Source organism: Papaver somniferum, chromosome 7 (assembly GCF_003573695.1).
Source record: "Papaver somniferum cultivar HN1 chromosome 7, ASM357369v1, whole genome shotgun sequence".
NCBI lineage: Eukaryota > Viridiplantae > Streptophyta > Magnoliopsida > Ranunculales > Papaveraceae > Papaver > Papaver somniferum.
The window spans coordinates 264,590,283-264,662,371 of NC_039364.1; the positions used below are offsets into that span (position 1 = coordinate 264,590,283).

Below are 72,089 nucleotides of genomic sequence, written 5' to 3' on the forward strand. Positions count from 1 at the left end.
TCACCTACTGGCTTGGTCATTAACAATCAGGTTAAAATTTCATCTACTGGCTTGATCATTTAACTCCAAACCAAACAAAAGTAACGCTACAATAAAACTTCAATACTTATTTTCCAACATCTATATAACAGTTTGATTACCTCTATCAATGACAAAGAAAAAACGATTGACTTAGAAATCTAGACTAATTTCAACATAATGATCCCAAATTGATGTGTACAGACAACTTCATCCCTAAAGATTGACAGAAAAACAATACTCTAATTGAGCTACAATTTGAACTTCTTGTATCTACACAACCCTTGATTCAATCCAATTTTGAAAACATTTAACCCTAGGAAAGTTTTTAATTACTACCCGAAATATTCACAATTGCTGAGTATAACCCTAAATTAGACAAAATAACATATAAAGAAGGAAGGAAGAACGAATCCGCCGCCACCATATCAAAACCTAGAGAGTCGACAAACCGACTGAAACTCAAAAGAATTCTAACAGATTGCGGAATATGATTCGTAAGAAATCAAAACAAACTAAATATTGAAAAGAATCCTAAATCATAAACCCTAATCAATAACTATGGAAACGTAAATTGAGTTCTAGGGCAAAAAAAACGAAAGGGGATAGGACTTACCAGCTGAGTAGGAGGAGTTTGAGGGAGAGAATTCGAAGCGGAGGAGATCAAGTGATTTGGATCTGGAGGTGAGTGAGAGAAAAGAGAGGAAGAAGAAAGACACAGAACGAACTCTTTTTGTATTTTATTTTTCTTTTGAAACAAGCCAAAGGGATTACTCTTCACTTGGTTTTAGTGGAAATATTTACACCCAAAACTTTTGCTGAGACTGAGATATTTTGTTGGTTTGAGGCCAACTGTTTTTTACCAAGACGGTTTACTGACATATGTTCACCCCAACAAGTATTTTTACTGTAGTTGTAATGTATTCTGAGGAGGAGACTGACTGTTTTTACCAGCACTTGGTTATTAAAAGCAGAAGGCAATCCGAAGTCGTAAGGATAAATAATTTTCTTCGTAAAAAATTACACAAAATTGGTTAAAAAGACCAAAATCAATAATTTCTGGATGAAAAAGACATGTAAAATTTGATACTGTTTAAATGGACAAAAACGTAAAAATAGTCATGTAAACAGTTTCGTCCTACCCATTTTGAAATACTTTTTCTTATTTTTAATTTACATCAGGATGCATCCAGTTTCATCCTCGTTCTTTTTTAAGTTTAAGCCAGGATGAATCCAGTTTCATTCTTGCTATTTTTTTGGTGTACATTTCGCCCATACTAATTTTTACTCGTCCATTTGAACCATGTTTTAAAAATATTTGGACAAATGACCCATTTTCCGAAAAAATTAATTCTTTTAGCTACTAGATGTTAATCTGAAATTATATATCCAAACCAATTTCATACTTATTTTGTTCTAGAAGTCCATAATCAACTTTGTAACTATCCACACATGTTAAACTAATCCAACATAAACTAATGAGTTTACTAAAATAACTTTTCTTTTCCATTTCGGATTTATGTATAAAAGGTTTTGTTATCTTGTATGTGGATGCACAAGATAGAGTCAATCATTGGCATGAGAAAGTGTAAGAAACAATAAAATGTATTAGAGAGAATGATTATTTGCATTGGAGAATGCATCAGTAGAGAGAAGCTCAAAAACCCATGAAATATTTGCATTCTCCAATGCAAATAACCATTCTCTCTCATATATTTTTTTTTTTACACTTTTCATGTCAATGATTGGCTCTTATCTTGTGCACAAGATAACAAACCCCGCATATTAACGATTTCACTCCAATCTTGAAGTTATATTAATCGGTATTCAGGGAATAAATTTGCTGGTAAAAACAGTCAGCCTCCTCATGATACAACTACAGTAAAAATTTGGTAAAAGGGTGTTTGGATATTAGAAACAGAAGTCAATTCGAAATCACAAGTAAATATAACTTGCTTCTTAAAAAGTTAACTTTTTTTTCTTTTAGAAGTTATTATGAAATTATATACTCAAACAAGTTCAGTAAATCCGTGCAATTGCGCGGGCTAGTTTGTTAATATTCACCCGGTCATTGTCTTCTCCTCACCTCTCTAACTTACACGTATAAGTAGGTTCTTGTGAATGATTTTTCCTTATCGAAATTGTGATATCTAGCTATCTGCATATATAGTCCCAAATACTTCGCCCTTATTACTGTTGTGTAACTAAAAGAGGAGTTTCAGATCAAGTTAGCCACAAAGGAGTGCAAAGAGACATCAAAGGGTGTGCAAAGAGAAAACAAAAAACAGTTGTACCACATTTTGTAAAGGGAGTGCAAAGAGACATCAAAGGATTCTGCAGTCCTCCAATATACAGTGCCAATGGCCCAATACTGCCAGCCATTTTTGCACCTAAGGTCATCAATGGATGATCAACAATAGACAGAATCATATAAGCACGTTTTACATTCATGAAGGATCTGATTAAATTTTAATTGAACTGAAAAGCTTAATTGGTATTTAAGCGCACTTTTTAACAGAGAATGCTTTAGTATGGGTACTGCAGTGTTTGAACTAAATTAATGCTATGTGCTAGACTGAAACTCGAACAAAAATCAAATGTCACTAATTGCACTAGGGGTTTGTTTTAAGAGAATTATATTTGGAGCATTTGTTCCAATCATATTTAATCCTGATTAGGAGCTTCAGCTGCTATCATCAGACAAATCAAAGGCAATAATCGGATCCCTACTCCGAGGTTCCACCATAATCAAACTTTCCAACATTTTTCCATCCATTGCCACAACCAAGTGTATATACCACGATCTTTACATGCAACAACTTTGTACTCACTTTAATCGGAAACCACCCTCTCAGCTTCAATTGACAGGGGAAAAAAGGAATAAAAGCATAATAATGTGATCATATAAGCAGTAAGTCAACTATTTGAAATACTTTTCAATGTTGATGAAGAAAGAACAATTTAGATCTATGGAAAAAACATAATATGATAACAAAAAAGATTCTTCTTTGAAAAAATCATTATCGAAGATGTTCAAATTACTGTATTGAATCTTACCTCCAAGTTCTTTTCTTAACGAAATCAGGTCATGGAAAATTCAACTTAAAAAGGTCACTGCAGGCTCGCGCGCTAGTAGTTCAAATTTAAATGTAAAGAAACGTTGTTGAAGTTCTTAAGTTACCTATCGTATACGTTCTCATCATTAATTAGTCACCGAAAGATAAGAAGAAAGGAATGAAGTAGGACACTGATAGAATTTTTGAATTCAAAAGAGGTTAAAAATATATTAATGAAGAAATCTTTTTCATATTTCTACATTTTGATTAGTAACTACGTAATGCTTGTTACACCTCCGGATTATAGGAGAAAGGCCTAGATGAAAATCAAGCAGCAAAATGAATATCTTAATAAACAAAGCAGGAGAACTTCATAAATTTAGATAAATTTGGTAGAGAAGATAGGAGACTAACCTTAGTGGTGTAAAAACAACATACAAATTTGGAACCACTTCCAAGAATTTGTAATCTAATTCAAAGGGGCTTCTTCATGAACAGTATGTCATGTTAATCTTCTACTACATATTCCCACTTTTCTTTCTCATGTATAAGAAACTCAAGACACTAAACCAAATAATGGAGAAAACAATGGAGAAAATTGTTGATGAAATATCATATATTTAAGAATTTGATAAAACAATTTATATGCATCTGAAAGAGTGATACTTTCCTACCCGTTTGAACAGATTCCAAATTATCACTCGATAACATGACTTTGAAAAAAATTAGATACTTCCGCAGAATCACAGGACCGAAAAGCAAAAGCTTTATACCATGTTATCAGAGCCCAACCCCCAAACTCTGATGTTTTGACATTGTAGATAGTGCACCGCAAACTTTAGTTCAATTGTTCACTTCCTCTAAACGTGTCTCTTTGTGTTGTTCTTACGGATTCCGTAAATCACCTGCAATTGGCCAAACTTGAAGAAACCTATCAAAGAATTATGCTCTTCCTATTCTAAAAGAGATCAGATATGGCCATGGTTTCCCTAAAATAAAATTTCATACCTCTCATGAATATAGTATTCTTTGTAAATCCGTTCTCTTTCGGGTTAATTTTTCATAACTGAATGAGATTGTTGCCTCCTCCATGATTTAATGTCGTTTTGTAAACCTAAATCAACGAAAAACGTATCGACGTTTAAATTCGTAAACCCTCTTACCAAACTCAAGCCAAAGATATAAAGTCAAAACGTGAATTGATGCTACTTACCAAGTATGGATGTTATCAACAGGAAAATTTTGTTAACAATAACTGCATGTATGGATTAGGAGAATTCCTCGATAAAGTGAGTGTTAGCAAAGATCAGAGGGAAAATTCAAATTGGCAGAAGGGATTGAACAGAGATATTGTATCAATCTGATAACCGCTCGGGTATTCGGATGACATTATTTATACAACTGAAGAGTCATGTCTGGCAAGCCAAAAAGGCGTGTACGGGAATCAATCTGATAACCGCTCGGGTATTCGGATGACATTATTTATACAACTGTAGAGTCATGTCTGGCAAGCCAAAAAGGCGGGGAAACCTTTCTGGACAATAGTTGTTAGGTAACGTCTTTTCGGCTGAAAGACGTATCTTCTCGTTTGGTTACGAAGATCATCCATCCACGTGGCTTCTTAGAACTGGAGAAAATATGAGAATTAATGTGGGCTTGCCACATCAGCATGAAGATCCTCCTTTATATAATAAAGAATTGATTAATTTCTGACATTTTTGGCTCTAGAAGTCGAAGCAACATCTTAACTGGTATCCAAATCCCAAATACATGCTATAAACCAGTCCGCCATAAATAGATAACCTTACTAAAAAAAAATTCTTTCTATTTCTTTGTATTAGTTAACTGAATTAATAACCTCGCTATTATGAGATGATTAAAAGTTTAAAATCACAATTAAACTTAAGAATGAGTATAAAACATCTCAACCTATAATTGTGTGTAGAAGAATATTCATCTTGCTTAGAAGAGAAAACATCAAAAACTTGACTTAAAATGCCATCTACTCACGTTTTGCGGTTTAGTGTTGAACCGTTGCTAAATGTTCGTGTATTGTGTTTCCTATTCTCGAGCAACCTAAGCAACGCGTATGAAGTGTTGCTTTATTAAGTTACTCATAATTTCTTCGTTATGATTCGAAATTAACTCATGTTGACAAGGTTTTTGTTACAGTTTATACTTTTTTTTTTAGAGATAATCAGAATTTAATAGAAAATGATTAATATAGCAGGATGGTGGGTCCCCTTGACCACCATTTCCAATCTCAAACTAAAATAATTCTCAATCTCAGTCATGTGGTAAGTTTTTCTTCTAGGATCTTGTTGATAGGTTTGTCTTTCATGGCGTTGTTGTAGTATTCGTAAAGGAACAAGATATTCGAATGTTCTAAACCAAACAATTAAAATTTAATTAAAGATTAGCAGTTGGTAGCTACATACGATTCCATTAATTAAAGAGATAAGTTGCATCCCGAAACAAAAAACTAAAACAAAGAGACTATCAAATAATGGATGAAAACACAGAAGAATCAGAAGAAGATTGTAGACCAATCCTATCCAAAGCTTAGCCACCCAAAAGATCAAAGCCAAAAAACCTAAAATAAACAAAACAACATAACATAAGGACCTATTTTAAGGCCTTGTTTATAACATAAACAAACAAAACAAAGCAAAATTAAAAGACTATCAAACAATGGATAAAAACACAAAAGAATCAGCAAAAGAATAAAGACCAATCACCATCCAAAACTTAACTACCCAAAAGAACAAAGACAATAAACCTAAGATAAATAAAATAAAACAACATAACATAACATAACATGACGTAACATGACCTAATATAAAGACCTGTTTTATTTTTATCTGTTTATGATTATAAATAATCATTTTATCATAAATTTTCACAAATGTTTTCTTTTAATAATTGATCATTTTAGAAATATGCTTTCAAAGATGAGAGAAAAGAATAATAATATAAATAAAAAAATTAGTCCACTCTTGATTTCTCGTCCCTCTCTTAATAGTTTAGAGAAAGTAAAAACAAAAATCCATCGACCACCAAAAGACAATATTATTAGTTTTTTCATATTTCTATTGTTTCACATTTTGAAAACCTCCTGGTTATTTTCGTGGATCGAGAAACTTCAAACTAACGTTCCATCCCTAACGCTTCCCTGCCTTCTCCAACCTTTCACTCATATTTTGAAACTTCGAGTTCTTTTCCTCAAGCAACTTATTATTCACTTGTTGCTGGCTTCTACTCACCTCTCGTTGTGTTCCAAATGATAAAAACAAAAACATAGACATATTTTAAGGAGATTTTTATTTCAACATGAACCAGCCATAAATCATAGGACAAAACACATCAAATGCGAAAAATAATACTCCATCTTTGGATTATCAAACAAAAACCGTAGTTTGCCTTCAACATAAGATTCCATGGTACTGAAGCTAAGTACGCCCATAACCAAAGTTATAGCCATGAATGCAGGACGTAAAAGAATCTTAAATTCATTATGTTTCTGATGAACATATCCAGAAATATGATTGTAGTGTTTTCTGCTTGCTGCATTGAGAACCGAAAGACCAAAAAGGGAAGAAAAAAAACTTAGAAGATAATGAGTACGCAACAGATTTTGCAATAAGAACACCATAGAAATTAGTCACTGAAAGATGTCTATGATGTTAAACATTATTGTTTATGGTTTCCTGAATACTACTCGTTTGTTCGATACTAATGATTTTACTTACAATTAACATGTTCGAGACTTGAAAGGTAGAATTAAACAAGAGTTCCAATAAGATCAGTATCCATATTCCTTTCTTGATGAAGTCCGCATGTCTTTGTTGATGAAGTCCTCGTTGATGTTTTTGTTTGTTCTTCGATCTTCAATCCTCGACGGTATTCAATGATTTCTAATACTCAATTACTATACTTTAATCTTAATCCGAGACTTGGAATTAATAGACTAAAAATCAATCTGTAGTTTCGTTAAACCAACATTGAAAACCATCTTTAGATTAAAAAAAAACTTGCGAGTTCTACCGAGCAGTGCTCGAACACTAAGAATCCTATCTAGCAGTAAAAAATCTATCAAGCTCATTTGGTTTGCGATTTAAATAATCATCAATCCTTGTATATGATAATTATGTACTATCTAAAAAGGTAAAACATGAGTAATAAACAAGAAATTGATAACTAAATGAATTATTAACCAAATAATATGTTCAAGACTTCAAGTTACGTACTTAACCAGTAAAAAGTTTAACTATTTATAAGTTTACTAAAGCCCATTAAAAATTATGAAAGAAGATATATAAAACAAACTTTAAACATGAGCTTCAAGATTCCATCCCTGCCCTGAGAATGGTCGATGTAGTGTTCTTTGATTAAATAGCTTATAACAAATGAAAATGAATGAATACCTATTGTTGATTTTATGAAAAGAACATTTATTATTACGTATATAATTGTTGTTGTGCTAGATATTTTCCGTCAGTTTTTATTTTAAGTTGGAAATCATTGCTAAATGATACTTCTGTTTTTGTTTAAATGTAGTTAATTTAAGACACTAAATACTTTGGCAAGAAAAAAGTTTCCATTATGAATTTTGGAAGGAAAAGAAATTCTCGTCCCCCCTCAAGTAGAATTCTCACCTTCGTCCTTGCATCAAAGGTTAGTGATTGATGCAACAATATTTAATTTCTTTTATATGGTTATTATCGACCTCTTTAGATATCCTTTTGTGAAAGAAGCGAAGTATAAAAAAGAAAAATTCTTGACTTTAATACGAGAGACTTGATAATTGAAATTGATGAAACTGCCAAAGGAATGTAATATATGATTAGTTTTTTATTATTCTTTGTATGGCTTTTGGAGATTAGCTTACTAAAACTTCGGAAACCCATGAATATATTTATCTTTTTCAAAAATGGAGATTACGTCAACTGTATATTAGACTTATCTTGTGTTCAAAAGATATTTATTTCGGGCTTAGTTTATATTTTTTCTGATTTAAGTCTCACCCACGAATACTTGAATTATACTCCCTCCGTCCCTAATTAGATGACCTAGTTGTAGTTTGCACAATTTTTAAGACAAGGATGTTAGTAAAACTTAGAAATGATTTATCTCTTAAACTATATCACGTTTTTTCGTAAACTTTATACTTGAAAAGCATTTTAAAACACCTACGTAACGAATATAAACATAACTATCAAATTATACATATTTCTTATAGTAACAAAAATAGGTCATCTATTTATGGGACAAAACTTAAAACCAAGTAGGTCATCTAATTAGGGACGGAGGGAGTATATTTTATGGTCTAAATGATAAAGTATTGTTAATAGTCACTCCAAGTTTATTTTAATTTTAAAGAAGCTTAAAACATATCCAAGTGTAATCTATATCTACTTGATTTCGTCGTGTGTGAACTAATCACCTGATCTGTAAGCTTATTTCTCTTACTTTCGGCGTAATGATACCACGAAGAGAGTAAGAGAGGGAACCATGCTTGCAAAAACAACTCCATATTGTTCAAAGTGCTCAATTAGTGACATCTGAGTGGATATATTTTATTATGAAAATCCTTTCATATCGATTAATGACTTTTGCGAGAAAAGATACAATCTATCAAAACAAAGATCGGGGAAAAAATGTAAGAATTACTTTAAAAGAATAACAAAATGTCGAACATATTCCATATGTTATCCATCCTACTAATGGTATATTACAGTAATCGTGTATTCGAGTTTCAGGTGATTAGTTCATGTAGAGTTTTCACGTTACCCAACGAGAGAGGATAAATAAAATTAAAAAAAGAATACACAATTTGTGAGATAAGAAGCTAACTCAGTGGTTATTCACTTGAAAAAGTGGTATATAAACATTTTTCCAAGGTTCTAAATCAACAAGAAAATGGGAAACCATAATCATATGTTATACATCATGTTAATTATTTTCTTTTTGATATACTCGATCTCCTTATACTTTACTTTTCAAGTGAGATTAAATATAAGGGAAACATGAAAACAAACTCTAGTAACTAGAATACAGGTATATATACGCTATAATAAGTAATAAACAAATTTGATAACATGATGAGAAACCCATATTTTCAAGCTGAAACAAACAATTAAAACTCCAAAATCCACTAGAAAGCACTAAACATGACACTGACCCATATACATGAATGTCTATAGTGATAATGATAAAATCTATCAAACCAAAGATCAGAAAAAACAAATGTACGAATTATTCTAAAAGAAAAACGAAATTCCAAACACATTTCATATGTTCTCCAGCCTTTAAATAGTATATTACGATAATCGTGTATTACAGTTTCAGGTGATTGGTTCTTGTAGAGTTTTTTTTTTCTTTTTTGGTATGCATGCTCGATCTCCTAAAACACTTCTTGGTATGTGAGATTAAACACGAAGGAAACATCAAACCAACTCCAATAACAATATAAAAAAAATCATGCATGTTTCACGAGAAGCAAGAAATACGACGATGATGATAATCCCATATTTTCAAGAAAAAAAATGAACGGAGAAATTCCTAAATCCGCTAGAAACAAACTTAATAACATAGTTAAAAAAGGCTAACCTTTGTCTAGATTAATTATAATTAGGAAACTCGAGAAAGAGAACAGAATATGAAGAGAAGTGAATGAATGAATGAATGAGAGAGGGTATATTTTTGCTTTCTTATATCTCAAGATAGAAAGAGAGTGAGTGAAGTTCAAAAATATTCAACGGTATGCTTGTAACGTCATCAAACAGTAATCATGCATCTCTATTACTCTGAATAAAAAATACAGTTTCAGTTTCATTGGAAATGAAAAGAGAAAAAAAGGAGAGAGTATGTATACGCACGTGCTTCAAAAGTTCAAAAAAAAAAAATCAATGCTGTTAATCTCTATAAGAGCAGAGATCCAAAGGTTGTTAATTTGAAAGAAAACAAAATATATTTTGTTATTTTTGTATAGCTTTTTTTTCTCGGAAATTTCTCCAAATGACTTGACAAAAAAGTAATTTTTTATTGAAAGGGAAGTTTGATACTTTTTGATGGGGAAGTTAATTATTGATGAAGCTAAAATCCATCTTACAAGCTAATTTAGGTAGATATCATATAACTTATTCAATATCATCTAATTCTACACCTATAGCTTGTTTGGATGCTCATGGACAAGTAACTTATTCGATTTTTTTAATTCAAAATGTCAAAAGTATGTTTGGTAATATTATTTTAAAATAACTTCTCTAAGAAGAAAAGTTAATTTATTTTTGGCTTCCGACTTCTGGCAGAAGTTGCTTCTACAGCTTCTCCTTGGGAATTATATGATATATTATCTTTTCTATCTTAATTAAACAGTTTTCTCTTTTCTTTTTTATTTCTAGAAACTCAAGAATAGTTTGTGAGAGGAAATATAAAAAGTAGAGAGAAAAAGATGGCTCCGGACTCCCTGTCCCCATCTTCCCTGTTCTCCCATGTCCCCTTATTAGTGTGTTGAAGACAAACTGCCAAAGCTCGGATTGTCAAAGTATGATGTTTGGAGTAATGTCTACTTACATGCACAAAGCTAGTTTCAGATTGGTTTTTAAGGCGTATAACATAATGGATCACAGGTAACAATGTGTACGTCGAGGAAGCTGGCTTTTAAAATTAGGACCCCGACAATGTTCACAGCATTACAAGTTCATAATAGTTGATTTCTGACTCTCTGAGTGTAGAAGCTTCTCTGAATTGGGTTAGAGTCTTCATTTTTGCATCGCAACCTGCTGCAGTCTCATTTTTTTAATGATAATATGGCCTTGTAACCTAGTTTGTGCCGCTGCAGTGTGCTACAGTCGGTTTGTTTCGGATTGCAGAGTAGTCCAAACTGCTGCAGTATTCTTATTTTGATCCCCATGCTCGGTCATTATTGATAAGTGCTTAATTTACATGATTTTAGTGTTTATTTCATACTTGTTTTATTTATATTTCTTGTATTTTATGTTTTATTACTCTTGTTTTCTTTCTTATTTGTTTATTTAGGTGAATCATCCAAAAGGAGTGGAAATTGCTACAAAAGTGCTAAGGAATGGAGTTTACAAATGAGTACCAAAAGAAATATGTTCAAGTCCAAACCTTTTCATCTCTATATTGAAGATAATTCAATTACGAAAATAACGCGAAAAGAATGAGGTCATTCTGACATCGGACTAAGAAGTTGTGGGGAAAACAAGATTAGAAGATTTGGAGTTACAGAGAAAGGTTCGGCTGATAACTTCATCAGCTCGGGTCAGCCGGACCTAGAGCCTAAAAATTAAGTTTTCAGAAGAGTTAAGGATAAACGTTCGGCTATAAGATGATCCAATGACCTAAGACGAACTTACAAATGAGTTTTGGACAAAGTATCCAGGAGAGTGTTCGGCTAATAAGATAAACAAAAAGTGAGCCGAACTTTGGAGTAAGTTTTGGATGAATATGCAAGAAGTTACATGAGAATGTTCGGCCGTAAGAGAGCTAGCAGAACCTAGGTTCGGCTGGTAACTCTCCACCACTTTTGAGCCGAACCTGAAATTCATCTAGAGCAAAAATAACTTGTCGGGTTCGGACAAAGAAGTCCATACACGTTTGAGCTGAACCTGATGGTAGGTTCGGAAACCCACAATAAAATACTGCAAGTGCACAGTGTCTAACTAGTAGAACAATGGCAAGTACAGGTCGTTCCCACGAGGAGTGTGAAATACTCTACCAACTAATACCAAAAACTAAGTAATCGTAATATGATGTTTTTGAGAGTTTTCAGAAATTCGGACAAAATGAAATAATAAATAACAAAGACGTAACAAAAATGAGAAAAGGTTGTTAGGGTTTTCGATTTCCACCAATTCAATCATATGAAACTCTATTAATCTCTATTTATCACTCAAGACAAATTTGGAAATCAATCTCATGTCCCGGAAGATGTTATATTAAATTCTAAAATATAGTTTCTCCGCTGTAACTTCCTTCGCTTCATATGTAGCGATCCTAAAGCATTACCTATCTATCCTTGCATACTTCGTCTAGGGATTTAACCGAAGCATGAAATATCAATTCAAAAGCATAAATAATCTAGAAAATCACATGAACGATAAAACACCAAGCTATAAGAAGAGAAATTACTAATCAATGAATCATTATTAGAAATACCATCGTAGAGTTTATAAAACTAAATTGACTTCTATCTAAACCCTAATATGGATTAGCTAGCCATGGTTTTCTCCAAAAACCATAAACAAATTGAAATCAAAATTAGCTAAACCAAAATAATTGAAAAATGGGCAATGAAACTTCTCAAACCCTAGCTCCTATTCACGGCTCTCCGCCGCGCCTCCTTCCTGGTTTTGGCTTGTTGCCGCAACCTCCTCTCCCTTTCCACTTTCTGTTCATTTCCTTCATATATGTGGTGCCTCCGAACGTAAAACCTAACAACATTTGCCAAGGCCCAGTACATTCGGGTCCGCTACCAGCTCCGATTGCCAGATCCAAACACGTAACCACAACCAACTTCTTAAGCTTCTGACTCACGTCACCACTCGTTGTACAAGCACCGGCAAGCCCTCTCGGATCAAATCTGCCAACATACTTTTCGCCCAACACCACGAATATTCATCGCTCAGCAGCAAAACCCAACTTCGCTGAGTCCATCTTCACTTACATCTCAAGACTGCTCAACTGCAAACCAGCAGCACCCTTCCAAACTCCAGTCGACACACATCTCCAGCACTCTAACCCTATTAGCACCTTCCTCCACCAGTTCGACCAATTTCCATACATGCCAAGAACCCTCGATTTCAGTCCATATACACTGTTCTTCTTCCATACTGGATCAGACTCGCTCCATTTCCAGCTTCTTTCGCTGACTACAACCAGCTCAAGCTTTTACTCTCACAGGAACTTCAGTGGAACTAAATTTCAGTACACACAACTCGAGCTCAACTGCCAAACTTTTCCATAAAATCCAGCAACAACCATGGCACCAATTCTGTCCGTTGACTGCACATGACTAAGCCCAGCAATACTTTTTAGCATCTCTGCCAATCACCGCAAACACAACTCATCATCTTTGGAACTGTCGACAACAGATCAACAACGAGCCAAACTCAGGCCATCACCAGCGACTGCCTTCATCTTGGTTATCTCCACGATCACTTTTGTAGAAAGCTGGTGCCATTACAACAATTTTCTCCACTTTTGACCTCAAACGCAATTTCAATACCTTGGGTCTTCTAACTCTCGTCTAAAACAGCACCAGCAACTATCCTTCATCTTGGAACGTTCTCCCCTACACATCCAAACCAACCGGACATACAGAACCTTTGTCCGTCTTCCCTACTGCGACATGAATGAGTCACAGTTACCAGTTCAACCACCTAACTTCAGCTCCTTCCAGATTTTGTAGCTTTTACATATCGAACCAAAAGCAGCAGACTCGAGCCAATATCCAACTTCCATTAATCCAGAGCACCATTTCTTGTTGCTGCCAATCATTCTCCATCTCGGCTTCAAATCAGCAGCTACGTACAACCCCACTCGGCACCAGTTCATCCAACCCATAGCTCCTCCTTCTTCCAAGAAGAACTCCTGATTCCCTCATCTGCTGTGTGAGTATTTATCTGTCAAGAACTTCAGCTTATACACATTAAAATCATCACCTTTTTAGTCGAACCCCAATGCAGATTCAACTCAACCAACGCCAATGCTTCACTTCACATCCGTGACGAGCATACAATCACCACGACCAGCACCACCAGATTCAACAGCTCGTTTCGCCTCAAGTCAGGCCACTGCTTCAACTCCTTGCTTCAAAATTCATCGTTCACTGACTGCAACCATCTCAGTTCAATCCATATAATGAACTCCCAACTTCAGTTCCATGCTCCTGCATCTTAACTTCTTTGCCAAGCACCTTAACTGGCGTCATTGTTGCTGTTAAGCCAAACCGAGAACCACCAGTCTTCATTCAAGTGCAATTAAGCCATGCACAACAATTCGACTCTCAACCAACAGCACTTGTTCTGATGCCATGAACGTTTCACCCATAAAATGTTGTTGAAATATAGCCATGTCATCTTGGGCAAACAAAAGACACTTTTCTAGCCCATTGTAAACTTATTTTCTGGCCATGAGCTGATGTAGGATGTAGCCGAGCAGGTGGCTTTTGTGGCCTTTTGTCGCAAATGCTATGTAACCTCCAACTTTAGCCGTTATTTTCTAGATTATCGGAATTCATCTGTACTTTTTACAAAAGTACTAAAACAGTGTTGTTAGCCAAAATATCTGAGTCTTAACTAATATAAATATGGATATAAAATGAAGCACTTATGTGCTTATCACCTGACAACTTCATGCGACACTTTTGACGCGTTTTTAACCCGTTTTCGATAATACACGAGCCCGGAAGGATTTTGAAGACCTAATTTCGTGACCACTATATAAAGATGTTAGAGCATAGCTCGGTCAACCTCGCATGCGTTGCTATCTCAAGCATGTTTGTTAATGTTAGTGAGCAAAACTATAAGTCTTGATTTCTATCCTACATAGCTAAGTCTCGGAGTAGGATAGAAAAGTGTAGTTGAGCTCAATGACTTCATGGCAATTCATCATACAACGACGAAGATGTATACAAGGAACCGTGGTACTTCATCAACAAAAAGGTATGTGGAGACTTGAACTTATCTATCACTCAAAAGTCTATGTCTTCTATCTCCTACTTCTTATGAGACAAAAGTCGTATGCTATATAGACTAGATCATACACATTTGACATTTCGAGCTGAGCATTCATTGCTTATCTTTTATCTCGAAATCGTGTGTTGGTAAAGCGTTTCACTTTGATCAAGTTTATCTTCACCTAGTGACGAAAGTCATGAAAAGTTTCAATCACTTTGAGAATTGCTCTGACGTGAATTGGTATGTAAATAACAGCTACATAGCGTCCTCTGAGAATGTCTCAATGATTGAAATGAGAGTTTAGATTACATAACCATGTATTCCTTGAACCGATGTTTTCGAACTTTGTTGATCAAGAGAAATCGGGAGGATTGTGGAATTGGCTTTCCAAGTCCGCGAACTGTCGGAAGTTCTCGACCGAGAATTTCTGCTGGGATTTTCCGAAACTCGTTTGCGTGCTTAGTCCGCGAACTCAGTCCGCGAACCCAGTCCGCAAACTGGCGGAAGTTCTCTTTCCGAGAATTTCTGCTGAGTTTGGAAAACTCAACCGATTAACTTAAGTCCGCGAACTTTTTTGTGAACTTAAGAGGTTATGATCTAAAGATTTGCTTTGGACATGAAACATTAAATTACTAAGGAATGCTTTATGCAAACCGTGGTTATAATGTTCATGAGCCGATTCAATCGAATCGAATCATCTTTGTTTCAATTGTGTCTTGTGTAGTTACATAAGATCTCATAGAAATTGAACAACTCTTTAACTAGTTCATTTGAGTCAATTGAACTAGTTATGGTGAAGAAGAACAAGGTTAATATGAAATGCTCATATGGTTAATCTTTTGGGTTACTATGTTTAACCAACATACACGTACACGTTTGGGCATGGTTTTCACGAACCCAGTAAACGTCTACCCAAGTGTGTGTGACAAGCTAAGTTTTCGATCTAACGGTTGAGAAATATTAGCTTGAATCTAAATCAGATTTTCATCTAACGGTAAATAAGGATTACTTTGTAACTAAGGAAAAACACTGATTTTAAAGCTATATAAAGGAGACATCTAGCATTGTGCAAAACTAATCCCCACACGTCTGTCTGCTACTAGTGCGCCCATTAGAGTCGATCTCCATTAACCTTTGATTTTCTTCTCTAAAATCAGGTTAACGACTTAAAGACTTCATTGGGATTGTGAAGCCAGACCAATACTACTTTATCGTAGTTGTGTGATTTGATCTTACATCTTCTATTGTACGAGTACAATCGATTGATTGGATTGAGATCGTGAGAGTTCTCCGATAGGCAAGATAAAAAAGTCACAAACATCTTAGTTTCACTGTTTGTGATTCCTCGACAAATCGCCTGTGTAGTCAGGAAGGATCGTAGAGAGGTGATTGATTAATCTAGGTTGTTCTTCGGGAATATAAGACCGGATTATCAATTGGTTCCTGTTCACCTTGATTTTATATCAAAAGACGGAACAAAACCTAGGGTTTATCTATGGGAGACAGATTTATCCTTTTATAGACTTTTCTGTGTGAGACATATATGTTTATTATCAAGTCTGTGATTTTGGGTTACAACAACTCTTGGTTGTGGGTGAGATCAGCTAAGGGAATCAAGTGTGCAGTATCCTGCTGGGATCAGAGGCGTAGGAGTACAACTGTACCTTGGATCGGTGGGACACTGATTGGGGTTCAACTATAGTCCAGTCCGAAGTTAGTTTGCAGTAGGCTAGTGCCTGTAGCGGCTTAATACAATGTGTATTTAATCTGGACTAGGTCCCGGGGTTTTTCTGCATTTGCGGTTTCCTCGTTAACAAAATTTCCGGTGTCTGTGTTATTTGTTTTCCGCATTATATTTTATATAATTGAATTAATACAGGTTGTGTGTTCGTGATCATCAATTGGAAATCCAACCTTTGGTTGTTGATTGATATTGATTGATCCTTGGACATTGGTCTTTGGTACCGTCCAAGTATTCCTTGTATTTGATAAAGACTCGCTATTGTATTTAGTTTGAGTAAAAATCAAATCAAGAGAGAGATATTAACTCCTTGACATACTTTTATCTAGATTGAGTCCGTCTGTCTAGTTGATTCTCTAGCAAAGTATTTCGGAGTTAGTCCATACAGATTGCTAAGCGAAATATTGGGTGGTGTTGTTAGACCCCCGCTTTTTCAAAAGACACCTCTCAAACATTAAGAAGACATATTTTACAAAACTTTTCAAGTCTTGGAGAGGAGGAGAAACATAAGGGATCAAAAGCTATGGTCTCATAGAGGTTCACCGATCGTAACGATTTATTCTTTAGTTTATCATATGTATAACATGGATGCTTCTACATCCATGAGTAGCTAAACCCATGATTGATTGAGGATGAATTCTAAGTTGTAGACTTGATTTTGTTTAATATATGCATCTATTTTGATTTTTTCACATGATTATCATTTGCTTCTACTTTGATTAACGTTTATGATTGATTAATTGATTGCTCTATGTGGCCAACTATAATAGTTTATTGATTGATTTATTGCTAGTAAAGGGTTAGGATATCCGTGTAATTATTGAATAATCTGAAAAAGCGGGGGTCTACAACCACACCCAATATTTCGTTTTGGCAGTCTGTATGGACAAACTCCAATATACTTTCAAGAGAATCAACTAGACAGTTAGACTCAATCTTTATAAAAGTATATCAAAGAGTTTTATATCTCAATTTATCAATTCAATACGCAATCAAAAAAATAGGAATTTGCGAGCCCGATTGAATAAGAGAAATAACTTAGACGGTATCGCAAACCAATATCCAAGTGTCAATCAATTCGATCAACAACCCAAAGGTCGGATTCAAGAACTAATTGAACTTAATGCACAACCTGTGATAATCCAATTATATAAAAAATATAATGCGGAAAAGAAATAACACAGATAACAGAATTCTGTTAACGAGGAAACCGCAAATGCAGAAAAACCCTGAGACCTAGTCCAGCTTGGAACATCATACTGTATTAAGCCGCTACAGACACTAGCCTACTACCAATGAACTTCAGATTGGAATGTAGTTGAGCCCTAATGAATCTCACACTGATCAACATACAGTTACGCTCCTTACGTCTCTGAATCCCAGCAGGACTCTACGCACTTGATTCCCTTGGCTGATCTCACCCACAACTAAGAGTTGTTACGACCCAAAGTCGAAGACTTGATAAACAAATCTGTCTCCCACAAAAATACCTATGAGTTTTATTCCATCTTATGATAAATCAAGGTGCACATGAACCAATTGATAAATCAGACTTATCTTCCTGAAGAACAACCAAGTATTATTAATCACCTCACAATAATCTTAGTCGTAAGGAAGAGAAACAAGATATTGTGGAATCACAAACAACGAGACAAAAATGTTTTTGACTTCTTTTAATCTTACCTATCGGAGATCAATCTTGAGAAAATCTTAGAGAAGATGGTACTCAATACGATAGTACAGGGCAAGATCAGAACACGTAACTACATAGAAAATAGTTGGGTCTGCCTTCACAATCCCAATGAAGTCTTCAAGTCGTTAACCTACAGGGTTTTGGGAAAAACCTAAGGTTAATTAAAGGAGAATCCACTCTGGTCGGAACTAGTATCACACAAGAGGTGTGGGGATTAGGTTTCTCAGTTGCTAGAGTTCTCCCTTATATAGTATTCAAATCAGGGTTTGATAGCTTTGAAACAAAGCAATCAATATTCACCGTTAGATGAAACCTGATATAAGATCCAAGCTAAGTTTGCTTGAAACCAAAGAAATATCTTTCCACCGTTAGATGGACTTAGCTTGTTACACACAAATGAAATGTACCTTCATTGGATATGGGTAACCATACTTAAACGTGTACACCTTGTTGGCTCAACAATAGTTAATCGAAGTTAGCCATATGAACACTTTCATATCTACCTTATTCATCTTAATCACAACTAGTTCAAATGACTCGAATGAAACTAGTTATAGAGTTGTTCAATTGATATATTCTCATAGAAGTATACAAGAACACAATTGAAACAGAATCGGTTTGATTCACTCGAATCAATTCATGAACATTATAGCCACGGTTTGCATAAGATTTCATTCCTTATTACATAAATGTATTTGTTCATGGCACAACCGATTCTAAAACATAACCCACTAAAGTATGAAAACGGGTACGCATACTTAAGTAGCCGGACTTGGACTGTGTCCGACAATATGCGAACGGGTACGCATACTATCACACATCCAAAAACAACAGTTGAATTAGTACGCGTATAGGTACGTATACAATAGTTCCCGGACTTCAACTGAGTTCGTAATTACACATACGGGTACGCATACCAAGGCTCCCGGACTTTACCTGACCTCGGTACGCATACGGTATGCGTACTAAACCGGTCTTGGATCAACATATATGCAAGTACGCATACTATGTCTATAATCCAGTTATGGTTAGGTGTTTTAAACTCTATTCCAATCATTTAAACTGTTAGAGCATAGCTCGGTCGACCTCGCATGCGTTGCTATATCAAGCATGTTTGTCAATGTTAGTGATAAAACTATGAGTCTTGATTTCTAGTCTATTATAGCTAAGTCTCGGACTAGGATAGAAAAGTGTATTTGAGCTCAAGGACTTCATGGCGTTTCATCATACAACGACGAAGATCTACACAAGGAACCGTGGAACTTCATCAACAAAAAGGTATGTGGAGTCTTGAACTTATCTATCACTCAAAAGTCTATCTATTCTATCTCCTACTTCTTATGAGACAAAAAGTCGTATGTTATATACACTGGATCATACACATTTGACATTTGGAGCTGAGTATTCACTACTTATCTTTTTCTCGAAATCGTGTGTTGGTAAAGCTTTTCGCTTTGATCAAGTTTATCTTCACCTAGTGACGAAAGTCATGAAAAGTTTCAATTACTTTGAGAATTGCTCTGACGTGAAACGGTCTGTGAATAACGGCTATATAACGTCATATAAGAATGTCTCAATGATTGGAATGAGAGTTTAGATTACATAACCATGTATTCCTTAATCCGAAGTTTTCGAACTTTGTTGATTGAGAGAAACCGGAGAAATTGGCTTTGCCAAGTCCGCGAACTCAGTCCGCGAACTGACGGAAGTTCTCTTGCCGAGAATTTCTGCTGGGATTTTCCAAAAACTCGTTTGCGTGTTTAGTCCGCGAACCTAGTCCGCGAACTAGCGGAAGTCTCTTTGCCGAGATTTTCTGCTGAGTTTGGAAAACTCTGCTAATTGCCTTAAGTCCGCGAACTTGTTTGTGATCTTAAGTGGTTATGATCTAAAGATGTTCTCTGAACATGAAACTTAAATTACTAAGGAATGATTTATGCAAACCTTGGATATAAAGTTCATTAGTCGATTCATCGAATTGAATCATCTTTGTTTCAAATTGTGTCTTGTGTAGTTACATAAGATCTCATAGAAATTGGACAACTCTCTAACTAGTTCATTTGAGTCAATTGAACTAGTTATAGTGAAGAAGAACTAGGTTAATATGAATTGCTCATATGGTTAACCTTTTGGGTTACTATGTTGAACCAACATACACGTACACGTTTGGGCATGGTTTTCACAAACCCAGTGAACGTCTACCCAAGTGTGTGTGACAAGCTAAGTTTGCGAACTAATGGTTGAGAAATATTAGATTAAATCTAAATCAGGTTTTCATCTAACTGTGAATATGGATTGCTTTGTAACTAAGGAAAAACTGTGATTTGAAGGCTATATAAAGGAGACATCTAGCATTGTGCAAAACTAATCCCCACACGTCTGTGTGATACTAGTGCGCTCGCTAGAGTCGATTCTCCTTTAACCTTTGGTTTTCTTCTCTAAAACCAGGTTAACGACTTAAAGACTTCATTGTGATTGTGAAGCCAGACCGATACTACTTTTATCGTAGTTGTGTGATCTGATCTTGCATCTTCTATCGTACGAGTAAAATCTTTGATTGGATTGAGATCGTGAGAGTTCTCCGATAGGCAAGATAAAGAAGTCACAAACATCTTCGTCTCACTGTTTGTGATTTCTCGACAAACCGCTTGTGTAGTCATGAAGGATTGTTGAGAGGTGATTGATTAATCTAGGCTGTTCTTCGGGAATATAAGACTAGATTATCAACTGGTTCATGTTCACCTTGATTTTATATCTTAAGACGGAACAAAACCTAGGGTTTTTCTGTGGGAGACAGATTTATCCTTTGATAGACATTTTCGTGTGAGACAGATTTGTTTGTTATCAAGTCTGCGATTTTGGGTTGCAACAACTCTTAGTTTTGGGTGAGATCAGCTAAGGGAATCAAGTGCACAGTGTCCTGCTGGAATCAGAGGCGTAAGAGTAAAATTGTACCTTGAATTAGTGGGAGACTGATTGGGGTTCAACTATAGTCCAGTCCGAAGTTAGCTTGGAGTAGGCTAGTGTCTGTAGCGGCTTAATAAAGTGAGTATTCAATCTGGACTAGGTCCCGGGGTTTTTCTGCATTTGCGATTTCCTTGTTAACAAAACTTCTGGTGTATGTGTTATTTCATTTTCTGTATTATATTGTTTATCTTTATAATTGAAATAATACAGGTTGTGCGTTTGTGATCATTAATTGGAAATCTGACCTTTGGTTGTTGATTGATATTGATTGATCCTTGGACATTGGTCTTTGGTACCGTCCAAGTATTCCTTGTGTTTGATTAGGACTCGTTGATTTCTATTAGCCTGAGTAATATCAAAAACAAGAGAGATATATTAACTCCTTGAGATACTTTTATCTAGATTGAGTCTGACTGTTTAGTTGGTTCTCTAGCAAAGTATTTCGGAGTTAGTCCATACAGATTGCTAAGCGAAATATTGGGTGGTGTTGTTAGACCCCCGCTTTTTCATAAACATTCTTAGAGGATGACAATAGTTGTTTTCACAAACTATTAGCATCAAAGAAATTTTCAAGTTATTAAAATAATCAATACGAAATATTTCAGGTCTACATCAAATAACTGTCTCACATAAATCATGTAAGATGTTACCAGGCGATTTTCACATGATCATCTTTTGACCTTCGTCAAGAATATAAGATGAACTTGGTTAAAGCGAAAGCTTACCAACACATATTTCGAAATATATGTAAGCGAGTTAAACTCAACTCGAAATATCAGATGTGTTTAACGAATACTATATAGTAATACGACTTTTGTCTCAAGAAGGCGATAGAGTAGAAATAGACTTTCCGAGTGATAGATGAGTTTCAGTCTCCACATACCCTTTTTTTGATGAAGTTCCACAAGCTCTCCTTAGTAGTCCTTCGTCTTCAATTGATGAACGTCGTGAAGTCAAAGCTCAACTACACACTCTATCCCAGTCCGAGACATCACTATAAGTAGACTAGAAATCAAGACTTATAATTTTGATCACTAAACTTGACAAACAAGCTTGAGATAACTGGCAGGCCTCAAAGATGGGTATATAAAAATGAAGCGAAGTGAAACGCGGGCCTACAGTAATACCGCAAGTGCACGGTCGTCGGTTGTAGCTCGTGCAAGTACGGGTCGATCCACAGAGATTGGGAGTGTTTTGTAGTGTTTAGCTATTTGGGCTCTAAATTGCTATTGGGCTCTAAATTTGCTTTGGGCTTAGTGGGTTTTTTTGGGAATGAACTGGGCTTTAGCTTTAGCCTATCAGTACACTAGGCTTTTGGAGAGAACTGTGGACTGGGCTTAACAGTTCACTTGTGAACTGGGCTTGGTTTCAGTAAACTGAACTTGGGCTCAGTGTTGAAGTGAGCTTTGGGCTCAGTTGGCTTTTGGATTTGGGCTTGACAGTGACAGGCCTTAGCTTGGAAAGTGAACTGTGAGCTGGGCTTTGGATTGCTGTGAGCCAAGCTTTGGAGCAGCAGCAGACAGGGAAAAGGTAGCAGCAGCAACAGGGTTGCAGCAGCAGCAGCACAAGGCAAAGAAAGCAGCAGCAACAGCAGTACTGCACAGCAGCTGCACAAGCAGTGCAAGTAAAAGGAAGCAGCAGCAGCAGCAGTACTGCAGGGCAGAGGCACAGCAACACTAGCAGTTTGCAAGGCAGTGGCCAAAGCACTGAGTAGCAGGGTAGGGAAGCAACAACAGGGCAAAAGCAACAGCACAAGTGTTTCTGGCTTAGTAGCAAAAGAGGAGTGTAAACAGTGGCTCTAGGCCAAATTGGAAGCAAACCAAAGAACAAAAGAATGGCAAAAACAACAAAGATTAAACAGACTAAAAACTAAACAGCAAAAGAAAGATGACAATGAAGAAAACAGTGTGAACAAGATAAATGAACCAAGGCCTAAGGCCAAGGGCATGGATGTGGAGAAGAAGTAACAAAGCAAAGCTAAGGCATTCAAAAAGAATGGGAAGAGAATTATCTTGCTATGAGCACTAATTTCTCCCAATGCTCAATCAAATCAGTGCAACCTAAGCATACAAAAATGGAATGGCAAGATAATCAGCTTGCTATGAGCACTGATTTCTTCCATTACTCAATCAATTCAGTGCTTCAAAGGTTTCTAGCCTAGCATTCTATCACTTCACATGTATCACAAAACAGGTATATTAACATTACATGGAACTAAACATGCATTAACATTAAACAGGACACATGTAAACAACATCTAACAGTAACAACACACATTAACAGAACACATGATTAAACAGGAGCAACAATTTTAACAGGAGCACATTTAACAGGAGACAAACAGGATATGAAAACAGGAAATTAAAACATGAAATTAGAACAAGCACATTAACAGGAACTTAAAATTAAAACACAAATTGCAATAAAAAGTGACAGAATTTAACAGAACTTGAAATTAAAATTGAAACCCTAAATTGAAATCTATTGAAATTTAAGAACTGAAATTAAACCTAAACTAACCCAATTTTGGGGGAATCTCGGCTAGCCCAAGAACACCCTGAAATTGCTCTACACACTCTCTATTTATAGCATACAAATACCCAATTTTTTCAAACCCTAAAATTAGAAATTAGGGTTTTTCAATTCCCAAAATTTTTCACCTAAACTTTGAATTGACGTCGACCCATGTCTCTTTTCTTCTCTCTCGGTCCTTCTCTGCCTCCAATTGCGTCAATTGCTCCCTAATTCGAGGTGTTTTATCAACCCTCACCTAGGTCAGTTGGTGAGAGGAGTTAAAGCAACTCGGCTAGAGGGATGGTGTGGTGTCGGGTGATGATGGTGAAGAAGTGATGGCGCTGCAAAGGTGAGGTGGTAGAGATGGTGGCAGGGAGAGGTGGTGGCGGACATGGAGAAGGTATGGGGGTGGAGCAGTTGCAGAGAAATGAGGAGATGGAAATTAGATTTAGGTTCTCTTTTGGTCGATTTAGGGTAGTGTAGGGTTTGGTGCTCCAGTGTGTGGCCGGGTCATCGGGTGTTGATGAACAGCGAGGAGATCTGTTGGATTGTGGAGTTTGGAAAGAATCGAGCGGCTAAATGGACGGATGCGAGGAGCGACCGTCGGATGCTTAAGTACAACGAAATTCACGGCATCAGATGGAGTTATGTGTTGTAGTGTTAAGCGGAAGTATCGAGATTTGATGCGCAGGAAAAGAAGCGATCGTTGGATTCAACTACAATCTAATCTGAAGGCTTGGAATTTAGGCACTATGGTGTTTTGCAGGATCTTCAGATTTTGATGCGCGATGAAGGAGCGACCATCGGATGATGAGATGGATCCAATCCGACGGCTGAAGATGGAGGCGGTTTTGGTTATAGAAAATGGGTTTGGGTAAGGGTTTTGGGCCTTGGGTATGCCAAGCCCATATCTTCTTTAAGAACAATTCTTCCTTCTTGAGCCCATTCCTAGCTTTTTGGACGTGCGCTCCATTCTTTGCGGCTTCCTTGCGTAATTTCTTCCGGCTTTTCACTAATTTTCTGCTCTTTTCCGCTCTGCTATTCATCCAAACTTTATTTATTACCTAAAAATGCAAAATTAAGTAAGAAAAATATTTATTCTTGAAAACAATGAAAATACAGAATATGGGATAAAATGTAGAATTAATGCACAAAAGATGAGTTAAATGCCAATAAAAAGGGATAAATATATACATTATTAGGCACTCATCAATAACGCTTGCGAGTTCGACCGAGCAGTGCTCTAACAATCTCCCCCTTTGCCAATTTTAATGACAAAACTATCAATACATATGGATTACAAAATAAATAGACTTTGTGACTTCTCATCCAAATGCTTGATCTCCTTAGTTCTTCAACATTACTCTAAAACTTCGTCACTTCCAAGTAATCCAGTGATTCTGAACGAGTTCAACTTAGCATCATATTTGTTGAAGATCCGTAACCATAACAATGAGAGAACAGTTGCTTTCAATCATTGTTATACAGTGTCATAGTATTATTACACAACATCAAAGTTCAATTGTATCACAACTTTGACAACAATACTATAGTGATATATATCACTCCCCGGCCCCTTAGTCAATACTTCATCTCACAATGAAAACCACTCCCCCTACTTAATTATCCGTAAACCATATGTATTTGTAGTGTGAACTACACATTAATTCTCCCCATTTTTGTCAATATAAATTGTCAAAGGTACAAAAACTAGTGGGATCTTAATGAAATTTTCACAGAGATACTTCATGACCAAAAGAGAACATATCAACCTTGTTTCGATGATTTCACATAGTCGAAACTTAGTGTATTCATCAAGGAGTTTATAAAGATACAAGAAAACTCCTACAATATTCCACAGCCGCATTCCCAACAAAGATTTGCAATTAAGAACAAGTTCATTTAAGAACTCTCCCCTATAAAATGTCATTCCCGAAAAAACAACAAGAGCGACCTTACTTTTACAAGAAAAGAAGGATTTATTTGACTATTTAACAAATCACATGAAACATGAATTTGTATCCAAAAATCTCAATTGAATTAACCACAAAGGAAATTATCAGTTCAATTGTTCATGCTCAACATAAGAAAACTTACGGAGCAACACAATACTTTCACAAAAATGTGGATCAGGAAAGACCAATATTGCAGAATAATCAAAGATTCATTCTATCTTTCATCACTATTTTCATAGAGACATGAAATAGACTCAATCTTTGTAAACAAAAGTTCATCCTATCTTCCATCAATATTTGCATAATGACATAATATGCTTAACTTTTGTTGTCAAAAGTTCATTTTATCTTTTATCAATATTTGCATAATGACATATAATAGACTTAACTTTTGAGCATATATGGGACAATCATAGTTCACGGAAGCAAACACACATATCCCATAACAAGTTGCAATATATAATATCATAAAGATTAATACTGCAAAAATCATCTTCCAAATAAACTTTATAATTTAAATAAATAAATCTAAAAACATTGCAAGATGAAAATCGTTGGCAATAGCTATGTGTACTCACAATAATTTTTATTCCAAACCCTAGTTATCCTTCTTAAAACACAAGAATAAATTCTCATAAGAAGATTCCTAGACATCAAGACGAACTCGTAATGCACATACAAGATGATTTGTCCTTAGAGGGTATAACCAATCTTTTTCGCACGGATTTACACCAAGAATAGCTACCAAAGGCGTATAAAAACATTTTCTTAACAAAGAAGAACATACAAAGTCATTAACTACCAAGAACCATAGTTCACATAAGATGATTGTGAACATTCAAGAATCCCATAGCAATGCGTACTACTGCCCATTCTTGAACTTCCTTCTTTATGATTCACCAACAACATTCTTGTAAAAGCTACAAATGATCTTATAAGAGTAGTACTCCAAGAATCTAAGTGCCCAAGTCCAATAGAAGTGGAACAAGTGCGACGAAACGAAGCAAAACACTCAAAAACAAGAGAAGGGACAAAGACCAATCTTAACTCATCCAAATTCAGGAATTCTCATCTTCATTTTGAAGATAATTCAAAGAGGAAGAGAATGCAAAAATAATGAGGTCAATCCGAGTTCGGAAGAAGAAGTTATGTCCAAAACAAGTTTACCGAATATCCACGTCTACAGGCAAGCATGCATACCAGTTTGCAAACGAATTTTCATGACCTGGAGCAGTATGCAAATGGGTATGCGTACTAAATTCCCTGGATTTTGATTTTAAATGATGGTATGCATACCTGGCATGTGTACCATGAAGTCCAAACATCCCGAATTACTATTTTCAAACCTAAACATTTAAGAACCTTAAACACAGATCAAGTTAGATAGAAATGAACGATAAGCAAGGTACATGGAACAACATAAGTACTCTAAGAAAATAAAAACACAAATCTTGCTCAAGTTTATAGACATACCTTTTTATAAGAATCCAATCGAATTCTACAGCCTTACCGAACATAATATGTGCTCCCAAATTCTTCAGTTTCCTTCACCGTATACATAGAAGGGCATTTCTTGGTGAGTATGCACTTCCAAAACAATCAAGTTGTGTTGATGTTAACAATGTCTTGCTCACCATGGCACCAAGAAAGAGTTTCTTTCCAACTACTCGTACATCTTACAGTAAAGAGAGAAACCCAAGGGACAATTTTTACAAGTTTTTCAAAGAACATAAAAAGAGCATAAGATAATTTTTGTTCCTGATTTCTTCATTTACAACTTATAACCCACAATCTCTGCAGATAAAGTTTAGTACCGCACAAGCAAACTCTTTTGATAAAAAGAGACATCTTGACTTTCTCAAAAAATAGGTCAATACCATTATCTTGAGAAGATGTATCAGGGTTTGACTGATGAATTGGTTCATGCTTAGAGGTGATGCAGTCAGATGACTTAGACTTAAACTCTTATTGTAATTCGTTTAGTTTGCTACAACCAATTGGATTACACAGAGGAGGAGCATTACTCTTGCTGACTAATACACCAATATCAACCTCAACATGAATATTATTCATCATAACTTGATTTAGCTTATCAAGAGATTCTTGTTCTTTCTGGAGGTATAACTCAACATCAAGAGATAAGCTTTCAAGTTTATTTTCAAGCCCTGAAAACGCTTCAATGGATTTTAAACCAGGTGGAGGTTTAGATAGAATTTTTTCTACAGATTTTACCAAATCAGACATAAAAGAAAATTCAGAAATCCTTGGGTGGTGCGTATATAGAGATACCACAATTGTCCATAGAGTTAGCTTGCTACAAACACAGACTTATAAGGTCTTAGCGTGTTTGCCTTCTCTGATACCAATTGATAAAGCGGGGGTCTAACAACCACACCCAATATTTCGTTTTCGCAATCTGTATGGAAAAACTCCAATATACTTTCAAGAGAATCAACTAGACAGTCAGACTCAATCTTTATAAAAGTATATCAAAGAGTTATATCTTAATTTGTCAATTCAATCCGCAATCAAACAAATAGGAATTTGCGAGCCCGATTGAATAAGAGAAATAACTTGGACGGTATTACAAACCAATATCCAAGTGTCAACCAATTCGATCAACAACCCAAAGGCCGGATTCAAGAACTGATTGAACTTAACGGACAACCTGTGATAATTCAATTATATAAAAAATATAATACGAAAAAAAAATAACACAGACACCGGAATTTTGTTAACGAGAAAACCGCAAATGCAGAAAAACCCTGAGACCTAGTCCATCTTTGAACACAACACTGTATTAAGCCGCTACAGACACTAGCCTACTACCAATGAACTTCGTACTAGAATGTAGTTGAGCCCTAATCAATATCACATTGATCAAGGTATAGTTGCGCTCCTTACGTCTCTGAACCCCAGCAGGATTCTACGCACTTGATTCCCTTGGATGATCTCACCCACAACTAAAAGTTGCTACGACCCAAAGTCGAAGACTTGATAAACAAATCTGTCTCACACAGAAAAGTCTATTGAGATAGATATATTTGTCTCCCACAAAAATACCTATGAGTTTTGTTCCGTCTTATGATAAATCAAGGTGCACAAGAACCAATTGATGAACCAGACTTATATTCCCGAAGAACATCCATGTATTATCAATCACCCCACAATAATCTTAATCGTATGAAAGCGAAACAAGATATTGTAGAATCACAAACGATGAGACAAAGATGTTTGTGACTTCTTTTAATCTTGCCTATCGGAGATCAATCTCGAGAAAATCTTAGAGAAAAAATACTCAATATGATAGAACAGGGCAAGATCAGAACACGCAACTACAGAGAAAATAGTTGGGTCAGACTTCACAATCCCAATGAAGTCTTCAAGTCATTAACCGACGGGGTTTTAGGAAAAACCTAAGGTTAAAGGATAATCGACTTAGTCGAAACTAATATCACACATGAGGTGTGAGGATTAGGTTTCCCAGTTGTTAGAGTTCTCCCTTATATTGTGAAAAGGCGAGGGTACCCAAATATACCTCAAGCTAAACTTTTCCTACCTATAAGTCCTTTATCCGAAAGTGATTGTCTATGGAATGAGTCGAGACAATGCAACTAATCGGTTCATACTTCGAGTGATCGTCTATGGATACGAGTTCGAGACAATACAACAATGAAGTATGTTTACTTGATAAAAAGGTTCGGACTTAACCAAACACGATAGGATTGCTTATCAAGTAAATAGGAATTAACGTTTGTGTAATTTACTTTAATTATAATAAAACAATTATAATGCGGAAATATAAAGTAAATGACACAGCAAGATTTTGTTAACAAGGAAACCGCAAATGCAGAAAAACCCCGGGACCTTGTCTAGAATTGAATACTCTCAGGATTAAGCCGCTACACAAAATTACACCAACTTCGTATAGTTGAGACCAAGCAACTAAACTTATAGTTCACCTAGTTCTGTATGTATTCCCACGCCTCCAACTTATGAATAAGTTACGTACTTGGAACAATTCATTTGGTTCGTATTCCAAACAGTAAAGAACAACAAATCTATTTGGTATCAACTCTATTCAACCAAGTGATATGAGTCGGACAAAGGCTCTTCTGTTTATCTTAACATAAACTCCTTCGTCAGGTTCTTAGATTTATCTTATGTTCAACCACCGAAGCAATTGTTAAGATATTGTAATCAATAATTTTAATCACAAAGAATCATATTGATGCCGATATACACAACTAATCAATCCAATCTACCACAAGGATAAACCGATTATAATTGGATCCTTTTATAATGAAACAAGTATTGTGCACACCAAAGATTATGAACCCCAAATCAGAATTCTTCAATATCTTGTTTATCTTCAAATCTTCTTAGATCTTCAATAAACACCTGCACACAACAACTTGAATCTCTTGTGATCAATCACGCACAAAACGGAGTCTATTAACAATGGATTATCACAAGATCGTCTTTAGCATTAACAACAGTCTAAAGATCCCTTTCGAAAATTCAATCTAGTTTGAGTGAATCTTATATCAGAAGAGAAGATTCTCAAGCATAAACAAATTAGGTGCAACCAAAGTTCAACCATCGTTAGTCAATCAAATCAATCGGAAACACAAGATAAACTGCAATTATCTAGTTTCCCACCAACGGTACTCGTAGAGCTTCTCAATCCCAAAGAAGACTTTAAACTGAGCGGCCGTAAGAGATTTTGCCTAATTAGGTTACTCTCCTCTCCGAATAGGTGGCTTAACTAGTAACAACACAATCGAGAAAGTTTGCTGTCACGAAGGATTAGTTTGCTAGAAATATAAACTTCAAGTATTTATAGACAAGGAAGTTTGGACACCAAGGAATTTCCAAAACCGAAAATATTCTCAAAGATATTCAATATATTCCAAATTCGGTTTCCATAATTCCTGAAAATGCTCTGTCCAAAATAATGACCGAAAATCTCGTTGGAAAATCTCAACTAGTAAATGCACATTACTAATTCTCATTTTCCTAAAATAAAATTAACGACCTTAATTAAAAGATTCTTAACTTATTTATAGTTCGATCCTGGGATTTTCTTCCTGTAGATATTAAGGAATAACTTTGAACAATAAAAGATAAACATTACTGCACGTGTTCAAAGTATGCCGACATCTTTACTTTGTAAGTCCTCTTTCATACTTACAACCTTGAAGGCGATTTTCCACACTTCTAAACAAGTTCAGAATCATCTTACTTTCAAGAACTATGTGATTGATCAAGAAACACATAATCACAAATCATGGGTTTGACGGTTCTACCAAAACAAGTTTCAGTTGTACCTCCATGTGAGTATTGTGGATAGTCACACTAGCTTTCCAAAATTCTGTTGACTAGGTACTAGGATCGGTTCCTCACATATATATAGTATCTAACTTCTATGTATTGCACATGTCCATAGGATCGGTTCCCCTTTTCTGCTACAAACTTGTTGCACCTCATACAAGGACCGATTCCCCTTTGTGATGTGTTGCACGTCTTCATAGAATCGGTTCCCCTTTACCCAGATTCGGTTCAAAAAATCACAAACTCGATCATACCATCTCAGGTGATTACTTAAGATCGGTTTCACTAATAAAAGTCATACCAATACATAAATCACGCCTTTGTGAATAATTTTGCCAAGAACACAAACAAGTCGTGAGCGGTTATACTAAATCACACATATTGTATGTTCACAAGATATGTAATGAATAATAATCCCAATAACGCATGGCGATTTCCTCTTCTATTAATAAACAAGTTTATGAACTTACTTCCTTAAAATACATGTAAAACATTGTTTCATAGGATGAAATCCTCACCTCATACCCATACATAGTCACAATAGAATTTAAGCGATTATGTCGATGTCTTATCTACAAAGTTTAATGGTTAAACGATAAACTTCATATTGTATACCTTAATACTATGTCTATCTAGAGTGTTCATGCTTCGCAGTTTCGTTTTCAATATGCACGACTTAAAAGATACGTTAGGGAATGAAACAGTTCAAGTCAAATATCACTAACCTCAAGTGGAAGGATGATGTTGTCGTTGTAGCTTCTTAATTCTTCACTTCTTCAAGTCTTCGCAATACTTGTAATGTCTCATATCCTAATACTTTCAAGCTAACCTATACGAAGTTGACTCTATTACATAATCAAGCGACTCTTAAAATGAGTTTTGATTCACTAAAATATGACAACCAAACTTGACATACCAACGCTTGGTGGGTTCAATCGAGCTATGCTCTAACAATCTCCCCCTTTGTCAATTTTAGTGACAAAACTCTTACAATCATATGGATAAACAAAATACAAGAATTCATTACACATACACTTGATTCCCGAATTCAACCGCACAATAACCTGCATTCATTCAATCCTAATGCCGCTGTTGACATTATAATAACAAAGCTAATACTCCCCCTAAATGTGAGACAGGTAGATTTCATCAACCCGCACATCTTTGTTATACCAATTAATATGATACGCTACTCCCCCTTAGTCTATGCTTTCACTCTTTCGTTAGATAAATGTTTAAGCACAAAAGTTTTTTTCCTTAGTGATACCGATCAATATAAAATCAATACCAGTATCACTTGTTTAATCCATATATTTCTCCCCATTTTTGTCACAAAATGACAAAGAAACAAAAATTAAAGAACAACACGAAAAGAATCTTACAAATCTCAAAATAGACTTGCAAACCTATAGAGTTAAGCACGAAGGTTCCACACACCATTTTTGATAACCAATATCAAAACCGAAATTACAAAGTAATTTGTTTTGATATGTTATCAAGGAAAAAATTTTCCAAAGCAATTTTCCCAATTTAGTTTATCAAACCAAAAATCAACTAAGCAACTTAGTCCCTTTGCTAAACCGATTGTACAAATACAACCGCTTCATTCGATAAGACCAAAATAAAGATAACTCTATTTTTCTCATCAGGTTCTAATTATCCATATAACTTAGACCTTTCAATTTTAAACAAGACAAGTACTAGGTTAGTTAACTAGCATTTTTTGTTAAGGAATTCGATTAGAATTGAATAACCGAAACCTCCACTTTGATAAGTTTAACTAAGATAAACTTAGCGTCTCTTAACCGGAATCTAATTGGACTAAACAATCTATCATGTAAACCTTTTCGTTAAGCCATAAATAATTCATACAAACCAAATAAATCAACTTGCATAATTATTCACCTCAACCGAAAGCAATTGAATCAACACAAGCATTAAAACACCGCAATTGCACCGAAATTTTGTAAGCCTAAACAATTGATACCACACAATAAAGCAAGATAACAATAGCTTTTCTTAACCGGAACCAATTGAATCACACACACATCCATACACATCATGTAATAAAACATCAATTGTACCACAATTTTGTTAAGCAAAAGCAAAATATATATGAAATAAAATCAGGCTTTTCTTAAACAGGAAAACAATTAACTAACAACATTGTTACCTCAAATTTCGCATCCACTTCTCCAATATGTTTGCATCTTCTTCCAGGGAGAATTGATATCGAAATATCATTATGTTGTCATCCTCATGCAAAACAAAAGAATAACAACAACCAACCTTTACCACAGAAAGGTTGAAAACCGGTTTTAACAATTGCAAGCAAAAGTTGAAAACAGTCGAAACACATATGCTTTTATGCTAAACCAAAACCGATTCAACATATTGTGACTTTTTCACATATTGTTTCTACCAGAACCCCTCATGATCCTTTGATAAAGCCTACCAACATGGGCTAGAACTTAATCCTGCTAAATCAAAAAGTCACGCAAACCATAAGGGTTCACAACATTATGAGATCAAATTATCAAGGTAATAAAACCGAAATCAAATATCTCATAAACATCCATAGCAATAATAAAGCATTCAAGCACAAGCTATGTAAATCAAAAACCATCACAAGCAAAATTATAAATCAAATAATTTTATTCATAATAGACCTAATACAATCATTGAAAGAAATCAAAAATTGATGTCTATTTTCCTTTTTCTAAATTCATCCTTTTAGATCATCCTTCAAGGTTGAAACCGGATCAGAGGATTTTACCGGATTCCAATCATCTTCTATAAGCACTAGTCTTGATTCAAGACTAACAACATTTTCATTGACTTCCTTAACTTCCTTTCGCAAATCCTTTTCCATGTTCCTTACTTCACATAAAATTAGATCTAATTTTAGTGAAATATTCTTGAGGAGATTATCATTTAGAGAAGAGATCTCTTCATTAGGAACATCTCGTTGAAGTTCTGGAGATGAATCAGAATCCCCATCAGAAGATTCGAGACGAAGTTTCTTGTTGGGAAACAATATAGTCCAGACTTTTTCGATTTTGCGAGAGCTGCAACTAGAGGTAGACATACTGTCAAATCTCTATGAAAATGAAGTAAGAGATCTTCCCTCTTATAAGTTCTAAAAAAATTTCTCAAAATCTTTGAGAATGTTATTTTACTTAAATTCTTAACCGCAAATCATTTTTTAGAAATATTTTTATCCAAAAATATTTACATATATATCCTTATTGTATACTTTTAAGGGTAACAAGTAAGGATTCATGATAACCAGTTAGATGGTCACCTTTTGGTTGTTGAATTTCTTCCCTTGAAGATTTCAACATTCTTACATGGTTGAGGAGACATTATGTTTGAACTTTTAGGTTCAACTTTTAATCTTGATGTAAGATCATGATTTTCGAAGAACTTATTCTCCCGTTTTGAAGGGATCTTTGATCTGCACTTAGATCTTGATTTTTTGGTTTTATACAGTCTCTCTTTCTGCTTAGTATCAGGACATTGCCTTTGACAATGCCCTTTTTGCATGCACAAGAAGCACACACCAGAATTGTTTGCGTTTTCTGGATCTAGATTTCACAGACTTATTTAGTCTTACCTCCTTTTCTCTTGATACATTCATACCAGATGAAGATTTATCAAAGCGGTTGAGTCTATTTCTCATTTTCTGATTTTTCTGCTTTTAACTTCCTTATCTCATCTTGACAAGACTTAATATCGAGAATGAATTTAGACACTTGTATTTTTTCAGAGCATTGAGTAACCTTGATTTTCTTTGGTCGCTTGTTATATTTTTCTTTATCATTCAGATAGGGATGGCCATGGGGCGGGTATGCATATCCCAGTCACTGCCTCGTTCATAAAAAAATACCCATACCCACATGAATTGGGACGGGGCGGGTATGGGAAATACCCATATGGGGCGGGTGTCCCATGGGTTACCCGTAACACTGAGCTAACACATGAATTTGTATGTAATCAAAACTTAAATATGACTCAAGAAAAAATAATAACGTAAGAACAGTGCATTCTAAAATCTTAAATTCGGTAATTTATCTTAAAGTGAACAAAAGAATCTGTTAATGACTTATTAGTTTTTCTACTTTTTTCTTTTTCTTTCTATCTTCGTCCATGTTAACCATTTCATTGTCTGCTTCATTTTATTTATTTTAATTTTTAGAGAATGTGTTTGATCACAACAAAAGAGTGAAACTGATGAATGTACAAGAACGATCAAGAATACAATAAAATGAAAGAAAGCTCGACTAAGTGATAGAAGTATAAAAATTCAATACCAATTTTTGCATAAAAGTCTATATCCCTATAATATGAAAGGTACGTGCGGTATGGGGTGGGGACCTTGAATCCCGTCCCCGCCCCATCCTCGTAGCTTAGGTTTCGGGTATTACCCATACCCGACCCATCCCCATTTATGCGGGTAAAAACCTACCCCAACGGGACGGGTACCCACGGAGATGGGTTTGGGTGGGGAAAATGGCCAACCCTACATTCAAAAGACTCAGTTTGAGTTGATCAAGCGATGATTTGAAAATCGATGGAGTAAACTCTTCTTCAGTATCTAGAGTCGGAAGGACTTCAGAGTCATAGACTTCTGCAATAGTTGCAACGTGATCTATCTCATCAACTTGATCATTATCATTAGGACAATAATCAAGCGTGGAAGTGTAAGCATTTCTTTTCCACTGTGTGTCCTTGGTTGGACAATCTGGAGAGATATGGCCGAACCCTCTACATTTGTAGCATTGAGGAATAATATCATCATCGTCCCAGGTGTCTTCACGTTTATATGGAGGAATAGTTTTTCCTTTTGACAAAGATTATTTTCTTTTTCGATGTCTCAACAGTTTCTTGAACCATTGAGTAATAAGACACAAATGATGATTTAGTTCAGCTTCATCTTCAGCAGTTAGATCTTCTTGATCTTCGGAATCTTCAGAGTATTGAGCCGAAACCCCTTTTATCGCTTTATAGGCCAGATTGTCCTTTTGTTTAAACAAATTTTCTTGATCAAATATCTTCAGTTTTCCAACTAGGGAACTTCTAGATGGGGACGAAAGATCATTAGCTTAAATGATTGCATGTTTTTTAGAATCGTATCTAGATGGCAACGATCTGAGAATTTTGCATACTATATCCTTTTCAGGGATAGTCTTTCCAAGAGAGAAAGAGGCATTAATTATCTAAGAGAGTTTAAGATGAAACTATTCAAAGGTGTCGTTGTCATCCATCCGAAGGTTTTCCCAATCAGACATAAGAGTTTGAAGTCTAGCTTCTTTCTATGAAGTGTTTCCTTCGAAAACGATATGAAGGTTATCACAAGCTTCTTTAGAAGTTTGAGATGTTGATACATGATGTTGTAGATCACGGCTTACAGCATGTATTATACCATTCAAACCATCTGAATTCTGCTTTGCAAGTGCCTTTTCTTCGTTTGAAAACTCCACTAAGTGTTTAAACTCAGTTTCCGAAGTTTCTACCATTGGGTAATTATAATCGTCGACGACTAATAGCCATGTATTAAAGTCTCGTGATTGAAGAAAATATTTCATAGTAGATTTCCACCATAGATAGTTTGTTCCGTCAAATCTTGGCGGTATGTTAATTGAAGTCGATTCATGAGAACTCGAGTTCATTCTTATAGGTTGGATCGTACCAAACACAGATTGTTAGATCGTTTCGTGTTTGCCCGCTATGATACCAAAGGCAAGGGTACCCAAATATACCTCAAGCTAAAACTTTTCCTACCTATAAGTCCTTTCTCCGAAAGTGATTGTCTACGGACTGAGTCGAGACAATGAAAACTAATTGCTTCACACTTCGTGTGATCGTTTATGGATACGAGTTCGAGACAATACAAAAACGAAGTATGTTTACTTGATAAAAAGGTTCGGACTTAATCAAACACGGTAGGATTTCTTATCAAGTAAATAGGAATTGACGTTTGTGTAATTTACTTTAATTATAATAAAACAATTATAATGCGGAAATATAAAGTAAATGACACATTAAGATTTTGTTTACGAGGAAACCGCAAATGAAGAAAAACCCCGGGACCTTGTCCAGAATTGAATACTCTCAGGATTAAGCCGCTACACAAAATTACACCAACTTCGTATAGTTGAGACCAAGCAACTAAACCTATAGTTCACCTAGTTCCGTATGTATTCCCACGCCTCCAACTTATGAATAAGTCACGTACTTGGAACAATTCCTTTGGTTCGTATTCCAAACAGTAAAGGAACAACAAATATGTTTGGTATCAACTCTATTAAGCCAAGTGATATGAGTCGGACAAAAGCTCCTATGTTTATCTTAACATAAACTCCTTCGTCAGGTTCTTAGATCTATCTTATGTTCAATCACCGAAGCAATTGATAAGATTTTCCAATAAATACTTTTAATCACAAAGAATTATATTGATGCCAATCTACACGACTAATCAATCCAATCTACCACAAGGATAAACCGATTATAGTTGGATCCTCTTATACCGAAACAAGTAGTGTGCACACTTAAGATTATGAACCCCAAATCATAAATCTTCAATATCTTCTTTGTCTTCAAATCTTCTTAGATCTTCAATAAACACCTGCAGACAACAACTTGAATCTCTTGTGATCAATCAAGCACAGAACGGAGTCTGTTAACAATGGATTAACACAAGATCATCTTTAGCACTAACAACAGTCTAAAGATCCCTGTCGAAACTTCGATCTAGTTTGAGTGAATCTTATATCAGAAGAGAAGATTCTCAAGCATAAACAAACTAGGTGAAATCAAAGTTCAACCACCGTTAGTCAATCAAATCAATCGAAAACACAAGATAAACCACAATTATCTAGTTTCCCACCAACGGTACTCGTAGAGCTTCTCAATCCCAAAGAAGACTTTAAACTGAGAGGCCGTAAGAGATTTCGCTAATTAGGTTACTCTCCTCTTCGAATAGGTGGATTCACCAGTAACAACACAACCGAGAAAGTTTGTTATCACGAAGGATTAGTTTGCTAGAAATGCAAACTTCAAGTATTTATAGGCAAGGAAGTTTGGACACTAAGGAATTTCCAAGACCGAAAACATTCCCAAAGATATTCAATATATTTGAAATTCGGTTTCCATAATTCCTGGAAATTCTTTGTCCAAAATAATGACCGAAAATCTCGTTGGAAAATCTCAACTAGTAAATGCACATTACTAATTCTCATTTTCCTAAAATAAAATTAACAACCTTAATTAAAAGATTCTTAACTTATTTATATTTCGATCCTGGGATTTTCTTCCTGTGGCTATTAAGGAATAACTTTGAACAATAAAAGATAAACATTACCGCACGTGTTCAAAGTATGCCGACATCCTTACTTTGTAAGTCCTCTTTCATACTTACAATCTTGAAACTGATTTGCCACACTTCCAAACAAGTTTAGAATTGGTTCATCTGACTTTCAATAACTATATGATTGATCAAGAAACACTCAATCACAAATCATGGGTTTAACGGTTCTACCAAAAAAAGTTTCGGTTCTACCTCCATGTGAGTATTGTGCATAGTCACACTAGCTTTCCAAAATTCGGTTGACTAGGTACTAGGATCGGTTCCCCACATATATACGGAAGTTAAACCACTGCCAGGACATGATGTAATATCACTAAAAACGACCGTGTTCATCAGCTCTAATCTAGAAGTGGTTTTTTCCAAAACGACCGTGTCTCACAAACGTAGAATTCTTTCAAAAAACTACTTCTCTCGGCAGTTATCACTGTAACACTGATGAACGCAGTAGTTTATTTCAATTATATTTAATAAAAAAAAGATTTGATTTTGTTGATTCTTAAGCTGATTCAACTGAATCTAAGATGGAATCAGAAGTAACAACAAAACTAAAATTAAAAAGGAAACCAAATAAAGATTTATATTGAAAGGTGGATTCAATGTACAAATTCAACCACTTAAAATCAACCAAGTTTAAAATGTGAAAATTTTAATACTAAGAACAATGTTAAAGCTGGGTCTCTTTTACAAACCTAACAACCAAAAACTTCAACAATCTCATACACAGTTTAGCATTTAACCCGCAAGACTGTGCCATCTATACCAAGTAATATGAGAGAATTAAAACCAAAGATAGGTACCCAAGAGACTTGTGAAATTGGACTTTGCAGCTAACCACCATGACTCTATGTAGCTTTTCTGGCACCAAACTTTGACTGCAGTAGCTGTAGTTATTCTTCAAAAACGGCTACAACTCCTCTTGTCCCTTTCTGGTTCATTCCATTTAACATTCTTTGCATTATAATTATTTGAGTGATCACTGAAAATAACCATCAACCAGTCATTAGGCTACAGATCAGGATGCAGTTAAGTTGGGTAACAGTTTAAAGCTAGGAGAAATTGATGTTGAAATTAACAAGTAAAATATCTGCAAGAGCATGGCTTTGTTACTTAGGAGACAGTAAGCATCCTTCGAGAGCTTACAATCAGCAAGATATATGTTCAGAGATGAGTGAAGTAGGTAAGCTAATATCTATTTTTGTAAACATCATAAACAAGTCGAGAATGAGTTAAGTACGTAAGCTAACACCTATTTTTTTGGAGTGCTAAGTTTTATAATCAGAATTACAAGACTGTAGCGTTTCTATCTGCACCAAATCAATTGTTATGTCTGTTATAGGTCCACCATCAAAGAATGTCATTCATTGTGTTAATTTCAAAAATAAAAACATTAGCACACCACTGCTCGAACTTGGATGAAAATGAAAATAACTCATCTGATCCATCTCAAATCAAGATTAGCTATATTTATAGTTGGCACGATGATATATAATGATACAGTTATAATGGAAACAAATCAATCAGACAATACTCTGTTCTAGCAACAAATTACATCCCTGCGAGAGAACTTACCCCGCTTCTTCCAAACAGCTATTTGCCGCCAATGCATAATCAGGAATAGGTTAGAAAATACTATGCCCTGATCATCATACGACTAATTGAACCTCGTAATGAATAGTAGCACTAAGCTCAAGGGTTCACCATCTTCACAAAGAAAAGAAAATACACGGGAAAATGACTTAAGGAAGACATGGTGTGATATTCGAATCCAGCAAAATAAAGAAAACGAATTAGTACAAGCCCTCTACCAGTTACGCTGTAAGCTGCAGCCATTTGTTCTTCCCCTTCAACTTCTTGTTCTCCTGCACATCATCACGTAAATGAATTTAAATCCCTGACCATATCCTCATAAAACTGAAAACATATGTAATGTAAGCAAAACTGCATATGAACACCTTTTCTCCTAGTAACCATGTCATGAAGAGTTCGAACTCAGAGTCTAATAAATCATATACAGTCTATGTGATCATTTGAGAGCAAACATTGAAGTGTTATAAGTGAATCATAACTCAATACAGAACCTACAGTAGTTGCACACTAAGGACAACAAAAAACATTGGTCTCCTTTGATGCTGTGAAGAACTTGGCCATGACATTTAAACAAACATGTAGTGTCTCTAAAGAATTAAGATGAGAAAAATTAAAACCGTATAAAGCTAAACAACCTAATACCATTAATGAGCTTCAGCAAGTCAGGGAAATATTCAAAAATGATAGAGAGAAATTGAGATTACTATAAATACAAACCCAAATTAAAAATTAAAATAAACCTGAATCTCTTGCAGAGCTTCAACACCTTTACTAACATAGAATCAATAAATTCAGGTTATCCTCTTTACAACATGACATTAGCCTGCACGAAAAAAACAATAATATCCCAAAATATAATCAGAATCCTTTAATCAAATCTACAAAGTAAGTGGTACCTTACGAGTACCAACAAGATTTGTTTGATCATCAGCACTCAAAGCTTCAATAGAAACAAGAGTAAATCAAGGTTTTCAAATACTAAAAACAGACTCAAACAATCAAATAAAGTGAAGGGTTTTTGAGATTATCATTACCAGCAGTAAGAGAAGATTCAATTTCAGATTTAGGGGTTTTATTTCTTACACTAGGAGAAGAGATCTTCAACCCACTTGAAGAGTTTTTTTCAGGGAAAAATATATAAGGAAACACCTTTCTGCAAAATCGAGAGAAGATGAAGAGAAATTAAATCATTAATTATACTAAAAGTCTATCATATTTAGCAAAGAAGAACAAGATTGATAATACCTGATGATTTCAGGAGCAGAAAGATAATCTAGGGTTACAAAGTTTTCTTTAGATTTCTATTCATACATGCGTTTTGATTTTGAGATAGGGGTTACGATGAAGCTATGAGTTGGGACAGTGAGTTTCTATCTTTGATGTGAGAGTGAGGTTCGTCTTCAATTTCTAACTTTGATCTCTAATTATTGAGAAACAAACTGGATTTTGAATCTAGGGTTCTTGGAATTTTTGTTGAATTTGATTAATGGAACAAAATAATAATAAAGCTTGTAAAAAACTAGTTAAGATTGAGTTGTTGATGGTGATGAAAGTAAAGAGTTTATGATCTGTGGATGAAGAAGAAGGCGATATTTGATAGAATGTTTTTGATTGTGGTTGTAGTAATTAAGATTCGAACTCTAAGACTTGTGAAGATTAAATTTAAAGGTTTAATAAAAGTAATAAAAGAGAGAGTTAATGGGACTAGGATTCCACCGCATTCATATCATAGGGATCAATTATTTATTCTCATCAATTATCGCTCAATAAATAAATAAAACATCGACTCTTGTTTTGCCAAAGTAGATCCTTAAAAAATTAGTTATAAATCGTAAGCATGGGGCATCAAACATTTAAGAAATCATGACCCATCTAATAAAATAATAACTAATTAATTCGAATCATAAATCAATTCAAAATAAGTGCAAAAGTCATATAGAAAATAATACAAATTCACCCAGTGTGAAGTTCGGCTTCCTCCGTCGACCCAGTGTTGGGGTTTAGCTTCTCATGATAAAAACACACTCAAAAAGATAATTCATTACTCAAATGGTGTTTTTATTAAAGAAAACTAATATTACAATGAAACTGCAACGCTGTATTGGCGTTAGAGAAGTCACCATTACAAGAGATGTTTCAAATTCAAAACAAGTGTGCCAAACTGACTGTTACGAGTACTGTTTATAAACGACGGTTCTCTGCGACAGTCAGTAGGCGTCAAATGTTCTTCTTTTTCTTCTTCTCTGCAGCAGTAGAGAAATCTGCTCTGCAACCTTCTGTTCTTCTCCCTAACTCTCGATGCCTCCTCTCTGCTACACCAGCATCATATTTATACTCAATAGGGACACGAATAACTCATCGTTACTCCGGATAATCTCTCTATAACTCGGAAGTAAAAGAAAATAATCTCGGGATATTTTCTTTCCTATCTTTCCTGCATCTGTGCTTGCAGCTGTCAATAATCATTCAATCACGCATTATCAAGTTGTGTACACGTCTCAGATTGCATTGAACACGCTGTAAACAAACGCCAATCCTACACAGAATATCCCGAGAATAAACAATGCTCTGTTTTACTCAAATACGTTTCTCCAGCCCAATTTCTTCGAATTTGATGTAGTTAGCTGAAACGGGCCCAATCCAATCTGTTGTAGCACTTGAATCTTCTTAGAAATCCTCCAAATCCAAAACAGGGATAATCGGGTTTTAAAAGTTGTGCTGCCCTGTTTTGCTTCCACACGATTTTCCAGCCAAAACCAGTTGATTCTGAAGATCGTACCACTCATGTTAAGCCAGATAAACTCGTCACAGAGAGTTTCAGCCGTTGAGTCTCTCTATAACACGATCAAAACTCGAACCCTAAATCTTCCCGTGTGACTGCAACAATTTTTTTTAGATTTTCCAGCCAAAGTTACTAATTCTGAAGCTCACGTTATCTCTTTCCTGACGAATCAAAGCTTCACCATGAATTCCAGCGATTTACTCTCACTCAAACACCTCTACTTCTCAAACCCTAATTCTGACAGTTTTGAAACATGTTTTCCCGCCAAATTCCAGATTCAAATGGAGAAGATGACCTCCCCTTAATCCTGTACGGGCGTCCATTTAGCACTTGCCTTATGGGATGTAAATAGTGAGGAAGGTGCCCCTTATCCTTTGAGGTTCCCCTTAGCAATTGAGGTGTCCCTTAACCAACATTGGGAGTCTGAATAACATGTGTCCTCCAGGTGCAAATAACAGTTTTTCGAGCCAATTCTCCACAAGAGCTTATTTCCTTAAAAACACTTAAAACAAGATTATTAGTGATAGAATGAGTCCCAGCTAATGTATTTATGGGTGAAAATGTGTTGCACTTTCGTGCTTATCAATATTATCTTAGGAAGAAGAAGATCTCGTGTTTTGTGAAAGAGTTAAGAAACAGAAGAATGAAAGGTATGTATGGGTATTGTCGTGTGGGACCGGCCTATAGAAAGTAGTTGCTCCCATAGTGGTTCTTATACTCGATAAGAGAGCCCTGGTTATTACAAAAATACCCCCTAATATAACGACTGTGGCTGAAATTTGTTTAATTTTTATCCAAAAAACCACTATGTCTCACAGCTCATATAAGTACTACCAGCCCAAGGGAGTCGTTTCTTTAAAGCCCAGGAAGTAGTTAAAAATCCTTTTTCCACTATATGTGTTGCACATGTCCATAGGATAGGTTCCCCTTTTCCTAAAAACGTGTTGCACATGTCCATAGGATCGGTTCCCCTTTCTGCTACAAACTTGTTGCACCTCATACAAGGATCGATTCCCCTTTGTGATGTGTTGCACCTCTTCATAGGATCGGTTCCCCTTTACCCAGATTCGGTTCAACAAATCACAGACTCGATCATACCATCTCAGGTGATTACTTAAGATCGGTTTCACTAATAAAAGTCATACCAATACATAAGTCGGGCCTTTGTGAATAGTTTTACCAAGAACACAAACAAGTCGTGAACGGTTATACTAAATCACACATATTAGATGTTCACAAGATATGCAATGAATAACAATCCCAATAACGCCTGGCGATTTCCTTTTCGATTCATAAAGAAGTTTATGAACTAACTTCCTTAAAACATATGTAAAACATTGTTTCCTAGGATGAAATCCTCACCTCATACCGATACATAATCACAATAGCATTTAAACGATTATGTCGATGTCTTATCTAGAAAGTTTAATGGTTAAGCAATAAACTTCATATTGTATTCCTTAATACTATGTCTATCTAGAGTGTTCATGCTTCGCAGTTTCGTTTTCAATATGCACGACTTGAAAGATACGTTAGGGAATGAAACAGTTCAAGTCAAATATCACTAACCTCAAGTGGAAGGATGATGTTGTCGTTGTATCTTCTTACTTCTTCACTTCTTCAAGTCTTCACATACTTGTAATGTCTCATATCCTAATACTTTCAGGCTAACCTATACGAAGTTGACTCTAGTACATAATCAAGCGACTCTTAAAATGAGTTTTGATTCACTAAAATATTACAACCAAACTTGATATACCAATGCTTGGTGGGTTCAACCGAGCTATGCTCTAACATATAGTCTTCAAATCAGGGTTGGATAGCTTTGAAAGTTCCACAAGCTCTCCATAGTAGTCATTCGTCTTCAATTGATGAACGTCGTTAAGTCTAAATCTCAATTACACAATTTATCCCAGTCCGAGACATCACTATAAGTAGACTAGAAATCAATACTTATAGTTTTTATCACTAAACTTGACAAACAAGCTTGAGATGAGGCTTGCGAGTTCGTCCGAGCATTGCTCTAACATAAACAATACACAAGTAGAAAACGTGAGACCTTGCAGAGGGATTCTGTGGAGAAATAGCGTGTAGAACAACATTAGAAAGTGGACCTTGCGCCAAGAGTCTAACTACTAAAATTGACCAAAGTCATAAAACATAAAGCATTCGACCAAGTTACACCTTGAGTGCGCTACTACTTGGTGGCTTAAACGAATCTGATATTCGAGTGCTTCAGAATCCAGTGACCAAAGGACTTGAGGGGATAGCACTGCGCTAGTTGTTATCCCACAATTGATGATAATATGTAGTTAATGACGAATGGATGAATATATTAACTCATTGACGGTTTAGTAACGAAGAAGGATTTCTCGATCATCTCTCTATCTATTGCTTACAACTTAATCTTTTAATTGTTTTGTTTATTTACCTTGAAATCTAAAACCAACCCCCCTCGTGACCTTTTTGACAAATAAAACTCCCTGCTCTTCGTGGGAACGACCTTGACTTTCGTTATATTATTTATAATTGAGTTGAAATAAGATCACTAATTTGATTGCACACACGACACGCATCAATTATCTTTGGGAATTTGGTTTTGTAAATTCTATAATTTTGTACATTATACTGGATTGGTTTTTTTCCTTTTAATATAGAGATTCTCTCTCGAGAAAGAAAAACAAAAAAGTTCTTATGTCCAACATTTTAAAGAAGAAAAACGGAAGATTCAACCATTTCACACTGTAATGCAAAGTCTGTGACCAAGTATCTATAATTTGGATTGTATGATCGACTTGAAGTGGTTTTGGTTGGACACTTCCATAAGGAAACATTAGAGCCACTGTGGATAGATACGTAAGCTTACAGGAAATGCTTAGTTAAAAGTACAATGTCAAGTATGTGTTAATTCGTACTAACAGACTATTGAATCAATAAGCAACCATCATAAGGCCATAACAATTCTTGAAGAAAAAATCAAAATACAAAATTTATAATTTACTCAATCAAAGTTGATTAGTATCCATTAATACCATTTTAAGCAGAGAAAAAAAAAGTATATGAGAAGAAATGTAGCTCCGGAGTTAGGTTAGGACTTTGCTTAATTCCATTAAAGGAAAGAGATTATCTCTCGCCTATTGTTACTCAAAATAACTAGATCTTCCAACTGTATGAAATAAGGGGAATAAATAAGGGACACATGTCGACACACTATTGGGGGGGATGAAAAAGAGGGGGTCTAACAACCACGCCCAATATTTCGTTTAGCAATCTGAGTAGGACAAACTCCAATATACTTTCAAGAGAATCAACTAGACAGTCAGACTCAATCTATAGAAAAGTATATTAGGGAGCGATATCTCTATTTCTGAATGCAATCCGCAATCAAACAAATAAGAATTTGCGAGCCCGATTGAGTAAGAGAAATAACTTGAACGATACCAGAGACCAATGTTCAAGTATCAATCAATTTATATCAACAACCAAAGGTTGGATTATCTAATTGATTGATCTTAACGCACAACCTGTGATATTTCTATTATATAACAAAATATAATGTGGAAAATAAATAACACAGACACCAGAAGTTTTGTTAACGAGGAAACCACAAATGCAGAAAAACCTCGGGACCTAGTCCAACTTTGAACACCACACTGTATTAAGCCGCTACAGACACTAGCCTACTACCAATGAACTTCGGACTGGAATGTAGTTGAGCCCTAATAAATATCACACTGATCAAGGTACAGTTGCACTCCTTACGTCTCTGAATCCAAGCAGGTGCGCACTCGATTCCCTTAGCTGATCTCACCCACAACCAAGAGTTGCTACCACCCAAAGTCGAAGACTTGATAAACAAATCTATCTCACACAGAAAAGTCTATTGGAATAGATAAATCTGTCTCCCACAGAAATACCTATGAGTTTTGTTCCGTCTTTTGATAAATCAAGGTGAACATGAACCGATTGATAAATCGGATTTATATTCCCGAAGAACAGCCTAGTATTATCAATCACCTTACAATTATCTTAATCGTATGGAATCGAAACAAGATATTGTGGAATCACAAACGATGAGACAAAGATGTTTGTGACTTCTTTTAATATTACCTATCGGAGATAAATCTCTAGCAAATCTTAGCAAAGATAATACTCAATCACGATAGTAAAATTAAGATCAGAACACGCAACTATAGAGAAAATAGTTGGGTCTGGCTTCACAATCCTAATGAAGTCTTCGAGTCGTTAACCTACATGGTTTGATGAAAAACCTAAGGTTAAAGGAGAATCGACTCTAGTCGCAACTAGTATCACACAGAAGTGTGGGGGATTAGGTTTCCCAGTTGCTAGAGTTCTCCTTTATATAGTTCTCAAATTAGGGTTTGCAATCTAAGTTACCTTGGTAATAAAGCATTCAATATTCACCGTTAGATGAAAACTTAATTGGATTCAAGCTAATATCTTTCAACCATTAGATCGAACTTATCTTATCATACACAAATGAAATGTACCTTCATTTAGGTTTGAGTAACCGTACCTAAACGTGTACACTATGTTGGCTCAACAGTAGTGAACCGAAGTTAGCCATATGAACACTCTCATATCAACCTTATTCATCTTAACCATAACTAGTTCAAATGAATCAAATGAAACTAATTAAAGAGTTGTTCAATTGCTACATTCTCATAGAAGTATACAAGAACATAATTGAACCAAAACCGGTTTGGTTCACTCGAATCAATTCATGAACATTATAACCACCGTTTGGAAAGATTGCATTCCGTATCATATAAATGTATTTGTTCATGTCACAACCGATTTTAGACCTTTACCCACTCCAGTATGAAAACGGGTACGCATACTTAAGTAGCCGAACCAAGTTTGGTTTCCGCCAGTATGCGAACGAGTACGCATACCTCCAAACCCAGCAGAATTTCTCGGACATGAACCTTACGCCAGTACGCATACGGTTACATGTACTTAGGTTCCCGGAATTCACAAACCAACAGGTACGTATACGGGTATGCATACTATGGTTCCCGGACATGGATTACATATATGCAAGAATACATAACATGTTCAAAATCCAATGTTGGTTAATTGTTCTAAACTCTTATTTCAATCATTGAAACTTTCTTAGAGGATGACAATAGCCGTTTTCACACACTATAAGCATCAAAGCAATTTTCAAGTTATTGAAATAATCATAACGAAGCATTCTAAGTCTACACCAAATGATTGTATCATGCAAACCATATAAGATATTACTCGGCAATTTTCACATGATCATCTTTTGACTTTCGTCAAGAATATAAGATGAACTTGGTCGAAGCGAAAGCTTACCGACACATATTTCGAGAAATATGTGAGCGAGTTAAACTCAGCTCGAAATATCAAATGTGCATAATAGAAAACTATATAGCACTATGACTCATGTCTCAATATAGGAGATAGATTAGAAATAGACTTTCCAAGTGATAGATGATTTTCAGTCTCCACATACCTTTTGTTGATGAAGTTCCACAATCTCTACTTAGTAGTTCTTCATCTTCAAATGATGACCACCGAGAAGTCTAATTCTTAACTACACAATCTATCCTAGTCCAAGACATCTATAAGTAGACTAGAAATTAAGACTTATAGTTTTGATCACTAACATTGACAAACAAGCTTGAGATAACAATGCTTGCGAGTTCGACCGAGCAGTGCTCTAACAAGGGACATGGATATGGAAGAAGAGGACAGGGTATCTGGAGCTGAAAAGATTCGCTAAAATATGAAGATATAAGCAACACAATTAAAAGGTTAGTAGAAATCATATAAAGATTGATGAAAATATAAATTTTTATACATTCTTCGGGATTTTTTCTACGTTCCTTTCCTCCAATTAGTTATTATATAAGTACCGAAATCTTCTACTTGCTTTTTTCCTTTTTTTAGTTACTCTTTTAGGATATCAAATCAATAGAAATTAGATTGGGTCTAATTGATTTCTGTGCATGTTGAAATTTGAATATTTGAGACTCTTCTTAATTTGAGGAGGGTGCTATCTTTGTAAAAGCGTCTTACACTAGATTGTGTTTAACCATATTTTTGTGATTGATATTATGTTGTTTGTCTTACTCTATTTAAAGTATTTGTTACGATGCGCTAATGTTAATCATAAATTTAGGTTCATATACAGTATGCTTATTAGCGCTCTCTTTTTCTGATGAAATTTTTAGTCACCAAAAACTATTATCCGTCCTAGTAAATTAATAATGGCTTACTACCATTTATCAAGTTACATGCCGCAAATATAGGTCCAACTTTCCATTTTGGTTTTATTAGATTGAAAGTTGTTGATAAATAGCCGGCTGCAATAAGCATCAATCACACTAGCACAATTTCACAAAGTAATCGTAAGCTTGATATAAGTGTAGACTTTTTGTATATAAGTTCTTGTTTGTTTTTGGATTGTTGATCAGTTCTTTTTACAACAGTTGTGCCTGGGTGTTGTATTGTTTACAAGCTATTATTCAAATAACACCAGACTATGATGAAATATTGTTTTATATATTGTAGACGCCTGAAGTGGATGGTGGAAGTGAAGGTGGTATATTTTCACTTTACTTGTTTTCTTACCAACTCAGTATGTTCCTTTTTAGCGAAATAATAAATTGTTATTAACTAACGATAATTTCCACGTACAAAGACGTTTCATGTCACCGATTGTCCATGGGAAGTAAGTATCATTATATACTGATACTCTGGTGACGGAAAATCTTAGACAGATGCAAGTTTTTCTTCTACCATTGTGAAGCTGGGATAGATATGCGTGATAATGAAGTTCTTGTTCCAAGTTTACGACATCATTAGATGGTAGTACATATACATTTCCTAAAATGGTGGTGTCACAGTGACAAGATGGAAGAAAATATTGATAACAAATTATTATAATTCGTCGCTCACGCACATGAATTTTTTGTCAAATGATCCTTTTGAAGCTAAAAATTATGACATTTTCTCTGCAAGTGAATATTTAAAAAGACGTCGCGAATGGATTCTTATCGAGATGGTATCCGCAGCGGCATGTTCTCGCATTACCGTCTGCTTATGTGTAAAAATTTGTATGTTTTTATAACTTCATTAATCACAGATTTCACAAACATAATGTCGAGTACGTAGATATCTTTATCTTTTTCACAATTACTTGCAAATTTTTATCAAAATTGAAAATGCGGGGGTCTAACAACCATACCCAACAATTCGTTTGGCAATCTGAGAGGACTTACTCCAATACACATTCTAGAGAATCAACTAGACGGTCAGACTCAATCTAGATAAAAGTATATCAAAGAGTTATATCTCTCTTTCTCGAGGATATGAAATCTTAGACAGATAAAAGTATATCAAAGAGTTTTTGTTCCGTCTTAAGATATGAAATCAAGGTGAACATGAACCAATTGATAATCCGGTCTTATATTCCCGAAGAACAGCCTAGATTAATCAATCACCTCTCAACGATCTTTCTTGACTACACAAGCAGATGTTGAGGAATCACAAACAGTGAGACGAAGATGTTTGTGACTTCTTTATCTTGCCTATCGGAGAACTCTCACGATCTCAAGCCAATCAAAGATTGTATTCGTACGATAGAATATGCAAGGTCAGATCACACAACTACGATAAAAGTAGTATCGGTATGGCTTCACAATCCCAATGAAGTCTTTAAGTCGTTAACCTGGTTTTAGAGAAGAAAACCAAAGGTTAGAGGAGAAAATCGACTCTAGCGAGCGCACTAGTATCACACAGACGTGTGGAGATTCGTTTTGCCAATGCTAGATGTCTCCTATATATAGTCTTCAAATCAGGGTTTTGCCTTAGTTACAAAGCAATCAATATTCACCGTTATATGAAAACCTGATTTAGATTCAAGCTAATATTTCTAAACCGTTAGATCGAAAACTTAGCTTGTCACACACACTTGAGATATACGTTTACTGGGTTTGTGAAAACCGTGCCCAAACGTGTACGTGTATGTTGGTTCAACATATTAACCCAAAAGTTCAACCATATGAGCATTTCATATTAACCTTGTTCTTCTTCACCATAACTAGTTCAATTGACTCAAATGAACTAGTTAGATAGTTGTTCAATTGCTATGAGATCTTATGTAACTACATAAGACACAATTGAAACAAAGATGATTCGATTCGATTGAATCGGCTCATGAACTTTATAGCCACGGTTTGCATACTGCATTCCTTAGTAATTTAAGTTTCATGTTCAGAGCACATCTTTAGATCATAACCCACTCAAGTACGCAAACAAGTTCACGGACTTAAGATAACCGGCAGAGTTTTCCAAACTCAGCAGAAAAGTGTATAGGATTGAATAAGTTTGTCTCCCACAGGAATACCCAAGAGTTTTTGTTCTGTCTTTTGATAAATCAAGGTGAACATGAACCAATTGGTAAACCGGACTTATACTCCCGAAGAACAACCTAGTATTATCAATCACCTCACAATAAACTTAATTGAATAGCGAAACAAGTTATTGTGGAATCACAAACGATGAGAAGAAGTTTGTTTGTGATTACTTTTCTATCTTGCCTATCGGAGGTATAAAATCTCGAGCGAATTATTTCAATTGCACTCAACACGATAGAAACAACAAGATCAGATCACGCAACTACAAAGAGAATAGTTGGGTCTGCCTTCAAAATCCCAATGAACTCTTCAAGTCATTAACCTACATGGTCTCGAGAAGAAACCTAAAAGGAGAATCGACTCTAGTTATGCAACTAGTAACACACTGGAGGTGTGGGGATTAGTTTTCCCAGTTGCTAGAGTTCTCTTTTATATAGTTTACAAATCAGGGTTTGCAATCCAAGTTACCTTGGTAACAAAGCATTCAATAATCACCTTAGATGAAAAACCTGATTCAACCAAGATAATATCTTTCAATCGTTGGATCGAACTTAGATTGTTACACACAAATGAAATGTACCCTCATTTAGGTTTATGTAACCGTACCTAAACATGTACACCAGGTTGGTTCACAAATAGTTAACCGAGGTTAGCCATATGATTACTCTCATATCAACCTTATTCATCTTAACCATAACTAGTTCAAATGACTCAAATGAAACTAGTTAAGAGTTGTTCAATTGTCTAGAAAAACACAATTGAAATCAAATCGGTTTGATTCACTTGAATCAATCATGAACATTATAGCCATGTTTTGCAAAAATTGCATTCCTTATGATTTAAAAGTTTAAGTCCATGAACTGACCGAATTGACAAAGTAACCAGCTTAAGTATGCGTACGGGTATGCGTACTTAAGCAACCGGTTTTTGAGTTTGTTAAGTTTCCAAACTCAGCAGAAATTTTTGGTTCAAAAACCTCTGCCAGTATGCGTACGGGTACGCATACTTAAGGTGACTAGTTAAGAGTTTTGCCAAAACCAAACTCAGCAGAAATTCTCGGTTCGAGAACTTCCGCCAGTATGCGTACGGGTACGCATATTTAACCTGTCTCCTTCACCAATTCCGTATACACACATATGCATACTTTTGGCTCCCGGTTTATGGACTTATACACTAATGTGCGAACACACTATATATGCTTATATCCAAAGATGGTTACATCATCAACTCTTTATTTCAATCATTGAAACATTCTTCTATAATGACAATAGCCGTTTTCACACACTATTAGCATCAAAGAAATTTTCAAGATATTGAAATAATCATTGTCGAAACATTCCAAGACTACATCAAACGATTGTATCACACAAACCATGTAAGATGTTACTTGGAAATTTTCTCATGATATAAGATGAACTTGGTTGAAGCGAAAGCTTACCAACACATGTTTCGAGAAATATGTAAGCGAGATATACTCAGCTCGAAATCTCAAATGTGTATAGAAAAAACTATATCGTAACACAACTTATTTCTCAATATAGGAGATAGTAGAAATAGACTTTCCAAGTGATAGATAAGTTCAAGTCTCCACATACCTTTTGTCGAAGAAGTTCCACAAGCTCCCCTTAGTAGTTCTTCGTCTTAAAGAGATGAACGTCGAGAGATTTAAGCTCAATTACACTATCTATGTCCTAGTCCGAGACATCTACAAATTGGCTAGAAATCAAGACTTATAGTTTTGATCACTAACATTGACAAACATGCTTTAGATAGCAACGCATGCGAGTTCGACCGAGCAATTCTCTAACAATCGCCCCCTTTGTCAATTTTGGTGACAAAACTATCAATACATATGGATTACAAAAAAGATAAAAAAAATATAGCTTCTTATCCACATGCTTAATCTCCTTGGCATCTTCAACGCGACTCGAAATCTTCGTCACTTCTAAGTACTCCATGATCCTAAGGTTGTAAGTTCAGCATCACAGTTGTTGAAGATCCGTAGCTATAACAATGAGAAAACAAAATGCTCTCAATCATTGTTATACAGTGTAATAGTATTATTACACATCTTCAAAGTTCAATTGTATCACAACTTTGACAATAACACTATGGTGATATACATCACCCCCTAGTCAATACATATCTCAACATGAAAACCACTCCCCCTTACATAATGACTCGTAAACCATATGTATTTGTAGTGTGAACTACACATTAATTCTCCCCCTTTTTGTCAAAAAAATTGGCAAAGGTACGAAAGTTAGTGGGATCCTAATGAAATTTACACGGAGATACATCATGACCAAAAGGTGTATTAACATACCAACAAATTTAGATGCAATCTTAAAGACGGAACTAAATGCATTCATCAAGGAGTTAATGAAGATACAAGATAACCCCTAAAAATTCCACAGCCGCACTCCCCACAAAGATTTGGCAATTAAGCACAAGTTCAAAAGAACTCTCCCCCATAAAATTTCATTCCCGAAGGAACAACAAAGGCGACCTTACTTCACAAGAAAAGAAGGATTTCTTTGGACAACCAAATAACATGAACATGAATTTGTATCCAAAAAATATTCAATTGAAATAACCACAAGAGAACCCATGGTTAGTTCAATCGAAAAATACAACCAAATTAATCACAAGAAAACTCATGATTAATTCAATTGGAATACACAACCAAATTAACCACAAAAGCAATCAATTTAATTGGTCATGCTTAACATAAGAGAACTTACGGAGCAACAACTAAAATAACCAAAAGAGAATGATTAATTTAGTTGATCATGTTCGACATAGGGAATCTTACGGAGCAATAACTAAGTTAATCATAAGAGAATGATCAACTCAGTCGATTGTGATCAACATAAGAAACCTTATGGAACAACACAATATATGCACAAAAGAGTGGATCGGAGGTCGACCAAATACTGCGGAATAGACAAGGATTCATTCTATCTTTCATCATTATTTTCACAATGACATATAATAGACTTAATCCTTGTACACAAAAGTTTTATCCTTTCTTCCATCAAAATATGACATAAAAGGCTTTAACTTTTGTAATGCCAAAAGTACATTCTATCTTCCATCAATACATTCATATCGACATGATAGAGATAACTTTTGAACAAGTATGGGACAGTCACAGGGTCACGGATGTAAACAACATATCCCATAACAATTTGCAATATATAAAATCATAAAGATTAAAATTGCAAAAATCATCTTCCAATACTTTAGAATTTAAATAAATAAGTCTAAAAACAATGAAGCTGAAAATCGTTGGACATAGTTATGTGTACTCACAATAAGGGTTATTACAAACCCTAGTTATTCTTTTAAAAACACAAAACTAGACATTGAGACCTCTGAAGAATTTTTTATCGTCCCCGAACTCCTTGTCGTCAACAACCATAGGTACATAGGGTTCGTGAAGAAAAGAGTCAATTCTGACAAACCTTCTAGGTTGATGATGTCGAACCAGGTCCTTCTGAATTTCAAGAGTTCTCATAACATAAGCCTTTATTAGCTGCATCCCCTTCCTTGTTTCCTTCAACTCTTCAAGAACATTAGAAAACTTCTGAGAATTTGAAGGAACAACTCTTGGCTTCCTCACATTCCTTCTTTTTCTTTTCAAAGTCGGAGGCAACATAGATATTTGTTTTTCCTTTATGATTGATGGCTTAACAATCATATTAACATCTTTTCCATCAAAACACACGACGCTTGGAGTCTCCATACGTGTATGGTTTGTGAAAGGAAATCACAATTTAAACTCAACAGGCAGTCTTAAGATGAAAAGAGTTTCAGAGAAGGAAAAAAAGAATGTAGGGTTATGGAACCTTTTAACCACAAAGGTTCACGCACGCTCGATTCACGACTCTAAAAAGAGTGGAATAGTCGAGAATAACCCTCTTTTGATAAACCAGGAGGTTCCTTCCAATATCAATTAGATATGAAAGAATTCCAAATTATACAACAAATCTAAGAAAAGCAAAACAAAAAGTTTTTTTTTCTTTTTAAGCCTGAGGGGTGCATATTCTTGTCTCTTTTAATCAGGCACATGAGACAAGATGCACAACGACAACACAATTAAGTTGTGCTGTGGTGAACAAAATTTTTTCCACCATGACCCTTTTGAAAGGAATTCATAGATCCATGTCTATCAAAGTGTTTATACCGTACTCTTTTCTCTAGTGGTCTTGACCTATCTTTGGAAACTAACTTCTTTTAAGAGGATAAAATCCTAGATACCTCGGCGGTTTTTTGAACAAGTTTGAGCTTGTTTGCTAGGAGATTTTGGTTGAAGTCTCTTGACATGTCTCATATTGTGTTTATACTTGAAATACTTTGAAAGTTCATGACCCTTGAGTGAACAATAAGAACATGTCAATGGATACGCTGATTCAGACTCCCGGGATGTGCAAGCTGCTAGGCACAGAGTGAAACCTGAAAAAACAGACATAGAGTTTCCAACAGAAAGGTTAATTTCTTCTTCCAGATTGGTTGAGTTTCTTTATGGAAGAATATCAAGATTGATGTATGTATTGCTAAAGTTATCAAAATTGATATCTTCATAAAGAAGTGCAACACTTGATTTTTCGTCTTCATTATAATCATAGTGATCAGACATTTCATCAAGAGTTGCAGCAAGACCTTTGTTTCTAGTGTATTTTCTACGATTTGGACACTCATTTGCAAAATGACCAAAACCTTTATACTTAAAGCACTGTGACATATCCTCGTCATCAGCCTCGTAAGCATCCCTGCTTTTTGGAGGAACGCGATTGTGAGGTTTAACTGACGATCTAGTTTGTCTCTTGAAAAACGTTTACTTCTCTTCAATAGAAGATCCCTAAACTGTCTTGTGATAATAGAGACTGATTTGTCAAGATCTTCATCTGATGAATCAGTCTCAAAAAAATCATCCTCAAAGACATAAACACTTTTACTTTTGTCAAGTAATTTAGTGTTCTTTTATGCTTTGAAGGCAACATCCTTTCCGTTTTTGGATGTGTGCTCATGGTCAAATATCTTTAGCTTTCCAACCAACGTGTTTCTATAAAGAGCATCAAGGTTATTTCCTTCAACGATGGCATGCTTCTTAGAATCGTATCTGGATGGCAGCGATCTGAGAATTTTCATCACAATGTCCTTTTCAGGAATAGTCTTACCCAATGCAAAAGATGCATTAATAATTTCAGACACTTTGTGATTAAACTCATCAAATGAATCTTCATATGCCATACGAAGGTTTTCCCAATCGTAATTAATTCTTTGAAGCCTAGCTTCCTTTTCACTGGTATTACCTTCGAATACAGTTTCTAAGATATCCCAAGCATCTTTAGACCTAGTGCACGTAGTCACATGGTGCTGAAGATCTGGGGTAATGGCATGTATGATGACATTCAAATCATCGCAGCAAGTATCTATGCAGCATTGTATTCACCAATATTCTTTGGAATGCTCACATTCCCTACTGCCACAGCGGGAGCATCATAGCCATTAACTACATAAACCCATGATTGAAAATCACGCTTTTGAAGAAAGGCACGCATATCAATTTTCCACCATATGTAATTAGAGCCATCGAAGACTGGTGGTACGTTTATAGAGATAACACCTTTGTCCATATCAGATCGCTACAAACACTGACTTATGAGGTCTTTAATGTGTTTGCATGCTCTGATACCAATTGAAAATACGGGGGTCTAACAACCACACCCAACAATTCGTTTGGCAATCTGAGAGGACTTACTCAGATACAGTCAGACTCAATCTAGATTAAAGTATATCATAGAGTTTAATATCTCTAACTCTTAATTCAATCTGCAATCAGCAAATAGAAATCTGCGAGCCTGATTGAATATAAGAGGAGTTACTTGAAAGGTACCAAAAACCAATGTTCAAGTGTCAATCAATGTAAATCAACAACCAAAGGTTGGATATTCTAATTGATTGATATTAACGCACAACCTGTGATATTTCAATTATATAACAAAATATAATGCGGAAAATAAATAACACAGACACCGTAATTTTGTTAACGGGGAAACCACAAATGCAGAAAAACCCCGGGACCTAGTCCAGATTGAACACCACACTGCATTAAGCCGCTACAGACACTAGCCTACTACCAATTAACTTCGGACTGGATTGTAGTTGAACCCTAATCAATCTCACACTAATTCAAGTTACAATTGAGCTCCTTACGTCTCTGATCCCAGCAAGATACTAAGCACTTGATTCCCTTATCTGATCTCACCCACAACTAAGAGTTTCTATGACCCAAAGTCGAAGACTTGATAGACAAATCGATCTCACATAAAAAAGTCTATAGGATTGAATAAATCCGTCTCCCACAGAAATACCCAAGAGTTTTTGTTCCGTCTTTTGATAAATCAAGGTGAACAGGAATTAATTGATAAACCGGACTTATATTCCCGAAGAACATCCTAGTATTATCAATCACCTCACAATAAACTTAATCGACTAGCGAAACAAGTTATTGTGGAATCACAAAGGATGAAACGAAGTTTGTTTGTGATTACTTTTCTATCTTGCCTATCAGAGATATAAAATCTCGAGCCAATTATTTCAATTGCACTCAACACAATAGAAACAACAAGATCATATCACGCAACTACAAAGAGAATAGTTAGGTCTGGCTTCACAATCCCAATGAAGTCTTCAAGTTGTTAACCTACAGGGTCTCGAGATGAAACCTAAGGTTAAAGGAGAATCGACTCTAGTTATGTAACTAGTTACACACAAGAGGTGTGGGGATTAGTTTTACCAGTTGCTAGAGTTCTCCTTTATATAGTTTTCAAATCAGGGTTTGGAATCCAAGTTACCTTGGTAACAAAGCATTCAATAATCACTGTTAGATGAAAAACCTGATTCAACTAAGCTAATATCTTTTAACCGTTGGATCAAACTTAGCTTGTTACACACAAATGAAAATGTACCCTCATTTAGGTTTATGTAACCGTACCTAAACATGTACACCAGGTTGGTTCACAAATAGTTAACCGAGGTTAGCCATATGATTACTCTCATATCAACCTTATTCATCTTAATCATAACTAGTTCAAATGACTCAAATGAAACTAGTTAAGATTTGTTCAATTTTTTAGAAAAACACAATTGAAATCAAATCGGTTTGATTCACTTGAATCAATCATGAACATTATAGCCACGGTTTGTAAAGATTGCATTCCTTATGATTTAAATGTTTAAGTCCATGAACTGACCGACTTGACAAAGTAACCAGCTTAAGTATGCGTACGGGTATGCGTACTTAAGCAACCGGTTTTTGAGTTTGTTAAGTTTCCAAACTCAGCAGAAATTTTCGGTTCGAAAACCTCCGCCAGTATGCGTACGGGTACGCATACTTAAGGTGACTAGTTAAGAGTTGTGCCAAAACCAAGCTCAGCAGAAATTCTCGGTTCGAGAACTTCCGCCAGTATGCGTACGGGTATGCATACTTAACCTGTCTCCTTCACCAATTTCGTATAGACACATATGCATACTCTTGGCTCCCGATTTATGGACTTATACCTTAATGTGAGAACACACTATATACGCTTATATCCAAAGATGGTTACATCATCAACTCTTTATTTCAATCATTGAAACATTCTTCTATAATGATAATAGCCATTTTCACACACTATTAACATCAAAGCAATTTTCAAGATATTGAAATAATCATTGTCGAAACATTCCAAGCCTACATCAAATGATTGTATCACACAAACCATGTAAGATGTTACTCGTCAATTTTGTCATGATATAAGATGAACTTGGTCGAAGCGAAAGCTTACCAACACATATTTCGAGAAATATGTAAGCGAGATATACTCAGCTCGAAATCTCAAATGTGTACAGAGAAAACTATATCGTAAGACGACTTATGTCTCAATATAGGAGATAGTAGAAAAAGAATTTCCAAGTGATAGATAAGTTCAACTCCACATACCTTTTGTAGAAGAAGTTCCACAAGCTCCCCTTAGTAGTTCTTCGTCTTCAAGAGATGAACGTCGAGAGATTTAAGCTCAACTACACTATCTATGTCCTAGTCCGAAACATCTACAAATAGGCTAGAAACCAAGACTTATAGTTTTGATCACTAACATTGACAAACATGCTTGAGATAACAACGCATGCGAGTTCGACCGAGCAATGCTCTAACAAAAATAATTGTTATGTTAAAATTAACAGTTTCACATACGCATAAACATAACAACAATGATAATATTTTGGCTTCCGACATGTAAATTTCCCAAACTTGCTTATTTTCTTTTCAACTTATAAGTTAGGTAGTTGCCAAACTAACTTCTTAACTTCTCAAAAGCAGAGATGCTTATGCTTGTGGTATCTAAACAACCTATTAAACTTTGATATGTATATACCTTAATTGAGTTTTTTCTAATTAGTTTTTGTGTGTGCATAATATTCCAAATAATAAGCGTAAGTAGCAACTTTAGATCATGAATTTATATAATGAAATCAAACTATCCATATATTCATAATCTACTCTTACCCTGGTTAAAGATTTATTTAATTAAGGGTCTTTCCTTAAACTTTATTTTTTTGATCGAAGAAGAAATTATATTCATGTGCAATCATTTACAAGACATAAATAATAAAAAATTGAACTCAGTTTCGCATTTAACTCGGTTAATATTTTTATCTAATTGGACTCTTAAATTAAGTTTATTTAAGGCACAAAGATATGCAGTTGAACTGAGATTGATACGTGAATCAAGTAAAATATGTGATAGTTTAGTCATGGGATGGTGTCCCTAAAATTACTTGCCTCATGCCGTTGGGTTGTTGTAATGGAGAATGCTCAATGGAATGAATATGTATGGTTACTTTTATGAAAAGAGAATTTTAGTATTCTATTATTATTTTTGTAGTTTTCAGAGATTAGCTTGCTAAGCTTGCAGAAACCTATGAGTACATTTATCTGATTTAGGAATTGAGCTTACATCAACGATAGATTAAACTTATCTTTTGTTTAAAAGATACTTATGTTGGGCATTGTTTTTCCTTTCTTTTTCTAGTTTAAGTCCCACTAACAGTACTTCAATTATATTTTTTTATGGTCTGAATGATAAAATATTATTATTAGTCATCCAAGTTTATTTTTTTAACGAAGCTTAGAACATCTCCCATAATGTTAGTTTTATCTTTAGTGCCACGTAAGATATTGTAACATAAATTATACAAAGTTTATCCTCAGTAGTCAGATCTTATAAAATAGAAGAAGGGATGACATGGATTACACCTGAAAAAGCGGGGGTCCAACAACCACACCCAATATTTCGCTTAGAAATCTGTATGGACTAACTCCAATATACTTTTAAGAGAATCAACTAGACAGTCAGACTCAATCTTATTAAAAGTATATCAAAGAGTTATATCTCACTTTTTCGATTCAATACTTACTCAAGCAAATAGAAATCTGCGAGTCTAATTGAATACAAGAGAAAACACTTGAACGGTACCAAAGACCAATATTCAAGGATCAATCAATTTCAATCAACAACCAAAGGTTGGATTTCCCAATTGATCGACTCAACGCACAACCTGTGATATTTCAATTATATAACAAAATATAATGCGGAAAAGAAATAACACAGACACCAGAATTTTTGTTAACAAGGAAACCGAAAATGCATAAAAAATCCTGGGACCTAGTCCAGATTGAACACACACTGTATTAAGCTGCTACAGACACTAGCCTACTACAAACTAACTTCGGTCAGGACTGTAGTTGAACCCCAATCAATCTCACACTGATCCAAGGTACAGTTGCGCTCCTTACGTCTCTAATCTTAACAAGATACTACGCACTTAATTCCCTTAGATGATCTCACCCACAACTAAGAGTTGCTACGACCCAAAGTCGAAGACTTTAATAAACAAATATCTATCACACAGAAAAGTCTACTGTAATAGATAAATCTGTCTCCCACAGAAATACCTACGAGTTTTTGTTCCGTCTTTTGATAAATCAAGGTGAACAGGAACTAATTGATTACCCAGACTTATATTCCCGAAGATCAACCTAGAATTATCAATCACCTCACAATAATCTTAATCGACTAGCGAAACAAGATATTGTGGATCACAAACAATGAGACGAAGGTATTTGTGACTTCTTTTATATGTTGCCTATCAGAGAAATTAATCTCAAGCCAATCTTACGATTGTACTTAGTACGATAGAAACAACAAGATCAGATCACGCAACTATAGAGAAAATAGTTGGGTCTGGCTTCACAATCCCAATGAAGTATTCAAGTCGTTAACCTACAGGGTCTCGAGAAGAAACCTAAGGTTAAAGGAGAATCGACTCTAGCTAATACAACTAGTATCACACAGGAGGTATGGGGATTAGGTTTCCCAGTTGTTAAAGTTCTCCTTTATATAGTCTTTCAAATCAGGGTTTGCAATCAATGTTAGCTTAGTAACAAAGCATTCAATATTCACCGTTAGATGAAAACCTGATTAGATTCAAGCTATATCTTTCAACCATTATATCGAACTTAGCTTGTTACACACAAATAAAATGCACGTTTATTTAGGTTTGTGTAACCGTACCCAAACATGTACACTTAGTTGGTTCAACTGTAGTTAACCAAATGGTTAGCCATATGAGCACTTCCATATCAACCATATTCTTCTTTACCACAACTTGTTTAAATGACTCGAATCAATTCATGAACTTTATACCCATGGTTTGCAATTATGCATTCCTTAGTTTATATAAGTTTAAGTTCACGAATAATCGTTTTTAGAAAATAACCAACCTAAGTACGCGAACTGGTATGCGGACTTAAGTACCCGGAATGAGTTTGTTTTCAGTTCATAAACTCCAGCAGATTTTCACAGGACGTGAACTTCCGATGGTGCGCGTACTGGTACGCGGACTTTAGTTCCGGTTTTCCTGAGCAGCAAAGTACGCATACTTTGGTTCAAGGAATAAGGACTTACACATATGTGTAACTACACAATGTTTATATCCTTCCAAGTTTATATATTCTAAACTCTCATTTCAATCATTAAAACATTCTTAGAGGACGTTATATGATTGTTATTCACAAACCATTTTTCGTCAAAGCCATTTTTCAAGTAATTGAAACTTAATACGACTAACTCGTCATTAGTAAAGATGAACTTGGCCAAAGAGAAAGCTTACCAACACATATTTCGAGAAATAGATATGCGAGATAAACTCAGCTCGAAATAGCAACTGTGTATAATCAAAGTCTATATAGCAATACGATTTTTGTCTCAAGATAGGAGATAGAGTAGATAGACTTTTGAGTGATAGATAAGTTCAAGTCTCCACATACTTTTTAGTCGATGAAGTTCCAAAATTTCCTTGAGTAGTTCTTCGTCTTTGTATGATGATCGCCATGGAGTCTTGGCCACAACTACACTTTCTATCATAGTCCGAGACTTAGCTATAAGTAGACTATAAATCAAGACTTATAATTTTGATCACTAACATTGACAAACATGCTTGAGATAGAAACGCATGCGAGTTCGACCGAGCAGTGCTCTAACAACACCCTTTGTTTATGTTATGTTGTCGATGTTTTAAGAAGGTTCCAAAATTTTCTAGAATCGTCTAGGTGTTTCCTTATTTTGGTATAGCTAGAGGTTTCCTGTTTTAGTTAAACTCAAGGTTTCCTTTCTTAGTTATGTTTAGGTTTCCTAGTATAACTCATATACTTGGAATACAAGTTTGTAACCTATATAAATAGGTGTACAAGTCTTAAGGAAAAACACACAACACAATTTAGAGAAGAGTTCTCATAACTAGAGAATTTTAGGGTTTAGAGCATTTTGTTCTAGAGAATTATTTTGGTGTTTGTGAACAACAATCTGCAGCTCATAGTTTGGGATTTAATTCTCTGTAATTCGTTCTAATAATAAGAGTTGATCGTAGCCGTTTGTGGACATAGGCACATTGCCAACCCACGTTAAATCTTGTGTCTTTCTTGTTTCTTTTGGTGCATCTTATTTTCTGTTTTCTTTAGTTCTACGTGATCCGAACAACTAGTGTCTTGTGAAGAGGTTAATTCTAAGGTATTAATCCTAACAAGTGGTGCGGTGAAGGTGGAGAGGATCATAGTTAGAAGTGAAGATGTCTAGTTCTACATCAAGTGGTTTTTTGAAGGTGCATGGATTTGATATTATCAAGTTCAATGGGAAGAATAATTTCACATCATGGAAAACTGATGTAAAATATATTCTTGTTAGTATGAAACAAATCAAAGCAATCAAGGCGAAGCCAGCAACGTTACCAAAGGATTGGACTGATGAGAAGTGGGCTGACCTTGATTTGATAGCGTGTTCAACTATTCGTTTATGTTTGTCAAGGGATATCACTCATAACTTTTCGAGTGAAACCTCTGCAAAGGTGTTGTGGGAGAAGTTAGAGAAGCTTTACTTACAAAATGATTTGACTTCTGAACTTTACTTGAAGCGTAGACTCCATGCCTTTAGGATGTCTCCAGGTAAGTCTATGATGGATTATATTAATGTGTTTAATAAGATCTTTTCTGATTTGTCTAATATCAGTGTCTTTATCTCTGATACGGATAAATCCATGATATTATTATGTTCTTTGCCGCCATCGTATGATGCTTTCGTTGAATATTTGCTGAGTGGGAAAACCGATGAAGACGACGAAGATGAAGATAAGTTGGTTTTCGATGATGTTGTCTCTGATTTACAATATAAGGCATTAAGGAAGAAAGAGTTCAGCGATGAAGCACAAGTTGAGGGCTTGTTTGTTGATAGAGGAAAGAATGGTAATAAGAAGTCAAAGTCAAAGAATCGTTCCAAAAAGAGCGATATTGAGTCTTATTATTGTCGGAAAACTGGTCATATTAGGGCTGATTGTCTCAAGCTTAAGGCAAGAGATGAGAAACGTGAGAAATCAGATTCGAAGAATATTGTTGCTTCGGTTGCTGAAGGCAGTGAAGTTTTAGAAGACCCAATGTGTGGTTTTGATGAGGAAGTGTTAACCGTTACATCAAAGAGTTATCTCAATGATGGTTGGATACTTGATTCTGGTGCTTCGTATCATATGTGTCCTTCAAAGGATTGTTTCACTACTTACAGAGAAGTGAATGGTGGTACTGTTGTGATGGGCAATTCTAATGCCTGCAAAATAGTTTGAGTTGGTACGGTACAGGTTCATTCAAATGGTGTTATCACAACACTTTCAGAGGTTAGACATGTTCCAGATTTGATGAAGAGTTTGATTTCGTTAGGAGTACTTGAATCACTTGGATACAAGTATGTTGCTGAATATGAATTCTTGAAGGTATTCTACAATGGTAGTTTGAAGATGACCGTTGAAATACATGGTAATTTATATTTCTTACAAGGAGATATAGTTTGTGGTGGAGCCATGGTTTCTCAATCAATTGATGAGAAACAGGTGGAGTCAACACGTTTATGGCATATGCGTCTTGGGAATATGAGTGAGAAAGGTATGTCGGTGTTGAGTAGTAAAGGCTTGCTTGGTGGTGAGAAGACTTGCAAGCTTGATTTATGTGAGCATTGTATCTTCGGGAAGCAATGTAGGAGCAGTTTTGGTACCGCTGCACACCACACGCAGGGTATGTTAGATTACATCCATTCGGATATTTGGGGTCCCTCTCGTACAGTTTCTAAGGGAGGTGCAAGGTGGTTTGTGACCTTTATCGATGACTTTTCGAGGAGAGTTTGGCTTTACACCATGAAGCATAAGAATGAAGTCACCAAGGTGTTTAAGAAGTGGAAGACCATGGTAGAAAAACAACTTGGTCATGTGGTTAAGAAGATATGTTCCAATAATGGCGGTGAATACATCAAAGACCCATTGAAGGAGTTTTGTGAGGAACAAGGTATCGTTAGGCACTTCACAGTCAAGGGTACACCACAGCAAAATGGAGTAGCGGAGAGAATGAATCGAACATTACTTGAGATAGCACGGTGCATGTTGTCAAATGCAAGTTTAGACAAGATTTGGTGGGATGAAACAGTGAATACGGCGTGCTATTTAGTGAATCAATCACCATCAACAACTATTAAGTGTAAGTCACCTATGGAGGTATGGACCGGTAATTCCGTGAACTATTCTAATTTAAGGGTGTTTGGTTGTCCAGCCTATTTTCATGTGAAAGAAGATAAGTTGGGTGTTAGGGCTAAGAAAGAAATTTTCTTAGGTTATCCATTAGGTATGAAAGGATATCGTCTACGGTGTCCATAATTGAATAAGTTCATAATTAGTCGTGATGTGACCTTTAATGAGAAAGCGATGCTTGATTCAAAGAAGTTCACAAGTTGGGACTCTCAAATTGAAAGTGATAGTAGTAGCGGTGTTGAAGATGATTCGATGCAGGTGGAGCAAAGAGTTCCTAGTTCATCTACTATAGAAGAAGAAAAAGAAACTCTTGTAGAAGATGAAGTTGAGTTTGAGGTTCCTAGTGAGGAATCTACATAGAAACAAGTTGAGAATATTTCGTCCTTGACGTCTCAACGTGAGAGACGTCCACCAAAACGATATGGTTTTGATGAGTATGCATCTTACGCATTATCTGTTTTTGAGGATGAGCCGTTTACCTTTGAGGAGGCAATGAGTAATACTCATGCCATTGAATGGAAAACAGCCATGGATGAGGAGATGAAGTCTCTTCACGAGAATCACACTTGGGAACTTGTTAAGTTGCCTAAGGGTCGAAAGAAGGTTGGGTGTAAGTGGGTCTATATGGTAAAAGATGGAATTCCAGATTCCAAGGGTATTGTTAGTGGTGTACGATACAAAGCAAGGTTAGTGGCTAAGGGATATGCACAAAGGGAAGGTGTGGATTATAATGAAGTTTTCTCTCCAGTTGTTAAACACACTTCTATCCGAGTCCTTTTAGCATTTGTGGCGCAGTTTGACTTAGAGCTCGAGCAATTAGATGTCAAAACAACATTCTTGCATGGAAATTTGGAGGAAGACATTTATATGTCACAACCCATTGGTTATGAAGTTGCTGGAAAGGAAGATTATGTGTGTCGACTTGAGAAATCATTGTATGATTTGAAGCAATCGCCAAGACAATGGTACAAGAGGTTTGATACGTTTATGTTGCAGCAAAAGTATACTCGTAGTAAATACGATCCATGTGTGTATTTTAAGAAGTTTTCAGATGGAAGTTTTGTTTATCTTTTACTCTATGTGGATGACATGCTCATAGCTGCAAAGAGCAAGTCATAAATTGATGTTTTAAAGAAACAATTGAGTTTAGAGTTTGAGATGAAGGATTTTGGTCCAGCTAAGAAGATTTTGGGTATGGAGACTACTCGAGATAGATCTAAGGGGAAGTTATGTCTTACTCAGAAATCCTATCTTGAGAAGGTTCTTCGTCGCTTTGGAATGCATAACTCCAAAGCTATTAGTGTTCCAATACCGCCTACAGTTAAGTTATCAAAACAGTTGTGTCCTACTACAACTTAGGAGAAAGAATTTATGTCAAAGGTTCCCTATGCTAATGCGATAGGTTCTTTGATGTATGTTATGGTTTGTACTCGTCCGGATATTGCACAAGCTGTTGGTTTAGTTAGTCGTTATATGGATAATCCTGGGAGAACACATTGGTAAGCGGTGAAGGGAATTTTGAGATATCTTAATGGGACCTTGGATATTGGTTTAGTGTTTGAGAAGGAGCAGAATTTGAAGGTCTGTGGATTTGTGGATTCTGATTATGCGGGTGATAGAGATAAGTGTCGTTCTACTTCGGGGTATTGTTTTACATTGAGTGGAGGACCTATTAGTTGGAGGTCTATGTTACAATCAATCGTATCTTTGTCTACTACGGAGGAAGAGTATATTGTTGTAACAGAGGCTGTTAAGGAAGCATTATGGCTTCGTGATTTAGTTAAAGACTTAAGGATTATACAACGTAGTGTTATTGTGAACTGTGATAGTCAAAGTGCTATTCATTTAGCTAAGAACCAAGTTTATCATGCACGCACCAAGCATATTGATGTTCATTATCATAAGGTTCTAGAAGTGGTTGATAACGGATTAGTACAACTATTGAAGGTTAATACTAAAGATAATCCAGCAGATATGTTGACGAAAGTCGTTCCGAAGGTCAAGTTTGAGAAGTGTCTCAGCTTAATCAATGTTGCTTATTGTTAAGGCCCTAGGGGCATTAGAGGCTACGATTAACTTGTGAAGATCAAGCTCAGTTTGGTGGAAACATCGGCAAGGTGGAGAATTGTTATGTTGTCGATGTTTTAGGAAGGTTCCAGAATTTTCTAGAATCATCTAGGTGTTTCCTTATTTTAGTATAGCTAGAGGTTTCCTGTTTCAGTTAAACTCAAGGTTTCCTTTCTTAGTTATGTTTAGGTTCCCTAGTATAACTCATATACTTGGAAGACAAGTTTGTAACCTATATAAATAGGTGTACAAGTCTTAAGGAAAAACACACAACACAATTTAGAGAAGAGTTCTCATAACTAGAGAATTTTAGGGTTTTGAGCGTTTTGTTCTAGAGAATTATTTTGGTGTTTGTGAACAACAATGTGCTGCTCATAGTTTGGGATTTAATTCTCTGTAATTCATTCTAATAATAAGAGTTGATCGTAGACGTTTATGGACGTAGGCACATTGCCGAACCACGTTAAATCTTGTGTCTTTCTTGTTTCTTTTGGTGCATCTTATTTTTTGTTTTCTTTAGTTCTACGTGATCCAAACAACTAGTGTCTTGTAAAGAGGTTATTTCTAAGGTATTAATAAGCAAAATCAATTTTTTGTGATTATCCATATATGAAGGTCTATGAATAAATCTTGTTATAGGAGCTGTGAAATCCATTAGAGGGGCTGTTATAATAGAACTAAATCGATCTTTAGATGGTAATTTCAAAAGCCCCATAATATTTTTTTAATAATGACTGATCAGCCTTATATAATTACGGTCAAAAATTTAGTGAAAATGCGGGGGTCTAACAACCACATCCAACAATTCATTTGGCAATTTGAGAGGACTTACTCCAATACACATTCTAGAGAATCAACTAGACGGTCAGACTCAATCCAGATTAAAGTATATCAAAGAGTTTAATATCTCTAACTCTTAATTCAATTTGCAATAAGCAAATAGAAATCTGCGAGTCTGATTGAATATAAGAGGAGTTACTTGAACGGTACCAAAGACCAATGTTCAAGTGTCAATCAATGTAAATCAACAACCAAAGGTTGGATATTCTAATTGATTGATCTTAACGCACAACCTGTGATATTTAAATTATATAACAAAATATAACGCCGAAAAGAAATAACAGAGACACCAGAATTTTTTTAACAAGGAAACTGCAAATGTTGAAAACCCCGGGACCTAGTCCAGATTGAACACCACACTGTATTAAGCCGCTACAAACACTAGCCTACTACCAATTAACTTCGGACTGGACTGTAGTTGAACCCTAATCAATCTCACACTGATTCAAGGTACAATTGCGCTCCTTACGTGTCTGATCCCAGCAGGATACTACGCACTTGATTCCCTTTCCTGATCTTACCCACGACTAAGAGTAACGACGACCCAAAGTCGAAGACTTGATAGACAAATCTGTCTCACACAGAAAAGTCTACAGGATTGAATAAATCTGTCTCCCACAGAAATACCCAAGAGTTTTTGTCCCGTCTTTTGATAAATCAAGGTGAACAGGAACCAATTGATAAACCAGACTTATATTCCCGAAGAACATCCTAGTATTATCAATCACCTCACAATAAACTTAATCCACTAACGAAACAAGTTATTATGGAATCACAAACGATGAGACGAAGTTTGTTTGTGATTACTTTTCTATCTTGCCTATCGAAGATATAAAATCTGAAGCCAATTATTTCAATTGCACTCAACACGATACAAAAAGATCATATCACGCAACTACAAAGAGAATAGTTGGGTCTGCCTTCACAATCCCAATGAAGTCTTCAAGTCGTTAACCTACATGGTCTCGAGAAGAAACCTAAGGTTAAAGGAGAATCGACTCTAGTTATGCAACTAGTAACACACAGGAGATGTGGGGATTAGTTTTCCCAGTTGCTAGAGTTCTCCTTTATATAGTTTTCAAATCAGGGTTTGCAATCCAAGATACCTTGGTAACAAAGCATTCAATAATCACCGTTAGATGAAAAACCTGATTCAACCAAGCTAATATCTTTCAACCGTTGGATCGAACTTAGCTTGTTACACACAAATGAAATGTACCCTCATTTAGGTTTATGTAACCGTACCTCAACGTGTACACCATGTTGGTTCACAAATAGTTAACCGAGGTTAGCCATATGATTACTCTCATATCAATCTTATTCATCTCAATCATAACTAGTTCAAATGACCCAGATGAAACTAGTTAAAGAGTTGTTCAATTGCTATAGAAAACACAATTGGAACCAAATCGGTTTGATTCACTTGAATCAATCATGAACATTATAGCCACGGTTTGCAAAGATTGCATTCCTTATGATTTAAATGTTTAAGTCCATGAACTGACCGATTTGACAAAGTAACCAGCTTAAGCATGCGTACTTAAGCAACCAGATTTGAGTTTGTTTAGTTTCCAAACTCGGCATAGATTTTCGGTTCGAAAACTTCCGTCAGTTGATCGCTGTCGTAGGCGTCAAAAATAATTACACTTTCTTACTACTCAAAATATATAATGAAGCAAGGGCAAGAAAGGATCGTTCCCACAGAGAGGACTAGGTTGCAATATGTTTCGGTTTCTTATGTAAAGCAAGGGGGGATTTTTCTGATTTATGTAAACTAAAATAAAATAAAAGCAAACAAAGAAATAAACACGCAAATCAAGGGTGTGAAAATATTGGGTAAAGGTTTCATCTTCAATTGTAAACAAGTTTTTGAATGTATGAATAGAATTCATATTTAATCTTGTTATCATCAAAAGCCCTAGAATACGTTATTGCAAGAATACTCCGTAAATTTCTTAAGTTATCAACACACATTAGAGCTGTGTATGTGAATTCTACCTAAAGAATAACCTAACGCATTGCGCTAATTAAGTTCAATTCCTAAGAGCATTAAGTTTCGGAAATAGGCTAACCAATGCAATTGTCATACATTGCGCATGACAATTCGGACAAATGTCAAACTCTACATATGATTACAAGAGTTTATCACTACAAACCGTAATCATATCATGATACTCGTATTCAAGGTTATAGCTCGATGATAAACCTTAAAATAGCTATAGATATGGATGCAAGTTCAATCAATTCTAGACTTAACTAAACAAACATTCAATCATATTGCAATACGTCAATCATGCAATTATTATAAACCGTAGAAAGTGAACGATGATTTTGAGAGAAAACCAATTCATAAATCAAATAGCATGCTTGCAAAATCCGACTACAACCTCAAACCAATAATAAAATTCTAGCTCATGTTCATGGAGTTCATAACAAGAAGAAAGAGAAAAGATTTCATGTTTTCTAAACCCTAGAACAAAAGAGAAGTAAAGATCCAAAAGAGATCCCAATACTGGAGAGGTCTAAATCCTTATATAGCCTCTTTTGTCCGTCCAATCTTCTAAATTTAGGTCAAGATCTGACTAAACTCGGCCAAAACTATGTCTAAACTGCTCACCAGAAGTTAGGCCCATAGCCCATTTGATATTTGGCTTGTCAGTTCCAGGTAACTGACAGCCTACTTCAAACCAATTCCTAGCCAATGGAAATCATGCCTTGCACATCCAAGTACGGCAACAGTTCAAGTCCACCCAATATTTGTTCTCCATTCAGTTCCATCTAATCTCTGCAGCTCCAACTATCCACAACTCCTTGCTGCTTTGACTGCAACACAGCACCTGCACATTCTCACCTTTTCTGCTCAATTCTTAACTGAGCCAACGAAACCACTTCATTCTTCAATTGCAATATCATTCTGCGATTCAGCTCCCAACATTGTTCTCTGCAGCTCAATACCATTTCCTCATCAACCTGCCAACTCTACTTCACGCCACCAGTCACAACACAACCCAATTCTTCCCCAGATTCATGTCACCAGCTCCTCCCTGATCTCCACCGGCTCACAATTCCTCGTCCTCAGCCTGTTATTGCTCATACACAGCATCAATTCCTGCAATATCATTCATGCCACAATTAGCAAGTAACCCTCCATTCATCTCTGCTTCAGCCATTCTTCAAATACCACAGTGACATTTACAGCACCATCCTTGCGCATTCTCCGTAGCAACAGCATCTGAGTTTATACATTCACTGCACTTCAATAACTAACCCAAATCTATGCTCAACTGCATCAGTAGATTCAGTACCATCTGTAGCTCAAACTGCACAATGCAATTTCAGTTATATCTCAGCTTCAACCATTCTGTGACGGCAGCACAATACTTCCATGTATCAATAGAACTCATCACCACCGATGGTCATTTCAGTTCTTTCCCTGTTCAAACCCGCAACTCCATTTCTGTAGCATGAGCTCAAACACCAAAAGCTTCAAACCACCACCACTTCATCACTTTGTCTTCTCTGTATCACAGTTGCACCCATTCATTCATTTTCCCGGCTTCAATTCTTTGTTATTTCATCTGCACTTTGAGTGGCAGCACAATTCCCTGCACTTCAGTTCAACTCCTCAAACCCATTTGCATCTCCATTCTTCAACTGATATTACTGCCAGAACCAAAATCTTCTTGTCTTCAGAATCGCCATCGTTGCCGCAAGCAGGTTCAGCTCCAATCCCTTGTTTAGTTCACCTGCAACACAGCCACTGCACACAAGAACACCAAGCAATTGCTTCAGCTCCAGCTGATGCTCATCTACTTGCAGATGCCATCCATTCCTGCTCCAAACCACACTGTCACAGCCTTTCAGTCTCACCAACACTAAACTGCAGC

General features: G+C 35.6%; 1 protein-coding gene across 1 annotated transcript in view; it reads right to left on the bottom strand.

Moving 5' to 3' along the window:
• The window catches only part of LOC113300316 (26S proteasome non-ATPase regulatory subunit 11 homolog), a 4,539-nt gene extending 3,766 nt beyond the window's left edge, over positions 1-773 (bottom strand). The window contains exon 1 of the mRNA XM_026549526.1: positions 635-773. The gene's annotated coding sequence lies outside the window, so the exon portion shown is untranslated. The remainder of the gene's footprint in view (positions 1-634) is intronic.
• Positions 774-72,089: the final 71,316 nt, after the last annotated feature.